Source organism: Trachurus trachurus, assembly GCF_905171665.1.
Source record: "Trachurus trachurus genome assembly, chromosome: 8".
Classification (NCBI taxonomy): Eukaryota; Metazoa; Chordata; class Actinopteri; order Carangiformes; family Carangidae; genus Trachurus; species Trachurus trachurus.
In genome coordinates, this window is record NC_139905.1 from 1,898,680 (window position 1) to 1,963,853 (window position 65,174).

Below are 65,174 nucleotides of genomic sequence, written 5' to 3' on the forward strand. Positions count from 1 at the left end.
CGCAGTTCCGCCGTACGGTCCTTCATGGTGTCGCCGCCGCCGCTGCCGCTGCTGCTACACGACGGAGAGAATCGGCCCTGGTCCGGGAGGGGGTGAGGAGGGGGGGGGAGGCTTCCAACACCGCCTCGTTCGTCGTTTTCCTGCTCCGAGATTCCCCCCGACTAGATCTCTCTCTCTCTTCTCCTTCTTCTGCTGCTTCTGCTGCTTCTTGTGGATGAGGAGTGACGCGTCACCGCCTTCTGCTGCTGCTGCTGCCGCTTCTCTTTGACTGACTGACTAACCCCTCCTCGTCGGGTTTAGCTAGTGGAGGCTTTTTGGTTGTTGTGTTTTTTTTTTCCTCTTTTCTTTTCTTTTTTTCGGTTCTGTCCGCCGCTCCGGATCTGACTGTCCCCACTTCGGTCCGCGGCTTCTTCCTCCTCCTCTTCTTCTTCCTCCTCCGCGGTGCGGTCGGTCGCAGTGTGGCCGCGCAGCGCAGAGCAGCAGCAGCGGCAGGAAGACACCGACCGAGAGAGAGAGAGAGAGAGAGGGAGAGGGAGGGAGGGAGGGGGGAAAGAGGGAGGGGGGAGAGAGGAGGGGAGGGGGGGGAGTGTGGTACTGATGCTGCAGAAAAAGAGAGAGGGAGGGAGGGAGGAGATGCGGAGGGGATGGAGCGGCAGTGCGCATGCGTCAGATTTCCCTCCTCCCTTCTTCCTTCTGCAGCAGGGAGGTGTGTTTGGATTCAGGTGAATGAGGATCAGGAAGAAGAGGAGGGGGGAGGGGGGGGGCAAGCTGTTCACTCTGTCTGTCCTTATATGGAAGAGGAGGGGGAGGGGGGGGGCATATGGTTATGAGTAGCTACATACGTGACAGTAAATATTAATAAAACAGTGGATTCATGTTTTATGCTCTCATTAATTAATTAATTAGTTAATGTGTCGATCATTAATTAATCATTAATTTATTAAGTTTTTAGTTTATTTATTTAAAAAAAGGAACAATAGCTACATGTTAAAGGGATAGTTCACCCAAAATTCAAATTTCATTACTCATTATCTAGCGACTCCCCCTCATGTGGACTAAGGGCTGGGAGAAGTTTCAGAGTCCTCCGTGGCTTCTCTGAGTTACAGGGGGTCTCGGCGTAGCAGTGCATGTCCATATGACGGTTGCAAATGGATACCAACTGTCTTCGTAACAAAAAGACACACCAAAAAACATCCAAATACCTCCATGCTGCTCGTATGTAATGTCCGTCTTGTATTGAAGATTGTATTGAGAAGCTTCCGCTACAAAACAAGCTTGAAATATAGACTTATTTAATTTTTTTCGGGACAATTTCACATTTCGGGGCTTCAATACAAGACGGACATTACATACGAGCAGCATGGAGGTATTTGGATGTTTCTTGGTGTGTCTTTTTGTTACGAAGACAGTTGGTATCCATTTGCAACCGTCATATGGACATGCACTGCTACGCCGAGACCCCCTGTAACTCTGAAACTTCTCCCAGCCCTTAGTCCACATGAGGGGGAGGAGATAATGAGTGAAATTTCAATTTTGGGTGAACTATCCCTTTAATGGACATATACATGTAAATATGTAAGATTAAAGCCAACAGCTAATTTCCATCTTTAGTCCCATTGATTAATTACTGATCAATAAAGTTTGACTCATCATGGAACAGCTCAGGTGATCCTGCTGCTCTGATTGGCTCTGAGCTGTGATGTCACTGACAGGAAGTCCTGTGATTGGACAAGACTATGAGACGTTCAGGATCCAAACACACACATTTCCAAATGAAACCCTGGTTTTATTGTGAAAATACGCGTCTGACTTCCTGTCAGGTCGTGTGTGTGTTGTCACTCTGAGATGTTAAAATGGAGTTTTTAATGAATTAATGAATTTTATTTCGAACATGTATTAAAAAAGTATGTAACTATTTGTACATACAAAAGAAAGAAAGAAAAAGAATAGAGCCAAGACATAACAAAACATCGCACATTGTTCGAAAAAGGAGTGGGAAGAAGTACAAAACCTTTTTAAATTTCCCACTCCTTTTTCTTCAGTTTGTAACTACACATATAGCCTATCCTTATAACTACATAATACACCCATATAAATATATACCATATATACACTTCATAAATATCTATATAAATATATAATTACAAAAATAGAAATATACTACATACATCCTTATATATAATATTTACTGGAGGAGATGAGCCCCCCCCCCCCCCCCCCCCCCCCCCCCCCTCTGAGAAGTGAAGAGGTTTTTCTTGGAGGAAAGGAGATCTGGAGTCTCATCAATAATTCACCAGGTTCAGGTTCTGTTGTCGTGTCCTTCAGGTCCAGAACAAACAGGAGGAGAAGCTGCCGGCCGTCACCATGGAGACAGTTATTATATATATTACATATATTTATTACATTATAACATGTATTATATATTTTTATGTTTGATCCACAGACTCACACAGAGAAATGTGAATATGAAGGTTGATGAGCCTGAGAGTCCAGACTCAGGGCTGAGGAGCCTGAAGGCGACGCAGGGGATCAATAAACCAAACTGATCCCAGTTCAGCTTTTATTATAACTACGTGTTTTGATTTAATCTGGTCATTTGTTATTATTATTATTATTATTATTCCAACTTATGAATAAACTCAGTGACGTGTCGACCCAGTGAAGCAGCAGCAGCTTCCTGTTGCCTCCGAACATCTAACTGGACCGTTGTCTTGTTTCTGGATTTGATTGATTGGTTGGTTGGTTGATTGATTGATTGATTGATTGATTGATTGATTGATTGATTGATTGATTGATTGATTGATTGATTGATTGATTGATTGATTGATTGGTTACCTGGCTGAGCTGCTTCAGAGAATAAAGTCAAACATGAATTTTAACCAACTTAAATTTACTCTTAAAGAAAAAGTGTCGAGAAAAGTTTTTAAAGTTTAAAAAGAAGAAACGTTTCAACAATAAAGTTTTGATATTTTAATAGAAACTCTTGAGTTTTAGAACTGATTCTGAATCAGTGAGTTCATGTTTTATTATGTCAGAGAATCAGCGTGTGTGTGTGTGTGTGTGTGTGTGTGTGTGTGTGTGTGTGTGTGTGTGTGTGTGTGTGTGTGTGTGTGTGTGTGTGTGTGCAGACTCAGCAGGAGAGTTGCCGTGGAAACAACCGATTGTCACAATTCTGCAGAAAAATGTTACGAGTGCAAATTTTTTTTTTACACAACACAATGTGATGATGTCATTGTCGTTTTGTCCCCATGGAAACGGCGTCTTGGGCCCTGAAACAGAGAGAAGAAACCTACAAACACCGCCCCAGCGTTACGGCGCCACACACAGGCCTGGTGTGTGTACGACAGCGTTTAGAGTCGTTCCTAGAAACAATGTAAAAAAAAATCTTCCATTAAAGAACGAAGAAGAAAATAAATCTGTTTCTGTGTGGACGAGAGTAAAGTAATTCAGCTTTAACGTCATCTGGGCACGACAGTGGTGCCGTCATAATATACAGGTGGAAAAACGTTTTCAGACACCTTTAAAGAGGAACTAAGCAGGATTTAGCAGTAATTGTGATCGTTAAAGGGATACGCCAACACTACCTATAGCCTACACTTTGTTAGCCTGCCTCCACCTAAAGTCGCTAATTAGCTTAGCTCAAACACTGGAAGTGTATAGGTAGTGTTAGCCTGCCTCCACCTAAAGTCTCTAATTAGCTTAGCTCAAACGCTGGAAGTGGGTAGTGTTAGCATGCCTCCTACCTAAAGTCGCTAATTAGCTTAGCTCAAACACTGGAAGTGTATGGGTAGTGTTAGCATGCCTCCTACCTAAAGTCGCTAATTAGCTTAGCTCAAACACTGGAAGTGTATGGGTAGTGTTAGCCTGCCTCCACCTAAAGTCGCTAATTAGCTTAGCTCAAACACTGGAAGTGTATGGGTAGTGTTAGCCTGCCTCCTACCTAAAGTCGCTAATTAGCTTAGCTCAAACATAAAAAAAAAAAAGTTGGCGTATAACTACATGACTTGTGACTTGTTACGAGTGAGAACAGAGGCTCTCTGTCTTCACCTGGAGTCTCACGGCTGAAAACCAGCCTTCAACATCAGTGTAGTTACTCGGCCGCCGCCCCGGTGTCCCAGCTCTCGTCTCTGCGGCACCACAACACAAATGTAACGCGCTCTGTAACCTGTAATCTCTTGTTTCTGATGGTTAAGACTACACAAACACACAGTCGTAACATCGTATATGTTATGTAACGTTATCCACTGCTCCATTTATTGATTTTTCACCGGCTCTGTTGTAAACAAATGCACATGGAGGAGAGGAGCGTAACCACAACAGAGGAAAAGGGAGCGGACTTGCACAGTTGGGGGTTAGGGGTTACACATGGATCGAATGCGGTCGTTTCTTATGTATTTTTATAAAAACAATCAATTTTATGTTTTAAATGTTGTTTTTAGGATTTGTGTAGCACTTCAGCTGTGACTGTACTAAAAGAAATGGATTGGATCGGTTAAAAAAGCTCACCTGACTCCAGCCCTCGCTCCTTTCCCTCCACAGCAGACAAAGCAACCAGACACGTTTCCTCACCTCAGAGCGTTTCATTGTGGATGCAGTAGTTCTAAGTGGATTAAGTTCAATGTCCTTATTGATCGTTCTCATTTACCTGATATGGATATTTATGTTCTCTTCTATTGTACCTGTACATGAAATCATCCACCACCATTTGTTCACCACTTTATTGCATTCATCATCATTCAGTTATTAATAAATAACTGAACTGATCCAGTGTTTTAATGTGCACAGACACCACCACCACCACCACACCCACAACACATACACTGCAAAAACTCAAAATCTTACCAAGAATATTTGTCTTATTTCTAGTTAAAATGTCATTTCTAGTCAAAACTAATCTATTTATACTAAAAATAAGACTCATCACATTAAAAAGTAGCTTGTTTTTAGACACTTTTTACTTCTTTCAAGCAGATTTTCACTTGAAATAAGTAGAAAAATCTGATAGTGGAGCAAGTTTTTCTTTCTTATTACAAGCACAAAAGTTATTATTAGTTTATTATTAGTTATTGTCTGTGCTTCATGTCTAAATAAATCCAGCACATTGGGAAGTTCTTCAGAGACAAAACGTCTAAAACAAGGAACCAGGCTGAAGATCCAGATGCTCAGATGCAGAGTCACAGACCGACCAACATCTGGCCGTCCGAGGGTTTCTGACCCATCCTGATCCACATGTGGAGAGAAAACCTAGTTTACCTCTACAGCCAATAATAACCTGACCCTTAGTAACAACGTTCATGTTTTATTATCGCGGTCTCTGACTCTACCAAACTGAATCAACGCTGCACAAATTATCTAGAAATCTCACGCAATTTGGACGAACCAGGAAGAGCAGTGCTGGGAGCTTCTTCTGCTACAAACAAGCACTATTAATACACTACACATACACTATTAATACTACTAATATAGACTTATTTACATTTTTTTCAGAACAATTTCTCATGTCGGGGCTTCAATACAAGAGGGACATTACATACGAGCAGCATGGAGGTATCTGGATGTTTTTTGGTGTGTCTTTTTGGATGAAGAAAAGTGAGCTCCGTTCTCAACCGTCATATGGACATGCACTGCTACGCCGAGACCCCCTGTAACTCAGAGAAGCCACGGAGGACTCTGAAACTTCTCCCAGCCCTTAGTCCACATGAGGGGGAGGAGATGAGGAGGAATGAGTGAAATTTGAATGAGTGAAATTTGAATTTTGGGTAAACTATCCCTTTAACATGATTATAGAAGAATTATATGAAGAGTTACATGAAGTTATTCAACGTGATTATATTAACATGATTATAGAAGAATAACATGAAGTAATTTAAAGTAAATGTTTTTACATGATTATAGAAGAGTTACATGAAGCATAATATGAAGTTATTCAACATAAATTTATCAACATGATTATAGACGATTTTATTATTTAAGTGATAAAATCATTGGGTGTAGGATCCCAGGGGGAGTAGCATGATGTGGAATAAAACACATGACCAGTTAATGTTATAAGACTGGGAGTTGACTGGGCTATTGGGATTGAGCTGTGTTACTGACAAGAAGCTGTTAATTTTGAATATAACGCAGCTAATTGGGGGGAATCTCTTAGTTACTTCACAGAAACATGATATACTGTATATCCTATATTGCCATTCAGTTAAAAAGTATTGCAATATTACTTTTGGTACATATCGCCCAGCCCTAGTTGAAATATTACATAATATTGCATTCTCAAGAAATTTGAATTTTGAGTGAACTATCCCTTTAAAAACCCAAAAGTCGCAAAAAACGCTGAGGTAATCACTTGTGTTTTATCTAACGACACATTCGGCTGCAGGACGTTCGGTCACAACGAGTCTCTCTGACTTTGAACAGTTTCCCTCTGGACTCAAACAGGACGTTCACCTTCCTCATCCTGGAGGAGGAATAGTTTCAGTCGAGCTGTCGCGCTGATTAGACCATGTTCTAAACGTCCTGTGGACCAATCAGATTGCTTGTTGTATAAAGTCCAGTAAAGTGACATAAACACAGCAGCTCCAACTGTAGTTAAACCTCCTCAGCTGCTGTAGCTGCAGTGATTCCTCAGCATCCTGTCAGCACACACACACACACACACACACACACACACACACACACACACACTGCTGACCACACACAACAGGAAACAGTTTAGTTGTAGAAAGTTTAGTTTCAGTTTCAGTTTAGTTTATTTGAAAGGGACAATGCACATTAATAAACATTGTATAAAAGAACACACATGTAAATGCACTTGAATTAGCTTAAAAAGCTAGTTTTCATCCACTGTCCCTCTGCCAGTTTGTACAAGGCAACCTTTAAAAAAGAACAACAATGGAATAAAATATTGTACCACATTGGGTAGAACACAAACACATACTAACTGTAAATACATACATAATAAATACACATTTGGACAACAATAACATCAGTGCTCACATCTTTGGGTGTCTACAATGTTTAACGTTTGCTTGGAATGAGTGATGATGGAGATTCTCTGATTGGATTGAGTTCCATTGATGTGAAGCTTTGAATGACTGCGTTTACATGCACTTCAGTACCCCGGTTTTAATCAGGTTTTTTAAGTACCCCGTATTTTGATCAAATTCGGGGTATGGTGTTTACAGTACATGAACTTAGAGAAACCCGGTTATTCAGTATCCCTGTATACATGATAGATACAGTATCCCGGTTTCTGATTACTGCGTCTTACGTGCGTATGTGTGTTTCATTCCTGTTCATTGTTTACAACAGGAAGCGCAACTACTAGGAAATATAGGTCCGAAAATTTACAAATTAAAAATGCTGCCATGTTATATAACTTAATAAAAGAAAGGTAAATTCAATGCAGACTGATCGGTTCATTGTAAAACATGCTTTTATTGATGTAAAAGTGGTGATTTCTGTACACACGTTAGGCGACAGAGCCTCCAGGCAGCGCTGCTCCTCCAATACACACATGAAGCTTCACTTTTCATTCAAACAAACTAAGGCAACTGCCACAATTATTAGATTTCATCAATGAGACCAGCATTTATCTGTAGTCTGGCCGGCCGAGCACGTCAGCAGACCGGCTGCTGTCTCTGTGATGTCCCGGTCACAGCTCACACACACGGAGCTTCACTCCTCCCAAAAACGTCGTAGCAAACTTGTAAACAGCCGTCGTTTGGATAAACCGGCCGCACATTGGGGATCTAAACAGTTACTTTCTCACATGAAAACATATTAAAACTTAATAGTCTCCTCGTCGCTCCAGAATGCGCTCTTGTTGTCGCCTCTTCTCTGAGCCCAGGAGAAAACTTTCCTTGTATCCTACAACCTTTATCCAATGAGGAGAGAGAACGGCATAAAGGGGCAGTCCTCTCTGTGTGTGCAGCCAAGGGATGCGCCTGAATGTGGTGACGTAGGGACGAGGACCAATAGATCCATGACGAGGGCGGGGGCTGCTAACTCCATCGGCTGACAAGACGTTAGACAAAACCATCGGATCACTTACTTCTGCTTTAAATATGTAAACTCGTCGGCAGCAACAAAAATAAAAGGTCCGGTGTGAACGCACCTTAAACGGGATTATGCAATCTTTTTTTGTCGCACCTCGCGTAGTTCTAGTAGCAGAGGATTTAAACTTAATAAAACTGGATAGTGGAGGAGGAGCTGAGCCCTGCATGGTCTTGTATCTACCTGACAGATGCTTTTTATTTGTCCCAGCTCCAAAGTTTATACTTTTTCAGGATGTGGCGATGGTGATGTCTAAAGGATTTCTTGTCTGGTGTTTTAAGTTCTTGTTTGTAAAGCGATTCCAAAGGTTTTAGAGCAGTGGAATGAGCATCAGACCAACTTATCAGACAGTAGGTGAAGTGATGTGTGAAATGACCACAGAGAGAAAGTTTACAGGCTGCTTCTGTTGACAGGAAGTCTCTGACGGACCTAAAGTTTGATAAACTGAACTTTATTTCATTACTAACTTTTACTTTCTGTATGTGTGTTGAAGCTGAGAGTTGAGTCAACGTGAACTCTACTACTACATAGACAGAGTTGGAGAAAGAAACTTCAATAAAAACTAGAGGGAAATACGGGTGAATGCTGAAAGCTGGAAGCTGAATGAGCTGAATAAATTGTTGAAACTATGCTGAATTAAGTTAAGAAACTGCTGAAGAAATCTTGAAGAGATGAAACAATATATGAAGAGTATGAAATGGTTTGAAATTACTTGAATTGTTGAAGATCAGCATGAAGAAATTGAAAGTCTGAAGTCTACTCAGATTTACTTAAAACTGACAGTTTGAAAACATTTTTGAACCATTACTAATGTAGATGAAACAATATCTGAATGGTAAAAGTAGAAGATGAAAGATGGAGGATGTATGAAATGGGTGCTAATTACTGGAATTAGTGAAGAATAGTATGAATGAATTGAAAGGTTAAAGTGCACTCAGATTTATTTAAAACAGTTTGAAAACATTTTTTGAACCATTACTAATATAGATGAAACAATATCTGAAGTGTAAAAGTAGAATAATATAGAAGTAGTTACAATCTGTTAAAGGGCAAAATAACTAAAAATAACTACAACATATCTGAAGGGTAAAAGTAAAACATGTTAATAAAAAGTTTGAGGAAAATGTAGAAATTAACATATTTATAGAGTCAACGTGAACTACTCCTACATAGAAAGAGAGAACAAATAAAATCATTTATAGAATGAACACACACACACACACACACACACACACTGCTGACCACACACAACAGGAAACAGTTTAGTTGTAGAAAGTTTAGAAAGAGTTGGGAAAAAAACTTTAAAACAAATAATATCGGTGACAGAATGAACACACACACACACACACACACAAACACACACACACACACACACAGACACACACACACGGGGCCTGATGATGTCATCATGTGGTGTGTGTAACCAGAAGGTCACAGCTCTCTCTCTCTCTCTGTGTTGTCTCTCTCGCCCCCTGCAGGTCACACTGAGCTGATGGAGACGTTCACCTTGACTCAGGCTGAAGGGCAGCGCGCGTGTGTGTGTGTGTGTGTGTGTGTGTGTGTGTGTGTGTGTGTGTGTGTGTGTGTGTGTGTGTGTGTGTGTGTGTGTGTGTGTGTGTGTGTCTTATCACTGAGGCGTCATCTAATCTCATAACGTCGCCGTAGAGACGAACAGGAGCATCACTGCCATCTAGCTACACAGAGAGACTGAGTGTGTGTGTGTCTCTCTGTGTGTGTCTGTGTGTCTGTCTGTGTGTTAGTGTGTGTGTGTGTGTGTGTCTCTGTGTGTGTGTGTGTGTCTGTGTGTTAGTGTGTGTGAGTGTGTGTGTGTGTGTGTGTGCAGACTGTCCAAAGTTTGACAACAGTCACTAAAGGAAAGAGAAACCGATCAGACAGAGAATCAGAGAGGAGCTGTGATGTCACGGTGATGTCACGGTGATGTCACTGTGATGTCACAGAGAAGAGGCTGTGGCTCCGCCCCCCTGATGTTTACGTTACACTTTGGTCTGTTACAGATGTTGTTGTTGTTTTTTCTTCTATGTCAGTACAGATGAATGAAGCGTTTCCATGACGACGTGTCCTGAGGGCTCTCCTCTTCCTCTTTCTTCTCTTCCTCCTTCCTCTTCCTTATCTCCTCCTCCTCCTTCCTCTTCTTCCTTCTTCTCCTCTTCCTCCTTCTTTCTCCTCCTCCTCTTCCTCCTCATCTTCTTCCTCCTCCTCCTCCTTCTTTCTCCTCCTCCTCTTGCTTCTCCTTCTTTCTCCTCCTTCTTCTCCTCTTCCTCCTTCTTTCTTCTCCTCCTCTTCCTTCTCCTTCTTCCTCATTCTCTCCTTCTTTCTCCTCTTTCTTCTCCTCTTCCTTCTCCTTTTCCTCCTCCTCTTCCTCCTTCTTTCTTCTCCTCCTCTTCCTTCTCCTTCTTCCTCATTCTCTCCTTCTTTCTCCTCTTTCTTCTCCTCTTCCTTCTCCTTCCTCCTCCTCCTTCTTCTCCTCCTCCTCTTCTTCCTTCTTCTCCTCTTCCTTCTCCTTCCTCCTCCTCCTCCTCCTTCTTCTCCTTCCTCCTCCTCCTTCTTTCTTCTCCTCCTCTTCCTTCTCCTTCTTTCTCCTCTTCCTTCTCCTTCCTCCTCCTCCTCCTCTTCCTCCTTCTTTCTTCTCCTCCTCTTCCTTCTCCTTCCTTCTCCTTCTTCCTCCTCCTCCTCTTCTTCCTTCTTCTCCTTCTCTTCTTCCTTCTTCTCATCCTCCTTCTCTTCCTCCTCCTCCTCCTCTTCCTCCTCCTTCTCTTCTTCCTCCTCCCTCCTCCTCCTCCTGTTCAGATGATCAGTAAAGTATCAACCACCTGGATATTATCTGATCCAACTGCTTCCATCAGAACACCTGGCTGTGATGAGGTCATTGATTATTGATTATTGATTATCGGCGGTTGTGATCTGAACTCGTCTCTTCATTAATAATCCAGAACAGACTTCCTGTTTCCCTGAGAAGGAAAACAGTTTCTGCTCTGAGTCGTTCCAGCTGTGACAGATGTTTCATCTGCTCTTCTGTCAGACAAGACGAGTGTCAGACGTTGAGCTGCAGCAGGTGAGTCAGGTTCAGAGCTGCTGCCTGCAGACGCCGCGCAGGGAATAACCGCCCTGCAGACGCCGCGCAGGGAATAACCGCCCTGCAGACGCCGCGCAGGGAATAACCGCCCTGCAGACGCCGCGCAGGGAATAACCGCCCTGCAGACGCCGCGCAGGGAATAACCGCCCTGCAGCGCTGCACCTGAACGCACCGTCACATTCTGCTTCCTGTGTGCACACACCTCGCACCAGCTGACACCTCAAGACCAATCAATCAATCAACCAATCAACCAATCAAACTGGATCAATCAGTCCCACTCTGTTTAGTTTATTAGACCAGTGGTTCTCAACCTTTTTAACATCAACGGACACTAACTAGACCACCGACCCATTGGACGACATTTGGAAACAGACATCAGAAATACACAAATATTTGTTCTAAGACTGAATAATGTTGTTTTTAGTCAATGTACGTTCAAATTACTGCCAATGGCAAGAATTTTAGAAAAAATGTGGAGAATTTTTTGGAAAAAAGTGATTTTTTTTTTTTTTTTTTACCAAAAAGGTGAACTTTTTTATCTATTTATTTTCACCAAATAGTGACCTTTTTTTTTTTTTTTAACCAAAAAGTGATTAAAAAAAAAATAATTTCACCAAAAAGTGAACTTTTTTTTTTTTTTTTTTTTACCAAAAAAGTGAACTTTTTTATTTTTTATTTTTTTTTTACCAAAAAGTGAACTTTTATTTATTTATTTATTTTTACCAAAAAGTTTTTTTTTTTCCTTTTACCAAAAAGTGAACCTTTTTTTTTTTTTTTAAACCAAAATGAAATTTCTCAAAATTTTACCAAAATTTTGAGAAAAAGTTGGGGACCCCCTTGAACCCTCTCAAGGACCCCTGGGGGTCCCTGGACCCTACTTTGAACCACTGTATTAGAACGTCAATATCACATGATTCACATGGTATTATCACATTGATCATATTAGCTTAGCATTAGCTTTTAGCCTGGTCCCTCACTTTACTGTGTCCTCTGGAAACACTTCCTATTGCGTTGGGAGTTTTTGTTAGAAATGATGAAGTTGTTTTGTGACTCTTCTGCCATGTGTGAGTTTTCCCTCTGGGCCACCGTAGCCTGCAGAGTGAAGCCGTTTCTAAAAGTAGGAGCTGGAGGAGTCGGTCTTGAGGAGGAGAAACTGGGCATCCTGACAACACCAACAGCAACTTCTCCAACTGGAGTTTCCCACATGAAGCTGTTTTTAGTTCCTCACACCAACACTCACACACACGGCTCACCTGAGAGCTGCTGCTGCTGCTGCTGCTGCTGCTGCTGCTGCTGCTGCTGTTAATGCTGCTGCTGCTGCTGTTAATGCTGCTGCTGCTGTTAATGCTGCTGCTGCTGCTGCTGCTGCTGTTAATGCTGCTGCTGCTGTTAATGCTGCTGCTGCTGTTAATGCTGCTGCTGCTGCTCATCTACACTTTACCGCTGCTGCTATTACTGAATGTACGTGCTTAAAAGCAGGGCACATGTTACTCAGTTAGTCTCTTAAAAAATGTATTTTAGTACCGCTTAACACAATGTTACTGTTACTGAAAGTTACTGTTACTGATTTTTGAATGTAACTGTAACTGAATGTTACTGTTGCTGAATGTAACTGAATGTTGCTGAATGTTACTGTTACTGAATGTAACTGTTGCTGAATGTAACTGAATGTTACCGTTACTGAATGTTGCTGAATAAAACTGTTACTGAATGTTGCTGAATGTTGCTGAATAAAACTGTTACTGAATGTAACTGTTACTGAATGTTGTTGAATGTAACTGTTACTGAATGTAACTGAATGTAACTGTTACTGAATGTTGCTGAATAAAACTGTTACTGAATGTAACTGTTACTGAATGTTGCTGAATGTAACTGTTACTGAATGTAACTGTTACTGAATGTTGCTGAATGTAACTGTTACTGTTGCTGTTACTTCATGTTGCTGAGTTTAACAGTTACTGTTACTGAATGTAACTGAATGTAACTGTTGCTGTTACTGAATGTTGCTGAGTTTAACTGTTACTGTTACTGAATGTAACAGTCAAACAGCTGTTACTGCTGTTAGGCCTAAAGGCCCTTTCACACGGGGACATATTTTTCGTGCGGAAAATTCACAAGAACCACCTGACGCAAAGAGAAACTTTGGTTTATATTGTCGCATCTGTCGTATATTGGTGTCGGCGCCGGTGTGAATGGTTTTCGTGTTGTTTATTTGTCACGTCCCTGGTGTGAAAGGGCATTAGCAGTCAAACAGCTGCTACTGAATGTTACTGAATATTACTGTTACTGCTGTAGCTGTTACTGTGACTTCTGCTGCTGCTGCTGCTGCTGCTGCTGTAGCTGCTGCTGCTGCTGCTGCTGCTGCTGTAGCTGCTGCTGCTGCTGTTGCTGCTGCTGCTGCTGCTGTAGCTGTTACTGTGACTTCTGCTGCTGCTGCTGCTGTTGCTGCTGCTGTAGCTGTTACTGTGACTTCTGCTGCTGCTGCTGCTGCTGCTGTAGCTGCTGCTGTAGCTGTTACTGTGACTTCTGCTGCTGCTGCTGCTGTTGCTGCTGCTGTAGCTGTTACTGTGACTTCTGCTGCTGCTGCTGCTGCTGCTGTAGCTGCTGCTGTAGCTGCTGCTGCTGCTGTAGCTGCTGCTGTAGCTGCTGCTGCTGCTGTAGCTGCTGTTGCTGCTGCTGCTGCTGCTGCTGCTGCTGCTGTAGCTGCTGCTGCTGTAGCTGCTGCTGTAGCTGCTGCTGCTGCTGTAGCTGCTGCTGTAGCTGCTGTTGCTGCTGCTGCTGTTGCTGCTGCTGCTGCTGTAGCTGCTGCTGCTGTAGCTGCTGCTGTAGCTGCTGCTGCTGTAGCTGCTGCTGCTGCTGTAGCTGCTGTAGCTGCTGTTGCTGCTGCTGCTGCTGCTGCTGTAGCTGCTGCTGCTGCTGCTGCTGCTGCTGTAGCTGCTGCTGCTGTAGCTGCTGCTGCTGCTGTAGCTGCTGCTGCTGCTGCTGCTGCTGTAGCTGCTGTAGCTGCTGTTGCTGCTGCTGCTGCTGTAGCTGCTGCTGCTGTAGCTGCTGCTGCTGCTGTAGCTGCTGTTGCTGCTGCTGCTGCTGCTGCTGTAGCTGCTGCTGCTGCTGTAGCTGCTGCTGCTGCTGTAGCTGCTGCTGCTGTAGCTGCTGCTGCTGCTGCTGCTGCTGTAGCTGCTGCTGCTGCTGTAGCTGCTGCTGCTGTAGCTGCTGCTGTAGCTGCTGCTGCTGCTGCTGCTGCTGCTGCTGTAGCTGCTGCTGTAGCTGCTGCTGCTGCTGTAGCTGCTGCTGCTGCTGTAGCTGCTGCTGCTGTAGCTGCTGCTGCTGTAGCTGCTGCTGTAGCTGCTGCTGCTGCTGCTGCTGCTGTAGCTGCTGCTGCTGCTGCTGCTGCTGCTGCTGTAGCTGCTGCTGCTGCTGTAGCTGCTGTTGCTGCTGTAGCTGCTGCTGCTGTAGCTGCTGCTGCTGCTGCTGCTGCTGCTGTAGCTGCTGCTGCTGCTGTAGCTGCTGTAGCTGCTGTTGCTGCTGCTGCTGCTGCTGCTGTAGCTGCTGCTGCTGTAGCTGCTGCTGCTGCTGTAGCTGCTGCTGCTGCTGTAGCTGCTGTAGCTGCTGTTGCTGCTGCTGCTGCTGCTGCTGCTGCTGCTGTAGCTGCTGTTGCTGCTGCTGCTGTAGCTGCTGTTGCTGCTGCTGCTGCTGCTGCTGCTGCTGCTGTAGCTGCTGCTGCTGCTGCTGCTGCTGCTGCTGTAGTTGCTGCTGCTGCTGCTGCTGTTGTTGCTGCTGCTGTAGTTGCTGCTGCTGCTGCTGTAGCTGTAGTTGCTGCTGCGCTCCCAGTCTGTGCTGTTTAGTTTGCTGAAGGGAAGCCCATCAAAGCCCTGGAGTTTCCATTCGACCTTCTTTAATGCAGGAAGGTCGATAAGAACAGATTTGTGCTGAGAGAGAGAAACTGAGGCAAAGAGAAGCTGCTGCTGTTGTCAGAGACCCATCAGTTTGAGTCTGGGGGGGTCGATACAATCTGGGTCGTGACGAACCGAAGTATCAGTCAATATGAATATTTACATATCGAAGAATAGAATCAAAATATCAATGACTTGGACATCAACACACTCAAGGATCAATAACAACAACCTCCTCATCAGGTGTGTGGCTGCAACAGGTAGATGAGTGGACGACGTCACCGCCACCTCTGAGTGCTCAGATCTCCTACAGCTCCTGAATGCAACACCTCTCTCTCTAAATATATAGTATGTATATAATGTCTGGTAGGACTGGATGAACTCCTCTGTGACTCATTAACTGTCAGTGACACAAGGTGAAGCTCCTCCCACTCCAGCTTCGTTCTCAGTCGTGTTTTTCCTGGTCTTAAAGGGATAGTTCACCCAAAATTGAAATGTCTCACTCATTATCTCCTCCCCCTCATGTGGACTAAGGGCTGGGAGAAGTTTCAGAGTCCTCCGTGGCTTCTCTGAGTTACAGGGGGTCTCGGCGTAGCAGTGCATGTCCATATAACGGTTGCAAATGGATACCAACTGTCTCCGTAACAAAAAGACACACCAAAAAACATCCAAATACCTCCATGCTGCTCGTATGTAATGTCCGTCTTGTATTGAAGCCCCGACATGAGAAATTGTTCCGAAAAAAATTAAATAAGTCTATATTTCAAGCTTGTTTGTAGTGGAAGCTCCTCTTCCTGGTTCTGTCCTCTTCCCAGTTCGTCAAAATTTGACGAACTGGGAAGAGGAGCTTCAGGAAGCTTCCCCTACAAAACAATAAGATAAGATAGATAGATAGATAGATAGATAGATAGATAGATAGATAGATAGATAGATAGATAGATAGATAGATAGATAGATAGATAGATAGTGCAGCAGCAGCATTACACAGACACACAGTGACGATAACAACATATAGTATAAGAATATAAAGAATAAGAATATAAAAAACAAACTATACATAATAAAATAGCAAAATAGCAATAGCAAATAAAATAGAATGTAATGTAATGTACAAAACTATATACAAGACAATTGGTAGTGTTGATTTTAGTGCAAAGTAAAAAATGTGCGAAGTTTTGATTTATTAAACATTGACTCAAGATTACATTTCTGAAAAAAGAGTTAAAGTTTAGATTTAATGTAAATGATCTAAGATGTTATAACCATATAAAACCTTAATACTTCTGTTAGATGACGTCATCACCTTTACATTTCATTTTATCCACGTCGTCATTTCACCAGTTGTTTTTCTTGTCAGACTGGAGCTTCCATACATGTGTAGGCCCTATATGTGTGTGTGTGTGTGTGTGTGTGTGTGTGTACAGTGTTACATAACATGAAGAACAAATCCCCTCTATTTAATCCTTAAAGCCTTTTTCAACTTTCCCTGTCACTTTGATGCTGAACGTGTTTCTGCTGCAGCGATGATTCATTCAAACTTTATTTAAATGGCTCAATTAGACATCATGAATGTGAATACACCGGAATGAGCATGTGTGTGTGCGCGTGCCTGTGTGTGTGTGTGTGTGTGTGTGTGTATGTCTGAGTGATGGTGAAATCTTGTGTCTCTCTCGTCTGTTTCGTGCAGCAGAAGAAACAAGAAGGAAACCACGATGTGAAACCACTTCCTCGCGCGTCTCTCAGTCAGTCAGTCTGACTCTGCACGCGCACACACGCACACCAACACCAACACTCCGGTGTGACGTAACCGTGCTGCGTTCACGGCACGGCACGCCACAGACGGAAACAGGAGGCTCACACACACACACACACACACACACACACACACACACACACACACACACACACACACACACACACACACACACACACACACACACACACACACACACACACACACACACACAGAGACAGAGAGCGGCTGCAGCAGCTACACAGGCGGCTACAGGGAGGTGGAGGAGGCGTGTGGCTCGGGTTTAACTGGGTTTAACTCGGTTCTACTCGGTTTGACTCGGTTTAACTCTACTCGGCTCGGCTCGGCCTCCTTTACTTTTACTTACTTTACTTTATTGTTTTATTGTACGTGGACAGTCCCAATGAATCAACTGCATTAAACACAGTAAAAAATAGCAGCTTTAGCTTTAGCTTTAGCCAGCAGGGCTGATATCCTGCTGTAGTCCCCGGCCAGATGACAATGGGCACCCTAAAATATAACAATATATTACAACACAATGATTAAAAATGAGAACTAGGGATAGGATGCTAGCTTCAGCTTCTCACAACAAAGACCTAGCAGGGCTGTAGCTGTAGCCTTAGCAGCAGGGCTGTAGCTGTAGCTGTAGCTGTAGCCTGCTACCGTAGCGACCGGAGCAGCAGCGCAGCAGTTTTTAGGGGGAGTGGCGCTGCGCTGCGGCACGCGCTCAATCACAGCCGAGGGGGAGGGTGGGGTGGTGTGTGTGTGTGTGTGTGTGTGTCTGAGACTCTGCAGACACAGAGCTGAGCTGAGCTGAAGCCCCGCCCCCCCCTCTCCTCTCCTCTGCTGCTGCTGCTGCTGCTGCTGTGATTCGTCAGTGATGTAATGCAGAACTCAACCTGTGAGTCAGGACTTCACTTCACCACAACTACAGCTGCTATCACACCTGTCTGCACCGCACAACACACACACACAACACCACACACACCTGTCTGCACCGCACAACACACACACAACAAATATCTGGTTTAAACCAAAGCTCAGAACCTGTTGCCAATTGAAAAATGTATATTGTTCAGAACCTGATGTGACTTTGCATTGGATAGATCCAAGAGATGTTTATGTGCCCAGTTGAGGGCTGATTCTCCCTCTGGCAGTAGAAGTAGGAAGGTTTAACTCAGCTTTAACTACCTGAGGATGAAAGACTATGCACATTATGTAATTTAAATGTAATTGAGGATGAACTGCATTTTGTGTTTCATTGTCCGTTATATGACGAAGCCAGAACAGGAAGTTTTTGTTTCAGAAAATGCAAAATGTGAAACCTGAGTTGTTTTGGGCTGATGATGATGAGGTAAAGTTGGAATGGTTCTTCAGAAGAGAAGTCTTTACTAGAGCTACTTTCATTAAAAAAAGTGCCTGGTCAAAAAGAAAAAGTGAATTATTTATGTGAATTCCATGTGGTTTTTGTTTTTGTTTGGTTTTGTCTGTGCTCTGATGATTTTGTTTGGTGTCTAAATATGATGATAATGTGTCTTGTAAGCCCTGATAGGCTGCATGGGCGCCTTAATTGGTGCACGACACGTAAATAAATATAAATTCATATAAATTCATTCATTCATTCATTCATTCACAACACACACACACACAACACACACCTGTCTGCACTGCAGCACCTGAGACTGGACTCTGTTTGTCCCATGCAGGACGACATCGTGTTGTAGTCGAGATCAACTAACCTGAGTCCTACAAATCCACTCATCATCAAATTAAAAACGTTAAAATTCCACGATCCGGTCGACCTCAAAACTATTCAAATCATGTATTAGGGTTGCACGGTATACCGGTACTAGATTGGTACCGGGGTACTGAGGCATTTAAAACGGTACCATACTGCGCTTAGATGGGACCGGTACTTTCATTCTGCGCCGCCAGCAGCGGTGACGTCGCCGCGTGAAGTCGCCTCATTGTAATTTGAGCCGCGAGGAGCGAGTGAGCGAGTCACAAACGAAGCAAGGTGCTTTTTATCATTACCGTTACAGCGCCACCTGTCCATGTGCCTGTGTTTGTGTGTGTGTCTGTGTGTGTGCGCCGCGCGCGAGAGAGAGAGACGGCCGCCACAGCCTCGTTAATAAGTTTTGTTTTTACCGCGGATCACCACTGGCTGCATGCTCTCTCTGTCTTTCTCTCTCTCTCTCTCTCTCTGTCTTTCTCTCTCTCTCTCTCTCTCTGTCTTTCTCTCTCTCTCTCTCTCTCTCTGTGAGTGAGTGAGCACGGCGAAGCAGCGCTACGCAGAGATGAATTAACGGAACGATATTGCGTTGATGGGGGTGGGGGGAACAGAATCAATTTGGTCTACATATGGGAAACAATAGGTGTATGTTTGAGTAACATGAACATTTGTGTTTCATTCTATAAACAACTGATAACAATTTCTCCCAAAAATTACAACTGGTCAAAATAACAAAAAAGATGCAGTGTTTTCAGACCTCAAATAATGCAAAGAAAACAAGTTGATGTTCATTTTTAAACAGACATTTTTTTAATTTAGGAAGAGTTCAGATTAATATAGATGGAATGTTAATCCTGCAGCAGCAGTAACTGTTTACTGATTTCCTGTTTTATGGTCCAAAATGTTTCTATTAAAATAAAGCCAATAATGACATTTTTTGTGTTCTCTTTTTATGTGGAAAAGTACCGAAAAGTATCGAAAAGTATCGAAAAACATGTTGGTACCGATACCGGTACCAAAATGTTGGTATCGTGACAACACTATCATGTATAAAGTAATAAAACAACAATTAGCCTACCTAGCAGCAGAAGGCTATCCAAGGGTTGTTTCAACTTGAGAGGAATCTATATACAGTATTGAAAAAAAACCACCATAAGGACGAACATGAAGGAGTTCATCTGTGGAACAACTGCAGCAATGAGATGAAAACGTGTAGCAATTTAACTAAATTAAAGAGATTATTTAGAAACAAAATACTGAGTTTGAGCTCCTAGGAGATGGACTAGTGTTTTTGTTCTTTTGTTCTTTATTTTATGGACTGTACAAATGATCTGGAATATATATTTTACTATGACTGTTTTTCATAACTGTTTTTTTCATTAGTAGCCTATTATATGAATAGAAGAAAAGTTTCTAAGCTCCGCGTCCACATGGAAACGGAGCTTCACCCAAAACAATCTTCATCTGAAGGATTTGTTTGCAAAACTTTAAAAGGGATAGTTCAACATTTTGTCAAATTGGCCCATCACCATAATCCCTATAGTCATAGCAGTAGGTTCGTTACCTTTAATTGTCGGTGCAAGCTGTTTTTAGAACGGCGGAGCAGAGCCGTGAGCTGCTCAGAGCTATGCTACGGAGGCTCATTATGGGATTTCTTGGTTTCCCTTCATCATCAAACTCATCAAATACACAATCCAACAACTCCACAACGCTCTGGTGGACAAGTTGTGAGCTGCACATTCACCACGCTATGAGATAATAACACAACGTTACCACACAGAGTTGTTTTAGAGGGAAATACAGAGACTGTTGATGAAAAACTGTCCCTGAAGGCAACGTGCATCAGCGGTTTTGCATGAATTTCCCTCTAAAACAACTCTGTGTGGTAACGTTGTGTTATTATCTCATAGCGTGGTGAATGTGCAGCTCACAACTTGTCCACCAGAGCGTTGTGGAGTTGTTGGATTGTGTATTTGTGTCTGTGTGGACAGAAAAGGTCCACATGTGTCCTGACTGAGGAGAAGCTGCGTTTATCTGAGGTGCCACAGGAAGTGGGCGGAGCTTTAATCACATGTTCCTCTGTAACTCTGTAAATCTCACGATAATGAACTTTAGGGAAAATACGTCGTTCAACCAGAGAGACGGTAAAAACAACTCACACACATTACATAACACACTGTTACTGTGTGTGTGTGTGTGTGTGTGTGTGTGTGTGTGTGTGTGTGTGTGTGTGTGTGTGTGTGTGTGTGTAATGTACAGGCCACACACACAAACACACAGAATAGCTCATTTACAATGCAGAGCTCAGACTGCTGAGGCCTTCAGACCACAGATCCCTCAGGACTGAGGAAACCACTGTGTACTTCTACTGCACTACAGCCCTGGGAATACTTCTACTACAGCCCAGCTTCTGTTCCTGTACTGTGAAGCTGTTGTACTAGCCTACAGTTGAGTTTGTGTATGATGAAGAACTGTACTATGAGTTTCTGTACTGTGAAGTTCTTGTACTACAGCAGAGTTTCTACACTGTGTCGATCTGAACCGACCTGATTGGACGACGGTCTCTTGGTGTGATGTCATCAGGACGGTGAGGTCATCGCTATAAAAACAATAGGACGAATCTCCTTGTTGTTTACAACTACTTCCTGGTAGAAAACCAGCATGAGAACAATAGTGACGGACGAGAGTTTCTCTATATTTATCTCATTTTTCATGTCACTATTTCACCGTTTAGACTAATCTGATGTTTGTAAAGTTTATAAAACCAATGATTGGACAAACATTACTATTTCTGTGTGCACGTTTTTGTAATTAGTCATGGTTAGCATAGATTAGCCGGGCTAACGGTTAGCTACCTGTTTAACTTTAATAACTCAGTGACTCAATAAACGGTCCAAGAAAAAATATTTTCTCCAGCGGATATCTGAGTTCCAACATGACTGAGCTAACTGGAGTAGTTTCATGTCGTGTCCCACAACGGGAGGGTTTTAACAGCTGACGTCCTGCTGTTAGCTTAGCTACCCCTGTTAGCTTAGCTGCTGTTAGCTTAGCTACCGTTAGCTTAGCTACGGCCGTTAGCTTAGCTACCGTTAGCTTAGCTACCGTTAGCTTAGCTACGGCCGTTAGCTTAGCTACCATTAGCTTAGCTACCGTTAGCTGTCCCTGTCAGCTGAGCCACTGATGCTTTCTAGACACTGTGATTCCCCCAAACTGAATAAATACAACACATAGCAACACAAAACACACACACAGCAATAGTAATGTTTCTTCAGTCATTTCAGATTTGTCTAAACGGTGATAGGGCGTGAAAAATATGATAGCTAAACTCTCGTTCGATACTATCATTCACATTACGTGCTGGTTTTCTACCCGGAAGTAGAATGTAAACAACAAGGAGATTCGGTCTATAGGAACATATTAGAACATGAATAATATATATACATTATAATGTTATATAAGTCTATAAAACCAATAAATATGAACATAAACACATTGATGATGAACGTGTTTGTTGTTGCTAAACTGAAATACTGAGTTGACAGATGATGAACGTCAGCATCGATCGCTCCTGTGTGATCTATAACAGTTGAACATCTCCATGGAGACGGCAGCCCAGCTGTGGTTGCAGCTGTGGTGCAGACAGACACATCACTACCTCTGATGGAACCGGTTTGTTGGAGCAACTGAAGCAGTTTCATGAGAAACTCCAGATGAATAATGAATGAAGTCTGTGTGAAGTGTGTCAGCAGGTCAGAGGACTGAGAGCAGCAACACTCTGCTTTATTTATAGGACCTTTATTAATGGGCCTTAATGCTTTTATTGTGATAGGACAGGAAGTCAGGAGAGAGAGGGATGACCTGCAGCAAAGAGCCACAACCTCATGTTTATGTGTGAATGTGTTTTCCTATTTTCATCCACACAAAAACTCTCTAAACGACTATTTCATAAAACTCCAGTTTCAGTTTACTTAAAGGGATAGTAGCATTTTTTTTAAAGTGGGGTTGTATGATCTCCAAATAGCCCCTAAGTACTTGATTTGCAGTAGAAGACTCTCTGCACTCCTCCCGTTAGCAACGCCAGCCCATAATAGCCCTGCCCAGAGATTTACAACATACAGTGTTGTGAACAGACCCAAAGAAACGGCCTATTTTCACGGCCTAAAAGACGTTTTACCTGAAAAAAATACACAGTTCCATTATTCACTATAATATAATTTTTTCCAGCCCTTCAAAGTGCAGGAAAAACACAGTTTTTATTTGGACCTAACCAACTCACGTATCCCTCCGCCCAGGGTTAGCGCCCGCCGATCAGCAGTTGGTTAGGTCCAAATAAAAACTGTGTTTTTCCTGCACTTTGAGGGGCTGGAAAAAATTATATTATAGCGAACAATGGAACTGTGTATTTATTTTCAGGTAAAACCTCTTTTAGGTCGTGAAAATAGGCCGTTTCTTTGGGTCTGTTCACAACAATGTATGTTGTAAATCTCTGGGCAGGGCTATTATGGGCTGGCGTTGCTAACGGGAGGAGTGCAGAGAGTCTTCTACTGCAATTAAAGTACTTAGGGGCTATTTGTAGATCATACAACCCCACTTTAAAAAGATGCTACTATCCCTTTAACGTCACCACAAACACACTGATTGGTTTACTGTGACGTCGTAGATAGAAAGTGCTCAACAGTGGATTTATCCAGGTTCATGTATGAAGATCTTTGTGTGTTTGGTGTTGTTAGTGAAAACAGTTATACCTGGCTACACGGTGTGAACATGATTCCTCAGGTGTTTCTCTTTGGGAGGGGGAGGGGCCGTGATGTGGAGCAGCTGATGACGTCCCACTGAAAAACAGCTGTAAAAAACAAAATAATCCAGAACAAATGGACATGAAGTGATTCACTGAGAAGTAACACAAACTGTTGTATAGAGGCTATCTTACATTCTCTTCTTTGTTCTTCATTTCTTGTTCTGTTAACCCCTCATGAGAGATGACAGGGGAGCGTTTCTACTGGTCGAGCTGCAGACGTGGCTAAGCAGACAGAAGTCGGTAAAACGACTGTGTCACTCCGTCTTCACTCTCATTTATTTAACACGTTCAATACATTATTTACAACAACACTTCACTTCCTGCTCTCGCTACAGAAGCCACAAAAAAAACCTCAAAACTCAAAGCACATTCAAAACGTATTAGCCTACTAGTCAATATAAATCAGTGCAAATATCAAAACAATAATAAATGGCGCAGTCCCAGTCGTCATAACAACCACGTGTCTTCATATTTACATTATTCCTCCACAGATACAAAGATAAAAGATGATTGGATGTCAAATCTAAAACATATTTAATGTAAACAAAGTTTGTATTGAACAGAAGAACACAGCACAGAACCTGCTGAAGTCTCCTCCCACTGTTGTCATGGTGACAATTGTTCACAGGGTTACACAAGCAGATACTTTAGTAGTACAACTATTTGAACTATCTGGAACTTATTGAATTACATCACACAAACCAAAGACACAGAGACACAGAGACAGTTGTGGTTAAATGAATAATAATAAAAAGGGAAGTGACAGCAGCTGTGGTCTGGACTGGACTGAGACAAGACCAAGACCTTTAAAATGTGTTTTCCTACTATAACACTACTACAACACAACTATAATGACTTCACATCATCACCATGTGTTGTTGTTTGTTGCTGTTCACCAACATGGAGACTGTAAAGTAAAGAGAAAATCAACATGGCTGCCTGAGCTTCTCCTCTCCCTCCATCTCCATCTCTTTATTCACTCCATGAATAGCCTACTACACAATGAAGTCACCACACACACGCACTCCACACCACTGTTGTGTGTGTCTCTCTGTGTCTGTGTGTGTTTATTGTTAACATGTCTGGGCTGTCTTTGTGTCATGTAGATGTCGTGTTGTCGTGTGGTGAAGCAGCAGCAGCGGCTCCTCGGCGGGGTTACAGCCGGGGAGCAGCGGCCGAGCGGCGGCTTCAGTCCGCGGGCTGGTCCGCAGTGACACCGCGGCTCTATCTGCCTGTCTGTCTCTCTGCCTGTCTGTCTGTTTCTCTCTCTGTCCGTCTGTCTGTCTGTCGAGGAGGAGGAGGATGACTGATGTTGTTTTCTGAGAGCCAAAATGGTGAACTGGCTGAGCTGTATGTATGGCTGTAACCAAGGAAGGAAGTGGGTCCGCAACTACACACACAGAGACGTAACTCACTGGCCGCCATCTTGGGTCGGTCTTCTCCCTCTGTCTCTGGCTGCTGTAGACGGTGATCCAGTCTTCTGCACTAAAAACAACTATCCATAACTCTGTGAAAGTATGTCCGTATGTAGATATTACTTTAACTATTTGCATAATGTTACTATAATATTACTTCCATGGAAAGGTAGTAGCCTACATGATTAAAATTATTCGTGATTTTAAGTTTGCAGTATCATAACTGCATGTGACGTTCATAACAAACCGAATCGTTTAAAAAAACTGCTGAAGTTCTGTTTGTTTTAGTAGAACATGAACCAGAGGCTTGTAAAGCTCTGAGGGAGCGAGGAGACCGAGCCAAGATGGCGGCCGTGTGGCGCCGCCGTGTGATTGGCCACCAGCGTCATGTGACTCATCATAGACACATGTGGAGCGAATGCTGCGTTCGAGACACCTGGGAACTTGGAAACTCTCAGTTAAAAAAAAGCTTCGACTACAAAGCGTTTTGTTTCAGACACTATCAACATTATCATAGGCTACTGTTGGGTAAATATCATATCCATTGTGCAAAGTGGAGGAACTCTAAGCCTTACTTCCCCTGTTTTATTAATGAATTTAAGTTATTTTTTTCATCGCTTAAAAAGATAATAAACAAGTATACCAAGAAAGTAAGCCTGGACTTCTCCGTCTTCTGCTTTTCTAAACTATTTGTATTTTATTATTTCGCTGCTCCGTTTTATGTTAAATTTGAATGCCTGATAAAATGCATATTTCGCACCTTATCTCATTTGGTGCTATGCTTTTATTTTGTTTTGTTTTGGTTTTATGAATCCCCTAAAGTAGCCTAATGTTTTTTTGCACTTTATATTGTACTGATTTTTCATTTTTATCCTCTTTGTGAGTATTTTCAATTGCTAAAAAAAAAAAAAAACACACACACAACTACAAAGCGTTTGAAACAACAACATGGCAGACCGGGACAAACTTTTCATTCATAGTGCTTCACGTAGGGCATAAGTAAACAAGTAAAAAGAATGTTTAAATGTATTTTTGGCATTAAATTATTTTAATATGGGTATAGAGAATTCTTTCTCCGACTTGAGGAGGTGTTTGATTGAAAAAATTAATGGTATGATGGAAATTGCAATACGATGTAATTTGTTTATTTGTGAAGAGTCCCAATAAGTACAATGCCTTCAACTTGTGTTATATATTTTATTTTATTTGTTTTTCACACATTTAAAGTAGCTGTTTACTTATTCAGTAGTAGGCCTAAGCCTTGTAGATTAAATTTTCTATTTTTATTGTAAGAAAAGTAATGTCTTTGAAAAAAAAAAGAATGCAACAGTTTCCTGTTTGAGAATGTATGTACATTTTGAACACAATAAAGTTAAAGGGACAACGAGGGGTTTTGGAAAAGCGAAGTGTTTTCACACTACATTTATGAGCCTCCGCACCGTGAAATTCTTTGACCGGCGCAAGACAGACTCATGTTTTCATTCATCAAGAATTAAAGTCAGAGGTTGGAAGACGATCACATACCGTCGTAGTTCCCACCATAAACGGAGATTCGGCGGCGTTATTCTCATGACTCGCCACGAAACCGAAAGTAAGGAAACGCCGGTCGGCTCGCCCAGCATTTCCATCACCACTAATAATAACAAAATAACCATAGAGACAAAACCATATATTTATCTAAAATGGGCCCATTAACAAGTGGTAACGTAGATTCATCCACATTAATGTGAGACTTTTTTTTTTATAACCAAATAGAAACTCCTCATTGTCCCTTTAAAATAACTATTTTCCTAGCCTTGTAGATTTGTTTTTTTCCCCTTCTATTTTCATTGTATGAAAATGTATGTCTTCTGGGGAAAAGAATGCAACATATTCCTATTTGAGAGTGTATGTAAATCTGAATACAATAAAGTAAAAAAAAAAAAAAAAGGTCGAGAAATCTCCGATTTCCGAGTTCCCGCGAACGCATCATAATAACTGCAAGGGCGCGAGCGTGGTCACCAACACATGTGGGCGGGAAAATGTCGCTGCGCCTCTACTCGGGTCTTTCCGGCAGCTGCTCCGAAGCGAAGGGGCTGAACAACACGAGGGGAAGAGAGAGAAGCAGCAGCAGCAGCAGCCGCCGCGGAGAGAGAAACCAGCCGATCCTCCGCGGGAAGGAAGGAAAGGAAGGAGTGTTTTTACCCCCTAAACCCAGTCGTTGAGCGGGTAGTCCGGGGGGCGGGAGGGTGAGGGGTTCGGGGGTCGGGGTAGAGGAGAATGAGAGAAGAGAGGGGCCAGCAGCAGCAGCAACATGAACGGCGCCGTGTACATTTCGTTCTTCCAGGGCCAGCTGGAGACGGTGCTGGAGCAGGTCGTGCAGCTGGCCGTGCAGGAGCTCAGCCGCACGGTGGGGGCCAGCCTCAACGCGCTGCTGCTGGAGACCGCCGTCAAGGAGCAGGAGAACCGGCGGCTCAAGCTACAGCTGCAGCAGACACCCACAACACAGACACAAACAATACCTACAACACAACGGGGGGAATCGAGCAGGGGCCGAGGTGTAGGAGGCTCATCCGCTGCCAGCTGCTCCGAAGAAAGAGGAGGAGTGGTAGGAAGCTCCGTGCACACCGACACCCGCCGCCTGGAGCAGAGAGGACGCATCGTGGGTAGGTAGTGCTATAGTAGGCAGCAGCAGCAGCAAGTTACACAACACACAACACAACACACACACACGCACACAGCCCGCCACTCCTCCCTCTTGTCTCCGCCGCTGACAGCACGCTACAGCCCGGGTTGCGTAACCGTGCAGGCCCGCCGTGGAGGAGCTACGGAGGCCCGCAGGTGGAGGAAGAGGAGGAGGAGGAGGAGGCCGGGGATCCCCGACATGTACATCCGCACAAAGGAGCCTCAGTGCGGGGGCACAGAGGAGGAGAAAGCCTGGTGGTGGAGGGTGGGGGTGGGGGTGGGGCAGGATAACTTTTAATTGGGTTTTAAAAAGGTTTAGTATGTAGGAATTCCCCCCATCTAGCGGTGCGGTTGCATATCGGAACGTATTCTTGATGTTGTTGCATTCACGTGAAATCGGGCAGACGTCAGATAGGCCACAGGATAAACAAGCGTCTATGTAAATGTAAGTGGTCCGCCAGCACGAGGCAAAACCATACAGGCGTGACAATATGTTGTCATGGTGATGTGGTATTGTTTACCTAGTCTCGCTCGCCAGACCCCCACCCCCCACCCCCCCAGTCACAATCGTTGTGGTCGGCGCCGTAGCAACTATGCGCTCGCAAAAATATTGCCGGTTGGAAACTGGATTTGGGGCAGGAGAACTTTTAATTGGGTTTAAAAAGGTATAATATGTAGGAATTCCCCCCATCTAGCGGTGCGGTTGCATATCTGAACGTATTCTTGATGTTGTTGCATTCATGTAAATCGGGCAGACGTCTAGCCTAGAAATCTAGCAGCACCCTAGCAGCAGCAGATCTATTTGCTCCGTAGGTGGGTCTAGAAACGAGCCATCAGTGTTGCCAACTCCTCAGTAAGCAAAGTCGCTATTGGCTGTCGCAAAAGTCGCTAAAAGTCGCTAAATGACGTCATCATCTCAGCGGGGGGGGGGGGTCTCTTTATGTCTGTGGCGTGGAGCAGTGCGTCTCTGAATGCAGCGGAGGCAGCTCCGTGATACTACTGTGTGTAGGCTGAATACCTGCGAGTGCCCGCGGCAGCGCCGCTGCTCGTTGAAAACAGCTGTGATAACGTGATTTCAGGTCCAGAAACGTTTGTAATATCACGGGAAAAAGTCGCTAGATTTGTCGCTAGTCGCTTTTGACAAAAACAGTCACCAAGAGGGGTTGGAAAGTCGCCAGATTTAGCGACAAAGTCGCCAAGTTGGCAACACTGCGAGCCATAGGAACTTTTTGAGTCTGGAACACCGTTTGTGTTGACCAATCACAGCGCTCTATCTGTTTAGAGAGTCGTTGGGCGGCTTAACGCCATGACGACATACACTTTAATTGGCTTGTCAGGCTAACGTCATCCTGCTCTTTGCTCTGATTGGTCGTAGCGCTACCCTATTGGTGCAGAGGCAGTTTGAAAGACAGCCTTCATCCCGCCCCCTGGATTGAGCCGAGGTCTACCGCTCGTTGACACACTAGACATGTTCATGATGTAGTCTGGCTGGTCAGGCTAGTGTGGTTGCATATCTGAACGTATTCTTGATGTTGTTGCATTCACGCGAAATCGGGCAGACGTCAGACAGACATTTAAGATCTAGTTTTACAAACATGTCGGCTTGCTTGACGTAAATAAACTTCTGGCTGCATGTTTGAGTCTCCATCTGACGCTGTCTGTGGCTTTGAGGGATGGAAACAGCCTAAGCAGCAGAACTTCAATCCGCTCCCATTCATCGTTGCCGTGGCGACGCGGGGACAGACACAACTACCTCAAAACAGGAGACATTAAACTGGAAACCTTCAGATTCCTTCTTTTAGACCTAAAATGTTAGGAACATACAGCCTGAGTTGAATTTGCCCAGAATTGTCCTTTAAAGGTATAATGTGTAGGAATTCCCCCCATCTAGCGGTGCGGTTGCATATCTGAACGTATTCTTGAATGTTGCATTCACGCGAAATTGGGCAGACGTCAGATAGGCCACAGGATAAACAAGTGTCTATGTAAACAAGTGGTCGGCCAGCACGAGGCAAAACAATACAGGCCTGACAACATGTTGTCATGGTGATGTGGTATTGTTTTAGTAAAATGACATCCGGTTGGTTTGCCGACGGCCGTCTGCCTGACTGCACCTGAATGCAACACCGGTGCCTCCGTCCTTCCTCACACTACACAGTGGTGACAGTTTTAACAGGCCGTTTCCGTGGTTACCTACGGTCACGATGCAACATGGCCGCCTCGGTTCGGTGCGTCGCCCACTTATGTATTTGTAACGACTTGTAACAACTCATTCTAAGGAACCAGAAAGCTTTCATTTGTAGCAGCTGTGATTCACCTTCAGTCAAATACGGATTTATGAAAGACAGGTTTGATTTTTGATCAGAAAATGACAAATAAGTTACAGACTGGAGCTTTAAAGCAGAAGTAAGTGATCCGGTGGTTTTGTCTAACTTCCTGTCAGCAGATGGAGTTAGCAGTCCCCGCCCTCGTCCCTACGTCACCACATTCACGCGCATCCCTTGGCTGCACACACAGAGAGGACTGCCCCTTTATGCCGTTCTCTCTCCTCATTGGATAAAGGTTGTAGGATACAAGGAAAGTTTTCTTGGGTTCTCCTGGGCTCAGAGCAGAGCAGAGTGACTGACAGACCCGTGTTTCAGACCAAACACTCTATAGAAGTGATTTCTGTCGGAAGATACAACTATTTAAGACTTATCTACAAGTTTCCGAACGTCATCTATGGTCAAAACCGGCTTCCGGTTTGGTGGAATTGTACCTTTACGTTTCCATGGTTTTCAGTCGTTGTCATAGTTGCTGTAAACGCATGGATCTATTAACGCTGGCTTTTAACACGGATGTCAGTTTGTGTGATATCGACTGTTAAAAGCTGCTGTGATGATCCATGCGTTTTACAGATTTTCATTGAAAAAAAAAAAAAAAAAAATCCATGCATTTACCGCGACTACCGAAACCATGGAAACGTAAACATAAAATTCCACCGGAAAAGAGCAAAACCGGCAAAACAGGCTTTACGTTTTTGTCATTCGGAAAAAGGTGGATATTAACACAAATATTCCGCTTACTTCTGCTTTAACGAGTGGAGGTGAAAGTGGTTTAACAGGAGGAATCAGGTCTGAGTGAAGTGAACTGAGGCCTCCTCATGTGTCTGTGTGTGTGTCTGTGTGACATGTTAGATAACACGTATGTACTTTGAAGCTTTTGACAGAACAGGTTCAGGAGGAGGAGGAGGAGGAGGAGGAGGAGGAGGAGGAGCGGCCGGTCACAAAGACACGAGGCAGAAACCAGCTCCTCAGACCAGACCAGACCTCTAGGACAAAGGAGAGAGGGGGGGGGGGGGGGGGGGGGGGTGTCGAGCGACATTAAGTTTTACAGGACGTGAGGAGGTCCTTTCCCTCCTCCTTTGGGGGGAATGGAGGCGTCTGATTGGAGGAGAGAGGGGGGCGCGATGACCCGGGCGGTGACACTCTGAGGTTTTGAGTTTACGGGCGTCTGGTTGAGTGTTTACCAGTCACACGGAGCTCATCCTGGTCTCAGGTGGCTCAACGGGGTCAGAGGTCAGAGGTCAGAGGGGACTTTAAAGGGACAACCAGGAGTTTTGGAAAAGCGAAGCGGCCGTTTTCACACTACATTTATGAGCCTCCGCGTTATTCTCATGACTCGCCACGAAACCGAAAGTAAGGAAACGCTGGTCGAGACGACCACTAAATAATAATATCACAATAACGATAAAGACAAAACGATATATTCATAGAAAATGGAGCCATTAACAAGTGGGTAACGTAGATTCATCCACATTAATATGAGACTCTTTTGGAACCAAATACAAACTCCTCGTTGTCTCCTTAAAGGGACAACGAGGAGTTTTGTTAAAGCGAAGTGTTTCCACACTACATTTATGAGCCTCCGCACCGTGAAATTCTTTGACCGGCGCAAGACAGACTCATGTTTTCATTCATCAAGAATTAAAGTCAGAGGTTGGAAGACGATCACATACCGTCGTAGTTCCCACCATAAACGGAGATTCGGCGGCGTTATTCTCATGACTCGCCACGAAACCGAAAGTAAAGAAACGCTGGTCGGCTCAACCAGCATTTCCACCACCACTAATAATAACAAAATAACCATAGAGACAAAACCATAGATTTATCTAAAATGGACCATTAACAAGTGGTAACGGAGATTCATCCACATTAATATCAGACTTTTTTATAACCAAATAGAAACTCCTCGTTGTCCCTTTAACAACCGGACCAGGAGGAAGACCACATCACCGGGGTCGTGTGTGTGTGTGTGTGTGTGAGAGACCGGCCCAGTCCGGATGGGACCAGTTCTCTCCGACTCCTTCTCCACTGAGCTGGTTACCAGAGTTTCTGCTTCATGCGTTTAGGCTTCGTTTACATGGAAACCATCTGAACAGAAACCACAAAAGTGACGTTGTTGTTGCGTTCTCACTTTTTATTCCGCGTTTCGACGTTTAGCGTTTTTGGGGAGGAAATCTGCGTTCATACGGTGACGCAAAAGTCTGTGGAATTAAATGTTGTAGCACGCCAGGCGCCAAGGTGGCAGCGCGACACACAACACACAACACCACCAAGTCCACACGCCTGAATTTTTCCCTCTTCCTCTTGATTTCCGTCGGGCTGTACGTCGGCCATCATAGCGCTGCCCTCCCTGCCCTCCTCAGGTCGTAGCAATCATCCTTTAGATGGAGACGCAACAGCGGAGTGTTTTGAAGATTTCCACTCTCCACGCCATCTAAATGAAAGGCACATAACATAACAAGTGTTTCTTTCTTTATTTGTTTATTTAGTCGGGACAATGCATATTAATGGACAGTGAGTACTAGGCTTCAGATCATTTCCTGATCCGAACGTAAACAACGGCCGAACGTTAAACATTTAAAAGTGGCGCTTGCAACGGCTCTACCGCTCCTCCGCCCCTCACTTTTTTTTTTTTTTAAAGAAGTAGAATCAATACAAGGGCAGTTATCATTAATATACTAATAAACAAACAACTGAACAGCAGCCAGGGGGGGGGGCTTCAGGCTTCAGGCTTCAGGCTGTTAGGTGAGTAGAGAATAAAGAGCAAAGTAATGTGTTTTCATAGCTTTATTATTAAAAGTTGTCACACTCAGATGCTTTGCCTCCGCACCTGAGCAGCCAGAGCAGAGCAGAGCTCAGCAGCGGGCAGCCACACCTCCGAGCCGGCCGCAGAGCCTGGTTACCGTGGCTACAGCCAGAGCTGCTACCCTTCGATAGCTAGCGGCTAGGTTGCTAATAACAACAACGGTGCAGCAAAGCATCTTGGGATACGGGAGGCGGTGAAGGATAGTAGCGATGCATCCTCCGAATGCAGGGGAAAGGAGGACGCTGCAGGCTGCATCTGGAGAAGCCTTCGAATTTGGACGAATTGGGACAAGACAGCCTTCATCAGCCTTCATCAGCCTTCATCAGCCTTCATCAGCCTTCACGCAGCGCTGTGACGTAACCGGCCTTCAAATCCACCCTCCGAAGGATGCAGACCCTGAATTGAGACACAGCTCGTGTTTTAACCCTTCAGTCTGTCCAGGTCTTCAACACTGTCGGTCAATGTCGGCGCTGTCAGGGTTGTGTTACCATGGAGACGCCTCAGCTCAGATTGTTGAGATGTAAAGAGACGAACAAACATCATCAGATTAGATCAGTTATCAGAGAAAGTTAAACCTCAGTGTGTGTGTGTGTATATATATTATATATATATATTATATATTTTATATATATAATGATTAAGATGTTTTTACATAATTCTAAACAGACAGTTTCAGTTTCCTAGTAACTGAGCTGAAGCTGAAACATGAACTGAACAGACCAGTGGGTCACGAGCCAATGAATAACAAGAACAAGAAGATAAAGGTGGAGAACACACCTGTACTTAGACTGAACTCTGTCTCATTATTATTATTACTATGAATACTGCTAATATTATGGGCTGTTTAAGCCTCTGTAACCTAACAATGATAATAATAATAGATACTAATGATACCAGGACTAGAGGAGGTTAACCTTTGACCCTCCAGTAGCAGCCTGCACTGAGACAGACGTCCATTAGCCACATTCACAGCGCCGCCATCTTAGCTTTCGTCGTCGCTCTGGGTGGGAAGACTCAACGCCGTCACATAGCGTTACCGCTAACGTTAGCAGTTGCAGCTAATGCCGGCTAACTTCATTCACATCAGTTTAACCCAAATGTCGTTTTACTTTGAAATACGTCCCGATGACGTTAACAACTGAAGTGTTCCTTTCAGCTCCTAATGAGCCGTTCATATCATTCATATCTACATGGAGCGTTACACTGATGCTGCATTCACCTGCAGTCGGGCAGACGGCCGTCGCTAACAAACCAGACGTCATTTTAGTCACAGAAGTCCAGAGAAAGACGGTAAAACAATACCACATCGCCATGACAACATATTGTCACGTGTATTGTTTTGCCTCGTGCTGACGGACCACTTGTTTACATAGAGGCTTGTTTATGCCGTTACGTGCAGCGGCTGTCGTCCGTCTGCTGTCTGCCCAATTTCAGGTGAATGCAGCATGAAAAATACAATTGAGTTGCTTGTGATCTACAACCACAACGCTAGATGGGAGGAATTCCTACACAATGTACCTTTAATGAGTCAGAACAGAAGGAACGAGTCGATCCAGAGCAGCATCATTTACTAGTTTAACCAGCTCACATTCAACTTCTAATCAATAAAGGTGTTGCTCCGCCCACAGACTGTTTATAGGCTCCGCCCCTTTCCTCGTGTCACTCAGAGTTGTCAACAGACCGAACAACACCACTCAAACATGTAATAACTCTGATCTTTCGGACCACGGACTTCATTTATTTTGACCACGTTCAGGCTGAGAGTTAACCCTTTAATCATCAGGCCCGTTGAGAACTGGTAGCAGGAATGAAGCAGCTTAGACAGGACTCAAACAGGCGATCGTGGGCTTTGAGAGGTTTTGTTCATTCACAAGAACTTGTTGTAGAAAATAGAAACAGACTCTGAGGTTTTTATTGGAGGATTCAGTTTTATTATAGAGTCAGTTTTGTTGTTTAGAGTAAAAACAGTAAAACACAGTAGAAGCGTGAAAATATGAAAACACGACGTAAACAACAGGATACAGCTGAACTATACTCTGAGTGTGTGTGTGTGTGTGTGTGTGTGTGTGTGTGTTCTGGTATTTTTACGAGCCCCTCCGCCCTCGGCTCGTTTATTACTCAGCCCCCTGAAAGCACCAACCAACCAAGATGGCCGCCCTCGCCACGCAGCAGCAGCAGCAGCAACATGGTGGACGTAGTGATGATGATGATGATGTCACTTCCTGTTAGAACGGATTGATCAGTGCTGTTATTGATACATCGGCGGCACATTTTATAACGTTAAAGTGAGTCCACGGTCACAGCAGATTTTACATTTTGATCATTTTTTCACAGTTGAAATGTGATTAAACCAGTAACAGATAATCAATGAACCGATCAGCTCATCGTCTCATTCTGTCTGTAGTTATTGATGATTCACTTTCTTCTTCCAGTAAATTAATCAGCTGATCTGCTGGAAGAACGGGTCGATTCTTGGTTAATTGGTAGATTAAAGGACAATTCCGGGCAAATTCAACTCAGGCTGTATTTTCCTAACATTTTAGGTCTAAAAGAAGGAATCTGAAGATGTTCAGTTTAATTGCTCCTTGTTTTGCGGTAGTTGTGTCTGTCCCTGCGTCTCCACGGCAACGATGAATGGGAGCGGATTGAAGTTCTGCTGCTTAGGCTGTTTCCATCCCTCAAAGCCACAGACAGCATCAGATGGAGACTCAAACATGCAGCCAGAAGTTTATTTACTTCAAGCAAGTCCAGAGTTGATATTCCTGTGTTTATGACACAAACGGGAGCTTCCCACTGCACCTGAACACACCGAGCGTCAACTTGGGTCTCGACTCCGCCAGACTAGGGATGTCACGGTTACTTGTATTCACAATTAATCGTGGTATTAAACAATTCATTTATCGTAAAGATTCCTAAATACCGTTACTTTCACTCAATATGTAGGAATCCCCCCATCTAGCGGTGCGGTTGCATATCTGAACGTATTCTTGATGCTGCATTCACGTGAAATGGGGCAGACGTCAGACAGACAACAGACGCTGCATGTAACAGGATAAACAAGTGGTCTGACAACATGTTGTCATGGTGATGTGGTATTGTGACAACATGTTGTCATGGTGATGTGGTATTGTTTTAGTAAAACAACATCCGGTCGGTTTGCCGACGGCCGTCTGCCTGACTGCACCTGAATGCAACACCGGTGCCTCCGTCCTTCCTCACACTACACAGTGGTGACGGTTTTAACAGGCCGTTTCCGTGGTTACCTACGGTCAGGATGCAACATGGCCGCCTCGGTTCGGTGCGTCGCCCACTTATGTGTTTGTAACGACTTGTAACAACTCATTCTAAGGAACCAGAAAGCTTCATTTGTAGCAGCTGTGATTCACCTTCAGTCAAATACGGATTTATGAAAGACAGGTTTGATATTTGATCATAAAAAGACCAATAAGACACACAACACTGGGGCTTTAAAGGGTTATTCTGGTGAATTGATGAATTAATTGGTTTGTTGGAGCAGCAGAACGATCAGAAAGCGACTGAAGTGACGTCGTCTAATGTCGTGTCCGAGCTGCAGACAACAACGGGCTGTTTGTGTTTGTTTGGGTGCGATTCAGCTGCTGCAGCACACACACACACACACACACACACACACACACACACACACACACACACACACACACACACACACACACACACACACACACACACACACACACACACGGAGCTGCAGATACAGACTCATCTCCACATGCAGAGACACGTGAGCAGAGAAAAGCCTCTGACGGCTCATGAGGACGACGCTGCTTCACTCTCACGCATGCATGAACACATCTGTGCACTCACACGCAAACACACAGCTGACAACACGCAACACAACCCCCCTGCCACACACACACACACACACACACACACACACACACACACACACACACACACACACCCCCTCCCTCACCCGCTCCTCCTCCATGTAAACCGGGCCACGACACGCAACGACCACGGCTGCTCAGGACGCCGCTGCACGTCTGACCGACAAACTGTATGTGTGTGTGTGTTACAGTGGTTATAGTCCTGGATGACACACACTAACACACACATACACTAACACACACACAGTGAGATAATGAGGCCGTGGCCTGGACACGCTCAGGTCGGAGGTCACTGAGCTGTGTGAAGACGAGGAGGACAAAGGACGAAGGAGAAGGAGGAGGAGGAAAAGCTGTTTGTTAGTGTAACTTATTAAATGAACCCCCAGTGAGATGTGACACACACACACACACACACACACACACACACACACACAGTTTGATCATCGGCCGCCATGTCGGCGCCTCAGAGTCTGAGACAATGAAACGATGAAACTGGTGATGTCACAACGATTATTATGTTTAATGTGTAAAATCAAATGTAGTCAGAATATAACTGCATTATTAATTATATAAACAAAATATTAAAGGCCCAGTCTGTAACTTATTTGTCTTTTTCTGATCAAAAATCAAACCTGTCTTTCATAAATCCGTATTTGACTGAAGGTGAATCACAGCTGCTACAAATGAAAGCTTTCTGGTTCCTTAGAATGAGTTGTTACAAGTCGTTACAAATACATGAGTGGGCGATGCACCGAACCGAGGCGGCCATGTTGCATCGTGACCGTAGGTAACCACGGAAACGGCCTGTTAAAACTGTCACCACTGTGTAGTGTGAGGAAGGACGGAGGCACTGGTGTTGCATTCAGGTGCAGTCAGGCAGACGGCCGTCGGCAAACCAACCGGATGTCATTTTACTAAAACAATACCACATCACCATGACAACATGTTGTCACAATACCACATCACCATGACAACATGTTGTCGGACCACTTGTTTACATAGACGCTTGTTTATCCTGTTACATGCAGCGTCTGTTGTCTGTCTGACATCTGCCCCATTTCACCTGAATGCAACATCAAGAATACGTTCAGATATGCAACCGCACCGCTGGATGGGGGGAATTCCTACGTACTATACCTTTAAACTTCAAGTCTGAGTTGTTTAAATGACAGAAAACTGTTTTGATGAGTGTAAATAAGCCTTAACTTTGGATTGACTTCATCCATTATAATTAAACAAGATTTTATAGCCGATACATTTAAAAAAAAGAGAAAAAAAAGGTTTGTTTTCACTTTAAAATTGTATACAAAGCAAATGAGACAGATAAAGCTGCAAAACTATAAAATAATCACTGCTTCAAAACAAAAACCCATAGACGCTTGTTTATCCTGTTACATGCAGCATCTGTTGTCTGTCTGACGTCTGCCCCATTTCACGTGAATGCAACATCAAGAATACGTTCAGATATGCAACCGCACCGCTAGATGGGGGAATTCCTACGTACTATACCTTTATTAAAGTATCTATTAACATAGGACCAAATATTAACCCTTCAGAGGAAATGTTTGAAATATTCAAAGGTTTTTTTCTTTTCTATTTCTATTCCATAACATCTAAATTGCTACTAACTCAGTGTTACGTTACATTGACATTAATTTAATTAAACCCAGTTCCTGTGTGTTTACCTGCCAGGTGTGTGTCCTGCAGCCAGGTGGTGATTCATGTCAGACTTATTTCCTCCTTCAGCTGCTGCTTCACTACATCCTGTCTGACGAGTGACAAGTCGTCAATTTTTAATTAATCCGTTTGTTTGGAGCGAATCAGTTTCCTCTGAAAGACTTCACATCTCGTGAGAAAGAGGAGACCGCGGCGCACACACACGAGTCTGAAGCTCCGTGACAGTTTCACTTCACCACTCGTCTCTGTCTGAACAAAAACAAAGTTACACACGCAGCTGTTGTGTAACTTTGTTTTAGTTCAGTTCGTGTTGCACTGATCTGCCGACGCTGTCACATCATCTTTTTTGGAAAGTCAGTTAGGAACCTTTATAAGTAAGTAATTGTGGCGATTAAATGTGAAAACAAGTAACCGTGACATCCCTAGATGAAATACAGAAACAGAATTTTATCATTAATTAAAATTAGGGCTGGGTTTAAAAAAATGATTTACTGTTTTATTTATATTGATCACAGGGCTCCAGACTAACTTTTTTGACTAGGAGCACAGTGGCCCCCAACTTAAAATTTTAGGAGCGCAAGCAGAAAATGTAGGGGCGCACACTGAAATCAACTTGCAAAGTAAATTTGCACATTTCCTCTAATTTTCACTGTATTACTCATAAATTACTGATAAATGCAGAAACTATAATGTTTTAAATTCACATTTTATTGTGAAACAGTTTAAATATTGAAAATATAAAGTTAATGTTTAGGCTGCACTGACCAATAACAGAACAAGTAGACACACCACTTGTGGTAAACTCATCCTAGAACAGACCCCCCCACCTCCTCCTTGGGGGATAAGGTGCCTGTGTATTTTACCGAGAACCGTTGCATCCCTAGATGGGATGTTTAAAGGGATAGTTCACCCAAAATTCAAATTTCACTCATTATCTACTCACCCTCATGTCAACTAAGAGCTGTGAGAATTTTCAGAGTCCTCCGTTCCTTCTCTGAGTTACGGGGGGGTCTGCGCAGCAGTATTTGTCCATATAATGGTTGTGAATGGACACCAGAGCTCTTCGTCCAAAAAGACACACCAAAAAACATCCAAATACCTCCATACTGCTGGTCTGTAATGTCCCTCTTGTATTGAAGCCCCGACATGAGAAATTGTTCCGCCGGTCAGTGCAAATCACGTGAGATTTGCACTTACACAGGCAGAGCAGTGAACTGAGACACTGGGAGCTTCCGCTACAAACAAGCTTAAAATATAGACTTATTTAATTTTTTTCGGAACAATTTCTCATGTCGGGGCTTCAATACAAGAGGGACATTACAGACGAGCAGTATGGAGGTATTTGGATGTTTTTTGGTGTGTCTTTTTGGACGAAGAGCTCTGGTGTCCATTCACAACCATTATATGGACAAATACTGCTGCGCAGACCCCCCCGTAACTCAGAGAAGGAACGGAGGACTCTGAAAATTCTCACAGCTCTTAGTTGACATGAGGGTGAGTAGATAATGAGTGAAATTTGAATTTTGGGTGAACTATCCCTTTAAGGTTTGTAGCGAGCCGTCAAAAAAAAAAGATAATGCAGGTGACACAGCACACACACACACGTGCAGGTCACCGGTCTGTGTGTCTGCTGCTGTTTCACACGGAGCTCTGCTGTGGACAGACGTCTCCTCCGCTCCGAGATGTAGAGAGGAGAAACACATTTCTTTTCACACATTAGTCAATCACAGTGGTCATTAAAAAAAAATTGGCAAATTTACTGGTCGCACATGCGCGAGTAGATGAAAAATGTACTCGCATTGTATCAAATTTTAGTCGCAAAATGCGACCATTTAGTCGCAGTCTGGAGCCCTGGATCACCATTTGAAAGATGTGATATCGGTTCATAAAATCCTGGGATCGATCTTGTGATCTATACTATCACACACACACACACACACACACACACTCAGGACACTGTCATCACTGTGATTGTTCCTTTGTGTTGGTTCAGCTGCTCAGGCCTCTGGGGGTCATGTGACCTCACATGAGACCATATGGACATGTGGACATATGGACATGTGGACATGTGGAGATGTGGAGATGTGGACATATACAGTATGTTGACATATGGACATATGAACATATGGACATATGGACATACATGTGGACATGTGGCCCAGTGGTTGTGACCCGTCCCAGCAGCAGCTCTGCTCTGTCTGATGAGTTGGTTCATCTTCATGTTGTTTCTGCTTCGTTGAACAGACTTGTTGAGATGTTGAGACATCGTTGAGACAAACTTTTCGTCGAACAGAGTTGAAATGAACATTGTGAAGAACTAATAAAGTTTCAGTTTTTGCTAGGGCTGTCCCGATTATCATATTTTGATAATCGAAGCTTCGCGGACATAAAATCGATTTAAATCGAAGCTTCGATGAATTTTTTGGGTCAGCCCTAGTTTTTGCACAGGAAGACACTGGATGAAGAACATTAAGAGAGTCATTTAGAGCTTTATTTTGAAAACTCTGAGGTTGTGTTTTATTTTGAGTCGATGACGGTGTCTCCTGATTGGCTCATCAGCTGTGACGGACACGCCCCCTCGCTGACAGCAGCCAATCAGACGGCAGAGAGGCAGCAGGACAGGTGCAGATGTCAAAGTAAAATTAATATCATTAACATCGTCAACATCTGCACCAGTGTGACCTCTCTCACGCCGTCTGTTGCCGCGGCGACAGCCACCGACCGGTGTGGATGGTTTTTATTATTAATGTGGGTGTTTTTATTTGAGGCAGAAAGAAAGTGGGTCATCCTGCTGGTCACATGACTCAGAGGCCGCGTCTGATTGGACGGTGTCGTGTCACTCGTCTCTGACACCTGGTGATTGGTTCATCTTTGTGTGTGTGTGTGTGTGTGGGGATTACTGCCACAAACATGTTGTCATAGAAACCAGTGTGATGAGGAGGCAGGAAATGGATCCTGATGATGATGATGATGTAAAGTAGGGATGTCACGATTACTTGTTTTCACAATAGATTAAGTTAAGATTTTTAAATACCGTCACTTTCCAAAAAAGATTATGTTGCAAACACAGAAGCAGATGTGCACAAAAGTTAAGGTAAATGTAAGAAATACTGGTCCATTTACCTAACGTAACAATTGATAGGAAATTAAATGTTAGTGTCTCATTTTTGATTAAAAAAAGGCAAACAAAAATAAACTTAAACATTTGGTATAGATGACTAATAATGATTTGAATATTTAAAGTCCCTGGAAAGTGAAATTGGAGTTTTGTTTCAAAATATTTTAAAAGTGTTCGAAATTTATTGATAAAAACATGCAAAAAGACTCATTTCTGTGCAGTGCTTAATTTTAGAGGTTAGGGTTTCACAGTTTCACTCTGCTTCAGTGGTCTTTGTTTTTAAGGGCAGGCTTACAGAGGGGGCGCCGTGACGCACTGGCGTCCCTACTTTCATAACTCCTCCCATGTGCACAGTAATATTATAAATACTTCAAGAATGTCAACGAGCGTCTGCTGCCACTACCCCTGGAGCTACCAGCGCTGCTGGAGCTACCAGTCCACTAGCTTGCTAACGCGTTAGCGCCGGGCTATTAGCCGCCGAGCTAACGCTATCAGGGTAGCGGAGATTCGTGTGCCCCCAGCATATTTCCCTCACTGCTCCGTGTGTATCCAAGACATTCAGATAAGAGCTGGACTCAGACTCCAGCCCGTAGCTGCTCGGGTACGACGTGACAGTTAGCAGTAGCATCAGCATACTTGGCCGGCCGGTAGGCCATTTGATTGACAGTTGAAACTTGACGAAGCTCAGCAAGTGGGCGGGGCTTATGTGCCTGCAGCAGACATCCAGAGCTGAGAGAACTGCCTCATTTAGTCATGATTTTAAAACCTAATTTCACCTACTAAATGAAATTTTCTAGCATCCAAAATTGGCAGGATGGTTAATAGGACACATGTCTGGGATGTGATTAACTCAGAAAACGAATCCAGTGTCACTTTTCAGGGACTTTAAAACATGTCCCGTGAGGATTAACAATTGGTTATATATTAATAGTAGATAGTTAAAATATTTAGTGTAAATAATTAGTAATGTAATTATATTTTGACTGTATTTGATTTTACACATTCATAGTGTTGTGAAATTAATTAATACATAATAATCGTGATAATCGTAACAACGTGGTTATTTCTCTGACAATAATCGTACAAAAAAAATCTATAATCGTGACATCCCTAATGTAAAGTAGGAAGAAGAAAAACATGATGGCTGTTTTCGAAACCGCATACTACCGTAGCTACTGCCTACTACATACTGTATACTACATACTGCGTTAGTATGTACTGTGTACTGTATACTGTGTGTAGGATTCAGTCTGCTACTTCAGCAGACTGACACCGTTCACACCTCAGTATGCAGTATACAAGTTTCCCAGAATGCATTTTGTAGTAACTGGTAGCAGTAGCTTTAAAACAGGTGAAAAGCTGTTTTATTTCTCTAGCGCTGTAATTACGTAACTTTATTAAGTTTGAATATTTTTTAAAGCGAGAAAGTAACTGCTTAGATCCCAAATATACGGCCAGTTCATCCAAACGACGGCTGTTTAGAAGTTTGAGAAGTGAAGCTCTGCAGCGACCGTGACATCACAGAGGCAGCAGCCGGTCTGCAGAGCTGCTCGGCCGGCCAACCTCCGTCCTCATCCCGGGGGGAGAAAACCATCGCTAATTAACTTACCCGCAGGTTTTTAGAGGTTTACCACCGGCTGGTTAAAGTATTTCTAGGAGATAAATGTTGGTCTCAGTGATGAAATCTAACAGCTGTATCAGTAGCATTAGTTTGTTTGAATGTTTGAATGTAGGTTTCGAATACAGCCGATGTCATGATCAGCTGTTTCCTGTTTTTTTATTTTTTATTTACGTCAACTTCAGACGATGATGATGTGATGATGATGATGATGTCGGTGATGATGTCGTCAGTGATGATGTCGTCCTGTGTCCCTGCAGACCAGCTGAAGTCCGTCATGGAGAAGGTTCTGGACTTCGCGGTCCGTGAGCTGACGAAGATCGTCGAGGCCTCGTTCGACGACCTGCTGCTGGAGATCACCAAGATGGAGCGGGAGCAGCAGGCGCTGGCGGTCCGGCTGGACCGGGGGGGAGGGGGAGGAGGGGGAGGAGGAGGAGGGGGGGAGAAGGGGAGGGGAGGGGCCGGGGGGGAGAAGGGGAGGGGAGGGGCCGGCGGGAGGAGGAGGGGATCAGAAAACGACTCGGCGTCGCCCAGCGGCTCCGACGACGCCCGGGAGGAGCTGTCGGACGTCACGGTCTCCAAGGAGACGGCAGAGAGGGAAGGTGAGACTCAATGATTGTGTCTAGGGGTGTGCCGCCAAAAAATCTATTCACATAAGAATCACAATTCTCATTTAATATGATTCAGAATCGATATAAAATGTCCCAAAATCGCTGCTTGTCGGCCTCCGTTTCCTTAGAATTTAAATTTTTAAATTTTTAATTTTGTTACTTAAGCAATATGTGATATTGCTTTTATGCAACAGTTCCAACAATTCCATCTAAGCATGGATTAGAGCGCTGTAAAAGAGAGTGAGGACACGCATTGTTCCAATGGCAGCGCCTCCTGGTGGAGGAATATGGGTTTTGCTAAAGCGCCCAAGAACTGACATCTCTGCATTGTTGGTGAATGAGCAGTGTGGTGTTTTCAATAATTTAAGGACATTTATAGATCACCCACGTTAATAGCATCATTGAGGATCCTTTACAGATAAATATTAACACATAGGCCAGTAAAAAAACAACCAAAAAACAGTTGTCTACATGAATGTTTCAATCAACAAATTATAAGTATAATTTGTTATGACCAAGACACCTAAAAACAAAAACACGGCCGTTTTCATCAATTTACCAGCAAGTGGGCAACACACATACATTGGAGTGAACCCTTACCACGGGAGTCAATGGAGGTGTCGTTACTCTCTTTTCCAGTGCTCTACCGACGCTTTAGGAATCAAATTGTTTTGAATCGAATCGTAGCCCCAAAACTCAGAATCGAATGGAATCGTGAGATAGTGAAACATTCCCACCTCTATGATTGTGTCACAGTGAAACTGATCAATAACTGCCCCCCCCCCCCCCCCAGACCCGGGCCGCCCCCCCGTCCTCTCCGTGGCTCAGGACTGGGTCCCGATCCTGGACAAGGTCTTCGGTCAGAAGTGGTGCAGCGACGTCTGGCAGATCAAGGAGCTCGCTGCCGCCGCCGCCGCCGGGGGAGGAGGGGGGGGAGGAGGAGGAGGAGGGGGAGGGGGAGGGGGGCGGGGCCTCAGCGAGGGGGGGGCGGGGCCTGTGCAGCCGCTCTCCGCCCCCTCCGTCACCCTGGAGCCCTCCCCCTCCTCCCCCCAGCAGGACCCCCGCTGGACGCCGCTGGAGGACATGGAGGTGTTTTCTCCTGACGACGACGCTGTGGGCGGAGCCGCCGCCGCCGTCGCCACGGCTACCGCCACGGGGCCGTCGCCTGGCCCCCCCCTCAGCCCCAACACAGGTTAGAGCCTCTGATGACACACTGGAGTCATGTTGTAAAATATTTTTTGGCTAACACTCCTACTCGTTAACTCAGTAAAATGAAAGCTCTTAACTAAGAAACTGTCAGTACGTTTACATGACACTTGAAAAAAACGAATTATTGCCTTAATCCGACTATAACTGGACAACTGAAGTGCATGTAAACACCTTAGTCCGACTGAAATCTGAGTTGGAGAACTCCGATTAAGACACCCAGATAATGCGATTGCAGGGCTCTCAAGTTTTGAAGTGAGTTCAGAGTGAGATTTTACCAGCGGCAGCGGGGATTTGGTTGAAGTGGGGATGAATGTCTGACAAATGACGCATAAATTCATTCAAACAAAAATATTTATGATTTATGACTGGAATAAGTTAACCAGGGGCGCCATGCAACCCAAAAATTGGAGGGGGCACAGTGAATGTTGATGTGCTATCGCGTGCGCAGCGCGCACAAATTTTTTTTGGAGGATGCCCTCAAATCACTTATTTTGGACACTTATACAGGACTCTACACTAGTATTTGTTAGTTTATTTTTAGAGCACAGCACAATGAAAAATGTTTAAGTAACATGTTATTTAACCTTTAAATAATGTTGAGGGTCCAATGTGACCCATTTTTACATTTAGGAACAGTAAAAACACCCTTATTTTCCTCTGACTTTAAGTTGAACTTGTTCTTGACCAACACAATATTTGATACATACAGATTAAATGGTCTTTCCTGCCACTACACTATGATGATAGTAGCATAAACTGATTTGTTGAACTCAGCCTGATGTAAACATTAATAAAACTCACAGCTCCATGTTGTCTCTGTGTGATGTTCAGGGACAGGTCAGGACAGTCTGAAGACAGAGCTCTGAGGGTGAAGTCCTAATAATGAGATGAGATGCGCTGTGACAGGTCTGTAGACGTCTTGACCACATGTCAGCTGATCAGGAAACTCCGCTATTCTCAGCTCCGAGCGTTTTTTTTTTTTTTTTTTTTATTTAGCTGCGGTAGCGACCGGCTCAAATACGGGAGTATAGCCTAGGCTACTGTAAATCGTCGCGGATCTGTGTGTTTATCAAAGCTTGGTCGCTGTGCGGTTTGAGCTGTGTTCATGAAGTTAAGAGGCTGCTTTCAAACTCTTCAGGCAGTGACCAGTGTAGGCTGAGGCCAGTGGGCTAACAGGTAACAGTGTTGTGTCTCTTTTCACCTCTCTCGTGTGATCAGTGCGCCCTCAAGTCTGTTCCACTGTTAAAGCGGTGCAACTTGATGGACGTCACCATGGTAATTTAAATGCGTGAGAAATACAATGTGTGGCGTGTGAGCGTGTGAACGGGTGGGAATGCGTGTGTCACACGCCAAATGCGTGAGACTTGAGAGCCCTGCGATTGGAATTAGATTTTCTCCGTCATGTATACACCTTAGTCGGAGTATAACTGGACAATGCATGTACGCATGCTCCACAACCGTAGAGACGGCACCAAGTGGAGCAGAGAAGCCGCCCGAACCCGGCAAAGTAAAGAAAAAAACCCAAGCCCGTATCCTATTCTCAGCGTGAATCCGGCCCAGACTGGCGCGCCTGGTCGGGAACTGCAGTTGAGAATTTATTATTAAGCTACTAAGTTGTTTATATTCAGTTATTTACGAGGTGACAGAAAAGTCAATGTATTAACCCGCTGAAACAACAGGTGACGCTGCATGAGGGGGCGGACCCCGTCAGTTATTCGGTTTTATCAGTTGCATGTAAATTGAGACAAGGACAGAAGTCCGACTTGACGCCAAAATCGAATTTTGAGCATAGCTCGATTAAGCTCTGCATGTAAACGTACTGAGTGTGAAGCTGTTGCAGTCAGCTTGTTAGAACAATGACAGCTGTCTGTGGAGTTTATCTGACCACAAATCACAAAAACTTCTAGCTGAGACCAACCAGCTCCAAGCTCCTGTCTAACATCAGGCTACCTGGATGTAGTGAATCACAGCAGCATCTGGAGGAATAGGGTTAGGGTCACTCGTTCAGCTTGATTCTAGTGAACATTTTAATTTGTTTCCAGATATTGAGTTTATTGTGACTTTACTGTTGTAAACGTTGCTGTTCCTACTTTAGAAACAGTTACAGTTGTGAATAAACTCGTGTTGGCAATAATTTGTTGACGCAAAAGAAACAACAATTAGGACAGGATAGAGACACTTTATGAAGTGGGTAAACTTCAAATAGCCTAACAAACACTGATTCATTTGTCTTCACACATTATTCACAGATGGATTTTAACAAGAAAATAGGCTACTTCTTAAAAATCTTTCAGGAAAGTTCAATTGAAAAAAAAATCTGCATCATATTTGAATGTACAGTAGCCTGTCACTTAATGATGTGCTGGTATCGACCGCCCACCGCCTAATGGTACCAGCACTTATTTTTTCCCACTTAAAGCACTCCGATAACTGATCGGATGAGGGATCAATATGTCTACTTAAATAACTTGTTTATTTACTCATACTTAGTTACTGTTTACTGAGCGTCAACTAAAGTATTCTTAAGCATCTTTGGACGATGTTTGACAGTTTTTGCTGCAAACTGACTGAGAAGCAAAGTTCAAACATCAAGGACTGTTCAGATAAAAGTTCGGTCAAAGACATAAAAACACATTTAAACCAATGAGACGTGTTTGTTTAAAGCAAACAGTTTTACGTCAAACTTGTTGTATTTAAAGGACAATTCCGGGCAAATTCAACTCGGGGGTGTATTTTCCTATCAATTTAGGTCTAAAAGAAGAAATCTGAAGATTTTCAGTTTAATCGCTCCTGTTTTGCACGGCAGCAATGAATGGGAGCGGATTGAAGTTCTGCTGCTTAGGCTGTTTCCATCCCTCAAAGCCACAGACAGCGTCAGATGGAGACTCAAACATGCGCCGAGAAGTTCTTTTTACTTGAAACAAGTCAAGAGTTGATATTCCTGTGTTTATGACACAAACGGGAGCTTCCCACTGCACCTGAACACACCGAGCGTCAACTTGGGTCTCGACTCCGCCAGACTTTGAATTAGATCTAGTTTTACAAACATGTCGGCTTGTTGAAGTAAATAAACTTCTGGGTGCATGTTTGAGTCTCCATCTGACGCTGTCTGTGGCTTTGAGGGATGGAAACAGCCTAAGCAGCAGAACTTCAATCCGCTCCCATTCATGGCTGCCGTGGCGACGCGGGGACAGACACAACTACCGCAAAACAGGAAACATTAAACTGAAAACCTTCAGATTCCTTCTGTTAGACCTAAGATGTTAGGAACATACAGCCTGAGTTGAATTTGCCTGGAATTGTCCTTTAAGCTCCACTGAGATTCAACAACTTCTCACACTGCATAGAATTTAAAGAGCAGCAGAAACATGAAGTTACCCTAAACTAACCCTATGACGCCATCGATCGGGTCGGTTAAGACTTCACCTCCGATCTCACAGCTCGATGTGTCTCTGTCCTCCCCCAGGGTCGTCAGGGCGACGCTCCTCGGCCTCGATGCTCCACCGTCTCCTCACGCTGCCGTCTCAGCTGCTGGAGGACGAGGACGAGGACGTGGCCGCCGTCGCCAAGGAGACGCTGGCGGCCTTGGCGACGATCGACAACTGCACCAACAACAACAACGACAACGACTGTGGAGACGGCGCCGAGCGACCACGGCCACGACCGCCGCTGCCGCCGGGCCGCACCTCCCCGTCGCCCCTGACGACCAAGGAGGAGGAGGAAGAGGAGGAGGAGGAGGGGGAGGAGGAGGACAAAGGGAGGAAGGTGAGAGACCAGATTAAGGAGACGACAACCGGTTCCTCTCCACGTTCCAGTTGTTCAAAGGTTTAATCTGATCAGATTCTGGATCAAATCTTGAAAACGTGTGGTTAGGTTTCAAAACCAAAAACGGATTCTGAGATCACGTGATCCAGTCTTGGTTTTCATCTGGATCAAACCCTCAGTTTGTGTTGATCAAAACTTTTTAGTAGGATCAGGAAAACTTTGGTCTGCAGTTTGGTGGATTCAGGAACAAAATGTGATTTAAATTAAATTCAAACTGGTCAAATTAACAATATTTATAATGTAGTATATGTACATTTATTGATTTATATTTTGCACCTAATTCTTAAACCATAACAGTGATTAGTAAATAAAGTTAACTTTTGAATATTCTAAAACCGAAAAACTTTTCCCCAAACTGAATTTAATGAAATTTGAAGTTTGAATTTGAAACATCCATCCATCCATTCTCTTCCGCTCATCCGGGTCCGAGTCGCGGGGGCAGTAGTCGGAGCAGGGATCGCCAGACTTCCCTCTCCCCGGACACTTAGACGTAGTCACTCCAGCGTGTCCTGGGTCTTCCTCGGGGCCTCCTCCCGGTGGGACATGCCCGGAACACCTCACGAGGGAGGCGTCCAGGGGGCATCCTATACAGGTGCCCGAGCCACCTCAGCTGGCTCCTCTCGATGTGGAGCAGCAGCGGCTCTACTCCGAGCTCCTCCCGGGTGACAGAGCTCCTCACCCTATCTCTAAGGGAGCGCCCCGCCACCCTGCGGAGGAAACTCATTTCGGCCGCTTGTATCCGGGATCCCGTTCTTTCGGTCATGACCCAGAGTTCATGACCATAGGTGAGGGTGGGAACGTAGATCGACCGGTAAATCAAGAGCTTTGCCTTTCGGCTCAGCTCTTTCTTCACCACGACGGACCGATACAATGACCGCATTACTGCGGCCGCCGCACCGATCCGCCTGTCGATCTCGCGCTCCATTCTCCCCTCACTCGTGAACAAGACCCCAAGATACTTAAACTCCTCCACCTGAGGCAGGAACTCTCCCCCGACCTGGAGGGTGCAAGCCACCTTTTTCCGGTCGAGAACCATGGCCTCGGACTTAGAGGTGCTGATTCTCATCCCAGCTGCTTCACACTCGGCTGCAAACCGCCCCAGTGCATGCTGAAGGTCCTGGCTCGAGGGAGCCAACAAGACCACATCATCTGCAAAAAGCAGAGATGAAATCAAGTGGCTCCCGAACCGTACCCCCCCCTTGGCTGCACCTAGAAATTCTGTCCATAAAAATAATGAATAGAACCGGTGACAAAGGGCAGCCCTGCCGGAGTCCAACACGCACCGGGAACAGGTCTGACTTACTGCCGGCCATGCGAACCAAGCTCCTGCTCCGGTCATACAGGGACCGTACAGCCCTCAGCAGAGGGCCTCCGACCCCATACTCCCGGAGCACCTCCCACAGGATGCCATGTGGGACACGGTCGAAAGCCTTCTCCAAGTCCACAAAACACATGTGGACTGGTTGGGCAAACTCCCATGCGCCCTCGAGCACCCTGCGGAGGGTGTAGAGCTGGTCCAGCGTTCCACGGCCAGGACGAAAACCGCATTGTTCCTCCTGAATCCGAGGTTCGACTATCGGCCGAATTCTCCTCTCCAGCACCCTGGAATAGACTTTCCCCGGGAGGCTGAGGAGTGTGATCCCCCGGTAGTTGGAACACACCCTCCGGTCCCCCTTTTTGAAGAGAGGGTCCACCACCCCGGTCTGCCAGTCCAGAGGCACTGTCCCCGAACCCGTCAGCTGCCTCGGGAGTCCCCCGGCCAGGCTCGGTAGGACTCCTTCTTCAGCTTGACAGCATCCCTTACTTCTGGTGTCCACCACCGGGTTCGGGGATTGCCACCGCGACAGGCGCCGGAGACCTTACGGCCACAGCTCCGGACGGCCGCGTCAACAATGGAAGTGGAGAACACGGTCCATTCAGACTCAATGTCTCCGGCCTCCCTCGGAATCTGGTCAAAGCTCTGGAGGTGGGAGTTGAAGACCTCCCTGACAGGGGATTCTGCCAGACGTTCCCAGCAGACCCTCACGATACGCTTGGGTCTTCCAGGTCTGACCAGCTTCCTCCCCTGCCAGCGGATCCAACTCACCACCAGGTGGTGATCAGTTGACAGCTCAGCCCCTCTCTTCACCCGAGTGTCCAAGACATACGGCCGGAGGTCAGATGACACGACTACAAAGTCGATCATTGACCTCCGGCCTAGGGTGTCCTGGTGCCACGTGCACTGATGGACACCCTTATGCTCGAACATGGTGTTCGTTATGGACAGACTGTGGCTAGCACAGAAGTCCAATAACAAAACACCGCTCGGGTTCAGATCGGGGAGGCCGTTCTTCCCAATCACACCTCTCCAGGTAACACTGTCGCTGCCTAGTGAGCGTTGAAGTCCCCCAACAGAACGATGGAGTCCCCAGTTGGGGCACTTTCCAGCACCCCTCCCAGGGCCTCCAGGAAGGCCGGGTACTCTGCACTGCTGTTCGGCCCGTAGGCCGAAACGACAGTGAGAGACCTATCCCCGACCCGAAGGCGCAGGGAAACGACCCTCTCGTTCAGTGGGGAGAACTCCAACACATGGCGGCTGAGCTGGGGAGCTATGAGCAAGCCCACACCAGCTCGCCGCCTCTCACTGTGGGCAACTCCAGAGTGGAAGAGAGTCCAACCTCTCTCAAGGAGTTCAAAGAGCCCAGGCTGTGCGTGGAGGTGAGCCCGACTATCTCTAGCCGATACCTCTCAACCTCCCGCTCAGGCTCTTTCCCCCCCAGCGAGGTGACATCCCACGTCTCTAAAGCCAGAGTCGTTGTCCGGGGATTGGGTCGCCGGGGCCCCCGCCCACATGAGGGAATATTCACAATTTCACTAATGTTCTGTACATTTGCAAAACCATGAAATGGAAACATGGTAATAACTGTGAGCACAGCTGGACCCACAGCTGGATCTATAGTGTTAAACTCTCTTTACTGTTAGAGCCGACAAACCCATTTCTCTTTTATTCACTCACCCAATGAGAATGAATAAGGAATCGTATTGATAAGCAATATCGATAATGGAATCGGAATCGCTACATTCTTATCGATTCCCATCGATCCATAGACGTAACCTGATCACTGATCCATCAGTAACGATCGATTAGGATTCCTGTTGATTGGTTGATTGACTGACTGACTGACTGACTGACTGACTGACTGACTGACTGATTGATTGATTGATTACGATTCCTGTTGATTGGTTGATTGACTGATTGATTGATTGATTAGGATTCCTATTGATTGGTTGGTTGATTGATTGATTGATTGATTGATTGATTGATTGATTGATTGATTGATTGATTAAGATTCCTGTTGATTGGTTGGTTGATTGATTGATTAGGATTCCTGTTGATTGATTGATTGATTGATTGATTGATTGATTAGGATTCCTGTTGATTGGTTGATTGATTGATTGATTAGGATTCCTATTGATTGGTTCATTAGGATTCCTGTTGATTGATTGATTGACTGATTAGGATTCCTGTTGATTGGTTGGTTGATTGATTGATTAGGATTCCTGTTGATTGATTGATTGATTGATTGATTGATTGATTAGGATTCCTATTGATTGGTTGATTGATTAGGATTCCTGTTGATTGATTGATTGATTGATTGATTAGGATTCCTGTTGATTGGTTGGTTGATTGATTGATTAGGATTCCTGTTGATTGGTTGATTGACTGATTGATTAGGATTCCTGTTGATTAGCTGATTGGTCGATCAGGTCTCATCTCTGGTGTCTCCTCCTCCACAGAAGAAGAGGCGGCGGGTGTGGTCGGAGTGTGAGGAGTGCGGCCGCCGCTTCAGTCGGATGTCTCTGTTGAAGGCTCACCGCCAGACCCACGTTGCAGAGAACGCTGCTGCCGCCGCCGCCGACAACGACACCACGTCGCCGTCGTCTCAGCCCACCGTCGCCGTCGGCAACGCCTCCTCCTCCTCCTCCTCCGCGCTGCGCTGCTCCGAGTGCGGGAAGAGGTTCTCGTCGGCGATCCGCCTCCACAGCCACGTCCGCGCCGAGCACCACGCTGCTGCCGCTGCCGCCGCGAACCGGTCCTGAGCCCGGTCCGGTCTCAACTGGACGGAACTGGAAACCGACCAACCACGGCTGAGAGAGGGGGCGGAGCTTAAGCTGCGTTCACACCGGACCTTTTGTTTTTCGAACGAGCGACGAGTTTACACGTTAAGTCAATGTAAACGAGCGATTGAGTGTTTAATCGCCCAGGCAGAAAAACGCTGGGGCTCCGAGCGATGGAGCGTTTTTTCGCTCAAGTCGCTCGAGATGAGAAATCCCAACTCTCCGGTCATCAGTCGCTCGTCGCTCAGCGCTGATTGGCGAGGTGAGTCCTGTGCCAGAGGTCAAAGGTCACACCAGCGGTCCGTTTCACAAAGCAGGTTCAACAAACTCGGAGTCTAATCCTGAACTCTGACTTGATCTACTCTGAGAGAGGAAACTCAGAGTTTTGGTGATAACAGTTAGTTCAATCAACTCTGAGTTAAGCTGCGCTTTTTTGCTCTGTCGCTCGAGATGAGAAATCCCAACTCTCCGGCCGTCAGTCGCTCGTCGCTCAGCGCGATTGGCTGCCGTAATCCTGGTGGTGCCGTGGCAGTGGGCATGACGGCATCAAAGCCAAAATGCGTCTGTGGCTCTGTGCCAAATGGGCTCTATGCACAGCTCCACTACTTCCTGAAATAAGCCAGCCATAAACCAACTGATTAATCCAGGTGTGTCTGACCTCACAACAATGGTTCAGACACACCTGGATTAATCAGTTGGTCCAATAATGTAAGACAGGAAATAAAGGAGCTGCCTTAAATTCAGGAAGTAGTGGAGCTGTGCATAAAGCCCATTGACGAGCAAATGCAGCTGAGCGACGGAGCGTTTTTTTTTTTGGAGCGATACGAGCGACAGCGACAAAAATAAAAGGTCCGGTGTGAACGCGGCTCAACAGACGGTACAGAACCACGGAGACTTCACTGATGATGTCATCGCCATCGCTGTTATTGATGACGGATAAACTGTAACTCTGACATCATCACCCGGAGGACCGCCATGACATCATCATCCTCATCGACGTGTAGTTCACGTTAAAAACACAAACGGAAACAACAGGAAGTGACGTCGGGACTCGTGTGAGCTCAGCGGCGGCGCCTGATTGGCTGATTGTCGTCGTCGCCACGGAGACTGAGCCTGTAATAACTGTAGTGTAATAACTGTAGTGTAATAACTGTAGAGGTAATAACAGAGCTACAGGTCAGAGCCAATCAGAGCGCGAGGAGGAGGAGACACTCCTGTAAATTACCCACAATCCTCCTGTGAACAGGAAACGAGCTCCAGCTGCTGCAGGTGAGTTCCTGTAGACGTTGTTTTGTTTTTTGTTTTTTTTTCGTTGTTTTTTATTTTATTTTTTTTGCAATAAGCTGGTTGCCGCGGCAGCCGGACGCTCGGACGGTTCTGGCGGTTGGACATGTACAGCTGGACGGTCACTCCCTCAGGAACAAGTGACCTTTGACCTTTCTACACGGTTGTTTTTAAAGTGCCCTTTGTTGTTCTGTCAACAGACTCTTCTTCTTCTTCTTCTTCTTCTTCTTCTTCGTTTTGTTTTCTAACGATGTTTTTGGATTCTCGTCAAGTGCATTTCTGTCGTCTCATTTTACCTTTTCAGATGTGGGACGAGTCCGGGTGTCTCTACCTGTACAGGAAATACAGAGAGAGACCAGGGGCCTCATTTATCATTTATCAAAGAGGGTGTAAAACTGCTACTACATTTTTGCGTACGGCGAAAAGACGAAAATGGCGTACACCCAAAATATTTACACCTTTTTCAGATCAATCAAACTGTGCGTACGCAGCACAACTCTCCGTAATGTCCCTTTGATAAATCACACCGGACCCAAGAATGGTGCACACGTGAACACACCTCTTACTCCACCCCCAGAACGCCATATATGGTCAGCACGTGCATATTAATTAGCCATGTGGCTCTGTGGAGCGGCTACAAAGTGACAAAGTGACAACGGAGACAACGGGTGGAGGGGGGGGAGAGAAAGTGAGATACATGGCATCGGGCAATAAATCAGTCAGAAAAATGATCTTGCATTTTAATAAGCTACAATAAAAAACAAAAACCTCCCAAATCTCAACAAAAGGGAGCAGAAAGAAGAAGAATCTTATGTAATCTGCCCGTTTATCCCAGAAAATCTTTTTTTTTTTTCTTTTACCTAGATGTTAAAACAATGTAGGAAGCAGGACGATAGTTACCATTACTTTGAACGCCTTTCCACTACACAGTTATAGCTTTACTGGACTCGGTTTAGGTCATTTTCCATTACAGCTGAGTCCTTCATAGTTCCTCCTCAGGGTCGCGTTGTCTCACTTTTTATTCTCCCGTCAGCTCCAAACTCACGTGCACCTCGTTAACTCAGGTGACAGAATAATAACAGTCTCAGTAGCTGCAGATCAGTGTGCGCTGCTGCCGGTGTGTTTTTAAACTTGGATGGTTTGATCCTTGTCGGACTTCACACTAGAGTGTGTAAAAGCAAAAAAGCAAAATCCTCAATTTATCTCTGCTCTGTTTATCAATTAACATATAGCCTAGTGTTATTATAGAGCCTCAAAAAAAGGTGTAAATCACGGTACGCCAGGGTCAAAATGGGTGTAAATGTCCGCACTTTTTTCCCGTCAGGTTTTGGCTTGATTATGATAGATCCCAAATTTGGCGGAGAAAAGTCCGTACGCACAAAACGTGGGGAAAAAGGGTGTTAAAAAAAAGGAGGTGTATCCACAATGATAAATGAGGCCCCGGGTGTCTCTACCTGTACAGGTAACACAGGTGTTTGGACTCGTTGAATGTGAATCAGTCTGAATCCAGTTCATGTTGTACAGTTTTTTATTTTTAGTTTTTTTTAACCTTCGACAAGAAACTGATGACGAAAAGAGCAAAAAGAAGGTTTTTAAATCTAACCCCCCTCCCCCCTCCCCCCTCCCCCTCGTTCTTTGACCTCATCTGAAACACAAATGCCTCTTTTCTTTTGAATTGATCTGATTGGTCTGATCAGTTCCTGCCAGGGAGAAACAGGAAGTGACAGGAAACCGCCACAATAAAAGTCAGAGTCAGTTTGTTTTTTATTTATTGAATCTGAATCATAAAGTTCAAGTGAAGATTTAATTCACTTCAGTAAAATCTGACTCTGATTATTGATTATTGATCAGTGGTTTGGGCCGATTCCCTCTCTCTCCTCCTGGCAGCGAACCGGTTCCTGTCTGAAGTCAGTTTGGTTTTTTATTTTTGATTGATTGAAGCACTTTCACCCCGAGACAAAACGACAAAACGACAAAACTAAAAGTCCTGAGAGTTGGAAACTCGTTCAGGCTTCAAATTGATTCAGATTTATTTTCATAATCCCTCTCCGAGAAAAATTAACGAATCATGTTCAACTCTTTAAATCTTGATGAGTCGTGAACTCGTCGTCGGCACCTTGTTCAAACTGGAACCAAATGATATTCAGTATTTATCGGCTGATTGATAATTAATATGAACCAGCAGCGTTCAGGAAACTCAACTGTTCGCTGCTGCCGCTGCACAAAACGTTGCAAAGTCCGATCGTTCAAACCAAACGGGTTCAGTTACAGAGACAAACGCCGTTTTGTCAGATCATGTGGTTCAAGACGACCAATCGGCTCGTTGTCTCTACACGGGAAGCAAAATGAATCCAAATGACAGAGAGAGACTCAGACTCACACCAGACTGTTCACACTCCACCAGCCAGCTTTGATTTCATCTCTCAGTAAAAAAGGTTTAAAATGAATTGGAACGACTTCTGTTGCACCGGTTCAGATCAAACTGGGTTCAGGAAAGTCAAGTTTATTTAAAGGGATAGTTCACCCAAAATTGAAATTTCCCTCATTATCTCCTCCCCCTCATGTGGACTAAGGGCTGGGAGAAGTTTCAGAGTCCTCCGTGGCTTCTCTGAGTTACAGGGGGTCTCGGCATAGCAGTGCATGTCCAGTGCATGATACCAACTGTCATCCAAAAAACATCCAAATACCTCCATGCTGCTCGTATGTAATGTCTGTCTCTTCGAGAAGCTTCCGCTACAAACAAGCTTGAAATATAGACTTATTTAATTTTTTTCGGGACAATTTCTCATTTCGGGGCTTCAATACAAGAGGGACATTACATACGAGCAGCATGGAGGTATCTGGATGTTTTTTGGTGTGTCTTTTTGTTACGAAGACAGTTGGTATCCATTTGCAACCGTTATATGGACATGCACTGCTACGCCGAGACCCCCTGTAACTCAGAGAAGCCACGGACTCTGAAACTTCTCCCAGCCCTTAGTCCACATGAGGGGGAGAAGATAACCAATTTCAATTTTGGGTGAACTATCCCTTTAAAGTGGAACAAAAACTAAATCCAGATCAGAATTGATAAACAGAAACAAATGTATAAATAACCTGCAAACAAAGAAAGCTGAAGCTGGGGACACACGATTCACAGTCAGAAAAGTTAGTTACTTCAGTCGCAGCGATTCAAACATGTTAGAAGTTTTCTCTGGACGCAGTCGTCTGGTGTGTTGGTCTGAGTCGATCTCTCTGTGGATTTGTGTCGAGGCTCGTACCACAGGGAACACGTGTGTGTGTGTGTGTGGGGGGGGGGGGGGTGCGGGTGCGGGGGGGTAAGAGATTGTGTGTGTGTGTGTGTTGGGAGGGGTTGGGGGTGTTAATGTTGATATTTCTGTGACGCTTCAGCGCGAACAATCAGCTGTTTGTTTGTTTTTTTGTTTGTTTTCTAAGCTTTGTAAAAAAAAAAAAATGAGCCGAGACTTTTTCTACTTTTTTCTGTTTTTAACTTCGTCTGAACAAATGTTTGAAGCAATATGAAGCCGAGCCCCGCCCACTGGCTAAGCCCCGCCCACCAGCCGGCCGAGCGTGAAGACGCTGGTGAACTCTCACTAGCAAAAAAAAGAGAAAAAGAGAAAAAGAAACAAAAAGAAAAAACAGACGGCGCTCCAACGTGCTGGTTTTGGTTCGTTGGACTCGGGTCAAACCCTCCTTTTTTAATTTGACGATGTTTAACTTCCTGTTTCTGCCTCTGAACGCAGCTTGAATAACTAAAAAAAAAAAGCTTTGCAGCTTCGCTAAATGTCCGAGTCGCCCAACCAACCAACCAACTAACCGCTTTTCTGCAAACTCGGACCGAACCCGAACGTCGCCGCGGTCGGGTCCGATCGTTGCTCGTCTTCAGATACCTCAGTTTTCTTTGTGAAACATTTCAAGTTGTTTGCGTTCGGTCTCCACACAGACCTCATTACCTCAGCACGGCGTCCGGCGCTCGGCGTCACCTCACCGCGGGAACCGCCTCGTTCCCGTTTTCACTTGTTTTTTTTTCTTCTTAAACGGAGCCTGAAGCCGTCGCCCCGGCAACCACACGACTGAAACGTCCGGCGCTGCTCAGGGTCACGGGTCCGGGTGTTCATCATCAGTTTACAGTCGCTCACTCATTCATCCGCACAATTCAACTTCTATATTATTATTATTTATTGATTGATTGACAATAACTACACACACTACACACTCAATAGTGTTTGTGACAAAATCACAGATTTGAATAAAAAACTATTAAAGGGACAACGAGGAGTTTCTATTCGGTTATAAAAAAAGTCTCATATTAATGTGGATGAATCTACGTTACCACTTGTTAATGGCTCCATTTTAGATAAATCTATGGTTTTGTCTCTATCGTTTACACTTCGCTTTTCCAAAACTCCTCGTTGTCCCTTTAAGATCACCACTACTCCACTCGATCCCAGAGGAGGAACGAAAATGCTGTATGTGTGATCTCGATGTGACTGAAAGTGAATTTCATTTCGAAGTGTTTCCACACTACATTTATGAGCCTCCGCACCGTGAAATTCTTTGACCGGTGCAAGACAGACTCATGTTTTCATTCATCAAGAATTAAAGTCAGAGGTTGGAAGACGATCACATACCGTCGTAGTTCCCACCATAAACGGAGATTCGGCGGCGTTATTCTCATGACTCGCCACGAAACCTAAAGTAAAGAAACGCTGGTCGGCTCGCCCAGCATTTCCACCACCACTAATAATAACAAAATAACCATAGAGACAAAACCATAGATTTATCTAAAATGGACCATTAACAAGTGGTAACGGAGATTCATCCACATTAATATCAGACTTTTTTATAACCAACTCCTCGTTGTCCCTTTAAAAACATGAAAATATGAACAAACTGAGAAAAAAAAAGGAACTTCAGCTTCAGTTTTTCATTTTTCACATGAATCAGAATAAACCAGATGTTTCCAGATGTTTCGGTCCGACTTTCAGTTGTGTGGTTGTAACGCGACGGCGGCAGCTTCCCTGCACTGTGATGATTTAACGCATAAAGCCGCCGACGGACGGAGGAAAACCTCTTATCTCCGGACATTGAAGTGAGCATCTAGAGGAAGGTGCGTTCGCTGTCCAAGGAGAAAATAAGTTTAAAAAAAAAAAGCAAAAAAAAGAAGTTGTCTAGGTGGTCGTGAGGTTTTCCCCCAACGACGGCGGCGGCGGCAGCATCATGTGACCTGTCGACCAATCACTGCTCCTCCTGTTTGTTTACAAAGCCATAAGAGAGAAATGGATCTCGCTGAAAACGCACAAAAAGGGAATTTCTTTTTTTTTTTTTTTTTTTTTTAGAATTAACGAAGTGAAGATGATTAATAAAGTTCAAAACGTCGAGGGCAGGTGCAGGTTCGATTCCCTCGTGTCCAACAAACATAGAAAACACATTCAAACACTCATTTAACCTTCGTTGGATCAACGGGTCGATGAGCAGGAGAAGTGATCAATCAATTAATTAAAGGGATATTCAACATTTAGTCAAACTGGCAACTGGAAATTCATGCAAAACCACTGATGCACGTTGCCTTCAGGGACAGTTTTTCATCAACAGTCTCTGTATTTCCCTCTAAAACAACTCTGTGTGGTATCGTTGTGTTATTATCTCATAGCGTGGTGAATGTGCAGCTCACAACTTGTCCACCAGAGCGTTGTGGAGTTGTTGGATTGTGTATTTAATGAGTTTAATGAGGGAAACCAAGAAATCCCATAATGAGCCTCCGTAGCGTAGCTCTGAGCAGCTCACGCATCTGCTCCGCCATTCTAAAAACAGCTTGCACCGACAATTAAAGGTAACGATCCTACTGCTATGACTATAGGGACTATGGCAATGGGCCAATTTGACTAAATGTTGAACTATCCCTTTTGAAGTGAAATGAAGACACGCGTGATCATTACAGGAAACACGTCATGACGAGTTTGTTTTGAACTTTATTTTGAAACTTCAACCAGATTCATTTCTCTTCACCCCGTTGCAGGAGGACGTTCAAAGACACGAGCCTGTCGCCGTGACACTCCAACGGTTTGAAACGCGTTCAGGCGCCGTTAGTTCGTTACTTAGTTACTTAGTTCGTTAGTTCATTCTTGTACATATCACTGAGCACATCACAAATTCCTGTGAGTTCTACTTTATGTGTCGGAAGTTTTCTGAAAAGTGGTTGTGGTTCCCGCGCGGAGGGAAAACGGGAAAACGATGTTACTTCACTTCGGCCTCGTTGGCGAAAGTCGAGGCCGCGAACAAGCGAAAAGAGCGAAAGAAAGAAAAAAAGAAGGGAATCGAGCGCAGTAAAACGTGTCAAAGCAAAAAAAATAAAAAATTCAATACAGCTGGACTCGGAGCCCAGAGCGACCGGGTCTTTAAAGGACAATTCCGGGCAAATTCAACTGGGGGCTGTATGTTCCTAACATTTCAGGTCTAAAAGAAGGAATCTGAAGATGTTCAGTTTAATGTCTCCTGTTTTGTGGTAGTTATGGTCTGTCCCCGCATCGCCACGGCAACAATGAATGGGAGCGTATTGAAGTTCTGCTGCTTAGGCTGTTTCCATCCCTCAAAGCCACAGACAGCGTCAGATGGAGACTCAAACATGCACCCAGAAGTTTATTTACTTCAAGCAAGCCGACATGTTTGTAATTCAAAGTCTCGTGCGAGACCCAAGTTGACGCTCGGTGTGTTCAGGTGCAGTGGGAAGCTCCCGTTTGTGTCAGAAACACAGGAATATCAACTCTTGACTTGCTTCAAGTGAACATTTTTTTCCACAGACAGCGTCAGATGGAGACTCAAACATGCGCCGAGAAGTTTATTTACTTGAAGCAAGTCAAGAGTTGATATTCCTGTGTTTCTGACACAAACGGGAGCTTCCCACTGCACCTGAACACACCGAGCGTCAACTTGGGTCTCGACTCCGCCAGACTTTGAATTAGATCTAGTTTTACAAACATGTCGGCTTGTTGAAGTAAATAAACTTCTTGGTGCATGTTTGAGTCTCCATCTGACGCTGTCTGTGGCTTTGAGGGATGGAAACAGCCTAAGCAGCAGAACTTCAATCTGCTCCCATTCATCGCTGCCGTGGCGACGCGGGGACAGACACAACTACCGCAAAACAAGAGACATTAAACAGAAAACCTTCAGATTCCTTCTTTTAGACCTAAAATGTTATAGGAACATACAGCCCCGAGTTTTTGAATTTGCCCGGAATTGTCCTTTAAACGCAACGATCCCACCGGTTCCTCAGGGAACGATCCGAGCTCCTCTTCCTGTTGGATCCAAAAGTGAGAATGAGGAGATGAAAGGGACGTTTTTAGTGTTTGGTTTATTTAGCACAGCTGTATGTTTGTAATAATGACACAGGGAAACGTTGCATTCAAATCCTGGAGGTTTTTTTTAATTTTAATTTTAATTTTTTATTTTTATTGCTGTTGTTGTTGTTTTTGAATCTGTTTTTACTCCCTGTATAATCTCGATGAGCTGAAACAAAGTTCATCTCAGTGTTTTTGGATTTTATGCAATACTTTTGATAAACTGTGCCCTTTTTATAATAATTCATCACTCTAATTAAAACCAAATCTAAAAAGAACTTAACTATTTAACAATGTGATGATGAGAGAAAAGCTGCAGATCTGTGGGTCAGGAAAACGGGGGAAAAGTTCGACCTGAACCGATTTGACCTTTGACGTTTTTTTTGTGACCAGTCTCGGTTTTGAATGAATTATTGCCAATTTTTTTACAACTTGGAACCAGTGAAGTGGTGAATATTCGGCCGTTTGCCCTCGTGCCCCGTGTTGATCACAGCTGCACCATGTGAATGTCATTGACGCCAAGTTACACCGGTCTGCCAGGAAGAAGACGGTGGCCATGGTGATGGTGTGTTCGTTTGTTTTTTTGTTATTTTTATTTTTATTACCTGTTAAACTCCATGAGAACAGGTCCTTTTTAGTGTTCAGATTCAAATAAAACCAATAAATGTTCACAACTACACACACGACTCCGACGCGTCTTATTCACACAACTTCACTTTCTATTTCTGAAACCACCACATGATCGATCACACGCTGATTCTGGAGTTTCGTGACTGTCGGGATCTGAAGGAGTGAGTTTTTACAGGTTGTCCACCACTTTATTTTCCCATGATCCATTGTGTCACACCACAACGGAAGTCGGTTTTAGTAGCATTCTAGCGGGCGGCTAACTGGTAGCGTTAGCGGCTAACTGGTAGCGTTAGCCACCGGTGTAGGTACCAAATGTGGGGGCTCCGGGCTGCCAAAACCGTTTTGACTAAATCTGATGTTTGTTAAAGCAGAAGTAAGTGATATGTTTGTGTTAATATAAGTCTTAAATAGTTGTATCTTCCGACAGCAATCACTTCTATAGAGTATTTGGTCTGAAACACGGGTCTGTCAGTCACTCTGCTCTGCTCTGAGCCCAGGAGAAAACTTTTCTCATATCCTACAACCTTTATCCAATGAGGAGAGAGAACGGCATAAAGGGGCAGTCCTCTCTGTGTGTGCAGCCAAGGGATGCGCGTGAATGTGGTGACGTAGGGACGAGGACCAATAGATCCATGACGAGGGCGGGGGCTGCTAACTCCATCGGCTGACAAGACGTTATGGTGCGTTCAAGGCAACCCGTAACTCGTGTTTTTCCGACCTGTGAAGTCGTACCAGTTCGATCTGGTACGAGTTCACGGGTCAGAAGTTACGAGTGGCCGTTATAGTGACTTTCACCGGTAAAACAGGTCGGAGAAACACGAGTGGGTTGCCTGGAACGCTACAAAGTCGTAAGTTGTGACTTGAAGCTGTAATTTATGGTTTCAAAAGCCTGCCTGGAACGCAGCATTAGCCAAAACCACCAGATCGCTTACTTCTGCTTTAAATACAATACAACATGCGAGGTAGGCTACTGTAGGCCTATTACTGCACTGGTACCTATGTCAAAAAACTGCAGTAACTGTACACATTTGTTAAATGGTATCTTTTGAGTTTTATAACACAATACTTGCTCTGGTCTTTTTGAATCCTTCAACTAACAAATAACCCAAAGTATCAAAAAACTAAAACTAATAAAAACTAAACTAAAACTAAGTGTTTAGAAAAAAATTAAAACTAACTAAGACTAGCAAACCCGCTCTAAAAACTAATTAAAACTAACTGAATTAGAGAAAAAGAAGTCAAAACTAAATAAAACTAAACTATAATGAAAAATCCAAAACTATTATAACCTTGTTAGTGACTCCCCCTCATGCTGATGAATACTCCGGAGTAGTTTTTTATTCCTCAAAGGTCATCTGGAGACCTGGGAGGCCGGTTCATAGTCCAACCTAAACTTTATATGAGAGTAATAATAGGGCCCGACACAAAAACGTCCATAAAACTACACAACAACCATTTAATATTCCTCCACACTGCTCGTCCACTGCAATCCAAGTGTCCTGAAGGGAGATAGTCCAGAGTTCCCTCATTTAGGACATTTTTACAGCCTAAACAGTCCTGTATTCTGGACTATCTCCCTTCAGGACACTTGGATTGCAGTGGACGAGCAGTGTGGAGGAATATTAAATCGTTGTTGTGTAGTTTTATGGATGTTTTTGTGTCGGGCCCTATTGACTCTGATATAAAGTTTTGGTTGGACTAGGAACCGGCCTCCCAGGTCTCCAGATGCACTTTGAGGAATAAAACACTACTCCGGAGTATTCATCAGCATGAGGGGGAGTCACTATGACTGGATTTCATTTTTTGGTGAACTATTCCTTTAATGTCAGGGTTCACTGGAACCATAGAGACCAGAACCAGCATCAGAACAACGTTAGTTTACCCTGAAGAAGTATTTAACTGATTTGTGCAAAAAGTTAAACCACAAAGACAAGATGTAAAGTTGAAGTAAACAAATGTGCACAATATATTAATAATCTCAGTAATAACTCTATATTTACCTGCAACAGTGAAAAGGTTGGACAGAAACTGACAGATTATCAGATTAAAACCAATTATTTGTTTAAATTCTAAACCCCAGTTCAAATAAAAAAAATACAAGGAAGTAAAGGAAAATAGAATAAAAATTAAAATGTTTTAAACTGACAAAATCAATCTACACACAATAGAGCTAGGGACCAGTCTGGTCCGGGTCTTCTTGCCTGGAAAATTTAGATTTGTTTAAGTGAAATCTGGACAAAATACTTAACAAATTAATCAAGTTTTCCATTTTTCCAGCATAAATGAAACTGTGGGTAAATACGGTCGCTGATAAAACATGCGAGTTGACCCAGAGTTGTCTGGTGTGTGAGCAACATGACGGCCGGATCGATCTAAAATATCTATAGTATTGATACCAAGGTTGATATTGATATTGATATTATATAGTATATCATACTGATCAATACTTGAGTGATGAGATCACTCAAGTCACTCGGGAAATTCATGTAAAACAGCTGATGCGCGTTGCCTTCAGGGACAGTTTTTCATCAACAGTCTCTGTATTTCCCTCTAAAACAACTCTGTGTGGTAACGTTGTGTTATTATCTCATAGCGTGGTGAATGTGCAGCTCACAACTTGTCCACCAGAGCGTTGTGGAGTTGTTGGATTGTGTATTTGATGAGTTTGATGAGGGAAACCAAGAAATCCCATAATGAGCCTCCGTAGCGTAGCTCTGAGCAGCTCACGGCTCTGCTCCGCCGTTCTAAAAACAGCTTGCACCGACAATTAAAGGTAACAAACCTACTGCTGTGACTATAGGGATTATGGCAATGAGTCAATTTGACAAAATGTTGAACTATCCCTTTAAATAAATCATAAATCATGACACATTGCTCTTCCCTACACAAAAGTAGATGAACTGCTTTTCTGAGTAAAGAGTATCGGTATCGGTATCAGTAATACTGGCCCTGTATTCATTTGGTGTTGGATCGATAACAGATTTTGCAGTATCGTACTCCCCTAGTGGGCAAGACCAGAATATAAATGCACCAAGGTTTCATTACCAGAGTCACAGTGGCTTCAGTTCACATCAACGTCCTTCAGCCTCTGTAGATAATGATCAGTTGGGTCAAATCTGTGGAGCATTTTAAAGGAAAATCTCTTTGACCTTGGAGACTGAACAGGTTACAACATAATATCATAATGAGCAGGAGAAGAAAACAACTGGAGCAGTAAGGTAGGCCAACACACACAGAGTTGTTTCAAAAACTGGTCTTTATGTCTTTCTTGTTTCCAGATTGACTGACTGTGTTGATGTATCGTTTGATTTCCTTTTCGAAACGACAAAAACATGATGTTAGATTGGTGAATTTACAGTTATGAATATGAGCT

General features: G+C 44.3%; 2 protein-coding genes across 2 annotated transcripts in view; one reads left to right on the forward strand and one right to left on the reverse strand.

The window, feature by feature from the left end:
- The window catches only part of stx1b (syntaxin 1B), a gene marked incomplete at both ends in the record, with an annotated part of 51,194 nt that extends 51,168 nt beyond the window's left edge, over positions 1-26 (reverse strand). The window contains one exon of the mRNA XM_083976543.1: positions 1-26. This exon is cut by the window's left edge and continues 4 nt beyond it. Within this exon, the coding sequence (XP_083832669.1) occupies positions 1-26 (26 nt within the window).
- A 27,001-nt stretch (positions 27-27,027) lies between these two features.
- Positions 27,028-52,613, forward strand: LOC310989778 (uncharacterized protein; the record flags this gene model as incomplete). The annotated part of the gene is made up of 6 exons (XM_083976926.1): positions 27,028-27,379; positions 43,068-43,198; positions 43,292-43,409; positions 44,212-44,610; positions 48,094-48,392; positions 52,230-52,613. The coding sequence occupies 6 exons, from the start codon at positions 27,028-27,030 to the stop codon at positions 52,530-52,532; spliced, it is 1,602 nt and encodes a 533-aa protein (XP_083833052.1). The 3' UTR covers positions 52,533-52,613.
- Between the last annotated feature and the right edge of the window lie 12,561 nt (positions 52,614-65,174).